We start from the raw sequence: 51878 nt of genomic DNA, 5'->3' as shown, positions 1-51878 counted from the left end.
ACAGAGCTTGAACAAACCTCAGCACCAGGGAAATACAAATCAAAAACCACAAGAAGATACTATCTTACACTGGTCAGAATGGCTACAATGAACAAGTCAGGAAACAACAGATGCTGGTGAGGGTGTGGAGAAATGGGAAGCCTCCTACACTGGTGGTGGAAATGCAAGCTGGTGTAGCCACTCTGGAGAACAGCATGGAGGGTCCTCAAAGTTTGAAACAGAACTACCTTATGAGCCAGCAACTGCACTACTAGGTATTTACCCAAAGAATACAAAAACAGTGATTCGAAAGGACACCAGCCCTCCAATGTATAGCAGCAAGGTCCACAATAATCAAATTATGAAAGGAGCCCAGATGTCCATTGACAGATGAATAGATAAAGATGAAGTAGTATATACATATATACATATGTGTGTGTGATGTGTACATATGTATGTGTACATATGTGTACATATGTATGTGATGTGTACACACATCACACACACATACACATGGGATATTACTCAGCCATCAAAAAGAATGAAATCTTGCCATTTGCAAAAATGTGGATGGAAGTAGAGGGTATCACGCTAAGTGAAGTAAGTCAGACAAATATCATATGATTTCACTCATATATAGAATTTAAGAAACAAAACAGATGAAGAAAGGGGAAGGGAAGGAAAAATAAAATTAAATAAAAACAGAGGGAGGCAAACCATAAGAGTCTCTTTAGGAAACAAACTGAGGGTTGCTGGAGGGGAAGGGGTTAAGAGGAAGGGGTAACCAGGTGATGGGTTTTAAGGAGGGCCCTTGATGTGATGAGCAGCAGGTGTTATATGCAACTGGTGAATCACTAAATTCTACCCCTAAAAATAATAATATACGAAATGTTAACAAAATTGAATTTAAATTAAAAAAATTTTTTTAAATCATTATCAAGATATATCACTTGCAAATATTTTCCCCCATTCAGTAGGTTGTCATTTTGTTTTCTGATGGTTTCCTTCACTGTAAAAACTTTTTGGCTTGATGTAGTATCAAATTATTAATTTTTGTTTCTATTTTCCTAGCCTGAGGAGACAGATGCAGAAAAGTATTGCTAGGGCTGATGTCCAAGAGATTACTATCTATGTTTTCTTTTAGGAGTTTTACGGTTTCAGGTCTTAAATTTAGGTCTTTTTTAAAGATTTTTATTTATTTAAGATAGTGAGTGAGCACGAGTGAGGGGGAGGGGCAGAGGAAAAGGGAGGCATAGACTCCCTGCTGAGCGGAGAGTCCAATGCAGAGCTGGATCTCACAACACTGAGATCATGATCAGAGCTGAAGGCAGCCACTAAATCGAATGAGCCACCTGCCCCTTGATTATTATAGCTTTGTAGTATTATCTTGACACCTGGGATTGTGATACCTCCAGATCTGTTCTTTCCCAAGATTGCTTTGACTATTTGGGGTCTTTTGTGGTGCTATGCAAATTTTAGGATTTTTTTTGTTCTAGCTCTGTGAAAAATACCATTCATATTTTGATAGGGATTGCACTTTATCTGTAGATTGCTCTAGGTAGTACAGACATTTTAACAATAGTAATTCTTCCAGTCCATGAGCATACTATATCTTTCCATTTGTTTGTGTCATCTTCTATTTCTTTCATTAATGGCTTATCATTTTCAGAGTATGAGTCTTTTACCTCATTGGTTAAATTTATTCCTATGTATTTGATTCTTTTTGATACTACTGTAAATGGGGCTGTATTCTTAATTTTCCTTTCTGCCACTTCCTTGGTGATATATAGAAATGCAACAAATTTCTGTATACTGATTTTATATCCTGCCACTTCACAGAATTAATTTATTAGTTCTAATAGTTTTTTCAGTCTTTAAGATTTTCTATATATAGTATCATGTCATCTGCAAATAGCCAACTGACACATGAATAGATGCTCAACATCACTAATCATCATAGAAATGCAAATTGAAACTGAACCGCAAAATGGCTAGTATAAAAAAGCAATAATAAGTGTTGGTGAGGATGTGGAAGAAAGGAACCCTTGTGCACTGTTGGTGAGAATGTAAATTGGTGCAACCATTATGGAAGTGCCTCAAAAAAACTAAAAAGAGAAGTACCATATAGTCCAGTAATTCTACTTCTGGGTATTTATCCCCAAAAATGAAAACAATAATTGGAAAGACATATATACTCCTACATTAATCACAGCATTATTTACAATTGCCAAGATATGGAAGCAAACTAAGTGTCTACTGATATATGAATGGAAAAAGATGTATACACACACACACACACACACACACACACACACACACACACACATATCCATACAATGGAATAGTACTCAGCCATAAAAAAGAATGAGATCTTGCCATTTGTGACAACATGGATGGACCCAGAGGGTTTTAGGCTGAGTGAAATAAATCAGACAGGGCCACCTGGGTGGCTCAGTGGCGTAAGCACCTGACTCTTGATTTCAGCTCAGGTCATGATCTCAGGGTCATGAAATTGAGCGCCACATCAGACTCTGCACTGGGTGAGGAGTCTGTTTAAGAGTCTCTCTATCCCTCTCCCTCTGCCACTCTGCCCCCAACTTGCATACACTCTCTAACAAAAATAAATGAAAATAAAAATAAATCAGACAAAGAAAGACAAATATGATTTGACTCTACTTACATGTGAAGAGATGGGTGGAGGGATAGACAAAATAGATGAAGGAGATTAAGAGGTACAAACTTCCAGTTATAAAATAAGTCATGAGGATGAAAAGTATGGCATAGGGAATATGGCCAATAACATTGTAATCATTTTATATGATGAAACAATATAACCACGCTTACTATGAAATGCTTGGATACCTAAAACTGATATGTCAACAATACTTCAATTTTAAAAAATAAAATTTAAGAAGTAATTTTTAAAAATTAATGCAAAAATTCATGATGAAGATAATATCAGGTGTTTAAATGATAACAGGATCCACCAAGGCTGGGATTAGGGCAAGGTAAGAGAAGTGGGTCATACAAATTCTAGGATGATACTGCCCCTTCTCTTTGCCCCACGTGTCTCTCAGCACCCTCAGACAATGGGGCCAATTTCCTGTTGCTTTCCTAAGTGCTCAGTTTATAGTGCTGAGTAAACAAATAAATGAATGAGCAAACAAAGAAAAAAGTCCTTTCTGACCGGTTCTTTAGTATTTAGTCTCAAATTTGGTTTTAATTAAAAGCAGTAATATAGTGGTTTGACACAATTATAGTCAAAATCCCATTAGAGCTTTTTTTAAAATATTTTATTTATTTATTTGACAGAGGGAGAGAGATCACAAGTAGGCAGAACAGCAGGCAGAGAGAGGGAAGCAGGCTCCCCGCTGAGTGGAGAGCTCAATCCCAGGACCCTGAGACCATGACCCGGGTTGAAGGCAGAGGCTTAACCCACTGAGCCACCCAGGTGCCCCTAGAGCTTTTTTTTTTTTTTTAACTAGAGCGTATCATGCTTAGCGAAATAAGTCAAGCAGAGAAAGACAACTATCATATGATCTCCCTGATATGAGGAAGTGGTGATGCAACATGGGGGCTTAAGTGGGTAGGAGAAGAATCAATGAAACAAGATGGGATTGGGAGGGAGACAAACCATAAGGGACTCTTAATCCCTAGAGCTTTTTTTAACTTGAGACATTGGTTCCAGCATTTCCATTGAAGAGTAAGTAGATGAGAGTAGGGAACAGAACATGAAAGAGGCCTTTTCACAGCCCAGCAGCCCTCAGCCACCTCCACACGGTTGTGACCCAGCAGCAGCTCTCCACTGTGGGGCAAATCACATTGTGAGGGATCCCCTGCAGATCTTTTTAACCTCTCACTCCTCCCCCTAGACTATCCTCCACGCCTGCCCCAGGTCCTGGCAACCCTGCACCCGCCTCTCTTCTAGCAGCACATACTGGTGCACTGCCATTTCTCCTACCTCTTGACCATCTCGGGCTGCCCCCTCTGAGTGGACCTCAAAACCCAAGCTGAGGAGGGCACTCTTGCTTGGTCTAACTCTATCACTCGAGCTTTTCTCCACCTTTAATGCCCTATCCTCTCCCTCATCTCTCTCGCTCAGTCAAGCACATGCACACACGCCCCGTTTTTCTTGGTCCATCTGTCCCAGACAGTCTACCTGTTGTTCTTTCTCCCTTTTCTATCACCCGGGATGCATCTGCATTCACAACGATGCATTTGCCAAATTCTTCACTGCGGGATCCCCTTCTGCAGAGCAAAACCTGGGGTGGAGGGCCTGAGGCTGAGAATGGCTGCAAGCCTAACAAACTACACTCTATGCAGATGTGGGGGAGGTTGCAGAGAACAAAAGCTACCTAAGATGGCTGGTTGGTGGAACTTTCTCAGCTCCTGAGGGCTATGTGCATCTTTGAGTTGTGTCATTGGGTCGATGCCATGTGGCCTCAGTGATGCAAAGTGTCAAAGGATTTGAGCATCAGAAAAGGGGCTCTAAGAATCTACCTAGCAGAACTTTGAAATTGGAAATTTAGTACCACTACTGTCAGTGGAAGGCCATGTCCCAGTATCCTGATGTCACACCATACCCTCACTTCCTCTAGCACCAGAGGGAGAAATGGAACAGGAGACGAAGAACTAGACTCTTTCCTCTCGAATGATGTCTCAGTCCATTCGAGCTGCTCTAATGAGACACCATAGACTGGGTAGCTTATAAACAACAGAAATTTATTTCTCACAGTTCTAGAGGCTAGAAGTCCAAAATAAAGATGCCGGCAGTTTCAGAGTATGATGAGAACCCACTCCCTGGTTCATACATGGCCATCTTCTGTGTCCTCAAATGGCAGAAGAGGTGAGGGAACTCTCTGTTGTCTCTTTTATGAGGCCACTAATCCCATTCACGAGGGCTCCCTCTCATGACTTAAGTCCCTCCCAAATGTCCTATCTTCTGTTACCATCACTTTGAGGGCTGGGTTTCAACATACGGATTTGGGGGAGACCCAGACACTCAGACCATAGCAGGTAGGTAGGTACTCATTTCTTTCCTTTCTCCCCTTGAGGTAAAGAAGCTTGTCCTTTTGGGATGACCTCTGGCTTTCAGCTGTTTGGCCTTTGAAAATATACTCTGTAATCCGGCTTCTCTCCAGAAGGTAGTTATGGCCCAGAGAGACAAAAGTTCATGGTTACAGCTTGGGCCATGCTTGACCGCAGTGATTGTGACTCTGGGAGTGAGGCCCTGTGTCAATGTCTGGGTGCAAGTCTCTGCCACGTGGCTTCCTTTCAACTCCCCATAATCTTCTACCCGTTCTTCCCCCCTTCCATCTTCTCCTAGTACCAGACTCTGAGACAGAGCCTTGAGGAATCTGGGTACATTCCTGCATCACCCAGAGCCAAGGCAACATTTATAAAAGGAAAGTTGATCCAAAAATAACTGCTAGTTAACATATTCCTGTGATGACTGAAGTAGTTCTGTACTTTCTGGGAAGAAAATATGAACTAGCCTGTTAAATGGGTCTTCTTCATCTGATAGGATCCATGTTCCAACCTCTTCCTTTCCTCCCAAGACAACTGAAACTTTCCAGAAGCAAGGATTCTCTGACCCTCTGCTACTCCTTCCCTGTTCATCAAAGCGTCCTCATGATGTGCTCACGCCATCAGGATTTTCACGGTGCCTTATCAGCTAATTCATAAAGCAGTGATTTTCCAGCTGATCTGTCTAAAGACTTAATATGACTTTTTGCCTATATATAAAATATTTATATTATTTAAAAAATCCATTATGTTTCAATAGTTGTGGGGGGAAATGGTGCCACAATTAATAGGCACATGAATGTTGCTAAACTTCAGAATAGTGTCTCCTATTGTCTCTGAAGACATTTTTTTTAAAGATTTTATTTGACAGAGAGAGAGTAGGCAGAGAGGCAGGCAGAGAGACAGGAGGAAGCAGGCTCCCCGTAAAGCAGAGAGAGCCTGATGCAGGGCTGGATCCCAGGACCCTGGGATCATGACCCGAGCCGAAGAGAGAGGCTTTAACCCACTGAGTCACCCAGGTGCCCCACTGAAGGTATTTTTGAGCTTTTTGTGAGTGAGCTCTCTGTCAGAAAGAGAATGCCTAGTGAAAATCTTAAAAAAAAAGAAACTCCAAGGCTGCAACATCTGCTCATATACTGCTTACACGCCTGGGGGTGGCGGGGGGAGCACAGAGCCAAACCTGGGTGGTAGGCATTCAAGCGCCTGGCATAAAATTACACAACACCATGAAGTGAGGCAGCATGTTATAGGAATAGTCACTGAAATATTTCGCCTTGGGGGTTCTTCTTTTCTGTATTTCCTTGCAGCTGACTCTTGTCTGGACAGCCGGGGCACCCGTGTTGCCTTGAGGGTGACTGGAGGCAGAATGCAGAGAGAGGATGTTCAGATTTTACTGTCCAAAGACCTTGAAGCCCACAGGAGGGGAAAAAAATCATTTTGAAGGTGAAATCAGGATTGGCTGAGAAAAAAAAAATCCTGATAAAAAGAGAAAGGCAGTGTTCACCCTACCCAGAAGGGCAGTTCTGTCACGGAGGTACAGTCCATCGTAACTAATAAAATACCTGGTGATAGAGAGCAAAGAGCCTAATGGAAACAGAGAGCAAATGTCAAAAACTGTGGGCTAAAATAAGTTTTCTTCAAAGTAATGAGGTAGGTTTTCTAAGAATATGCCCTCCGCTCAAAGTCAAGTACCTCAGTTTATGAATCTACACAAAGAGGAACTTGACCAACAAAAAAGAGAAAGAATGTCCTTCCTTTCAGGCTTTTTTTTTTTTTCCCTGTGTAGCTGAAGATTTAAGTTTATCTGTCATTTGTCATTTAACATTCCTTCACATGTAAAAGGCAGGGTGCTATTCCAAAACACAAAATTTAAAAAGCCAAAGCATAAAACAAGTTCTTCCTTTTTATCTTAAAGAATTTTCTATTAGATGGAAAGAAATTCTTAAAACCCTAGAGCTATCTTTTTGTGCATATCATAAGTCTACACACTTTTTCTTCTAGAATGAATTTTCCTTGTGTTGTACCTATTCAGTCAAAAACACTATAATAGACCAGATAGAGTTTTCCCGATCAAATGTGCATGGGTTATAGAATGTGCCAGCTATAGAATGCACTTTGTGTGAACTTTAAACTCATTCAGTCCCCAGTTTTATTACTGTTTTTCTTCTCCGTATAATTTTCTCTATGTTTCTACTCTGTTCAGGGAACAATTGGGAAGGAAGCGCGCAGGTAAAATTAAAACCTGCCACTTCCCACATAAAATATGTAAATAGTACAACGCAGTTTGCCATTTTTTAAGGCAGCAACTTCAAATTCTCTTAAGTAATCTAAGAAAAAAAAACAAGGATTAGTTTAACCCCGTGACCTCCAGCCCTTCACATTCCACGGGATTTTTATTCTAATTAATGAGAAGGATTAAACATCTGGATGTTTGGCTTCCCTCTAACATCTACCATTCAGTTGACTTGGTTTATTATCTGCATATGACCGAATGAGCCCCTTAATCTCATTCTTCTACTTCTTTTTTTTTTTTTTAAGATTTTATTTATTTATTTATTTGACAGGCAGAGAAAGAGGAGGAAGCAGGCTCCCTCCTGAGCTGAGAGCCCGATGTGGGGCTCAATCTCAGGACCCTGGGATCATGACCTGAGCTGAAGGCAGAGGCTTTAACCCACTGAGCCACCCAGGCGCCCCTCATTCTTTCATTTCTATGAAAAGCAACCAAAATAAAAAAATCTCTTCTGGCTCCTGCCTTGGAAAAGAAAGTACTGGTCAGCATTATCAGAATCAGACTATGGCAAAGTGATACACACTGCCTTAGAGCTCGCTACCGACACTCTTAGGTTTCTAACTGGGATGCTGGAGTTTTCCAGAGAAGAACTGAGGGCTATTGAAGGACTTGATTTCACATATATGTTTTTTTGAAATTGTAAATATTTATAATACATAGGTTTACAGTACTGGAAATAAATACACATTGTTGATTGAGACACATAAAAACTGATGCCTGCCCCTACATTTCCTCAACTCTTCCAAACTTTTAGAGTTGCCTTTTTTAATTTAAATTCAACTTCATTAACATACAGTCTATTATTCATTTCAGGGGTAGAATTCAATGATTCTTAAGTTGCATATCACACCCAGTGTTTATTACATCAAGTGCCCTCCTTAAAGCCCATCGCCCAGTTACCCCTCCCCCCTACCTCCCTTCCCACAACCTTCAGTTTATTTCCTGGAGTTAAGAGTCTCTTATGGTTTGCCTCCCTCTGTTTTTATCTTATTTTTCCTTCCCTTCTTCCTTCATCTGTTTTGTTCCTTAAATTCCACATATGAGTGAAATCCTATGGTATTTGCCTTTCTCTGACTTATTTTGCTTAGCATAATACCCTCTATTCCCTCCATATTGTTTCAAATGGCAAGATTTCATTCTTTTTGATGGCAGAGTAATATTCCATTATATGGACTATTCCATTCTTCTTTATCCATTCATCTGTCTATGGACGTAGAGGATCCTTCCATAGTTTGAGTACTGTGGACTTTGCTATAAACATTGGGGTGCAGGTGCCCCTTCAAATCACTACATTTGTATCCTTTGGACAAATATCTGGTAGTACAATTACTGGGTCATAGGGTAGTTCTGTTTTCAACTTTCTGGGGAACCTCCATACTATTTGCCAGAGTGGCTGCACCAGTTTGCATTCCCACCAACCGTGTAATCTCTGCATCCTCGCCAACATCTACTGTTTCCGGAGTTGTTCTTTGTAGCCATTCTGACCAGTGTGAGGTGGTATCTCATTGTGGTTTTGATTTGTATTTCCCTGATGCCAGGTGATATTGAGCATTTTTTCATGTGTCTGTTCGCCATTTGTATGTCTTTTTTAGAGAAATGTCTGTTCATGTCTTCTGCCCATTTCTTGACTGGATTTTTTTTGTTTTTGGGGGGTGCTGAATTTGAGAAATTCTTTATGTATTTTAGATACCAGCCCTTTAACTGATATGTCATTTGCAAATATCTTCTCCCATTCCATAGGATGCCGTTTGGTTTTGTTGACTGTTTCCTTTGCTGTGCAAAAGCTTTTTATCCTGATGAAGTCCCAATAGTTCATTTTTGCTTGTGTTTCCCTTACCTCTGGAGCGGTTTCTAGCAAGAAGTTGGTACAGCTAAGGTCACAGAGGTTGCTGCCTGGGTTCTCCTCTAGGACTCTGATAGACTCCTGTCTCACATTTAGGTATTTCATTCATTTTGAATTTATTTTTGTGTATGTGGTCCAGTTTCATTCTTCTGTATGTGGCTGTCCAATATTCCCAGCACCATTTGTTGAAGAGACTGTCTTTTTTTCCATTAGATATTATATCCTACTTTGTCAAAGATTAGTTGATGACAGAGTCGAAGGTCCATTTTTGGATTCTGTCTTCTGTGCCATGGGTCTACGTGTCTGTTTCTGTGCCAGCACCATCCTGTTTTGATGATTACAGCTTCATAATAGATCTTAAAGTCCAGAATTGTGATGCCTCCAGCTTTGGTTTTCTTTTTCAGCATTACTTTGGTTATTTTGTGTCTTTTCTGGTTTCATACAAATTTTAGAATTGTTTGTTCCAGCTCTGTGAAAAATGCTGGTGGTATTTTGATAGGGATTACACTGAACGTGTAGATTGGTTTGGGTAGCATAGACATTTTAACAATGTTTTTTCTTCCAATCCATGAGCAAGGAATGTTTTTCCATTTCTTTGTATCTTCCTCAATTTCTCTCAGAAGTGTTCTATAGTTTTCAGAGTACACATCTTTTACATTCTTAGTTAGGTTTACTCCTAGGCATCTTATGGTTTTTGGTGCAATTGTAAATGGGACTGATTCCTTGATGTCTCTTTCTGCTGCTTCATTGTTGGTATATAGAAATGCAACAGACTTCTGTGCATTGATTTTATATCCTGTGACTTTGCTGAATTCTGGCATCAATTCTAGCAATTTTGGCGGTGGCAGTAGAGGGGAGGGTCTTTCAAGTTTCCTACATAGAGTATCATGTCATCTGTGAAGAGTGAAAGTTTGACTTCTTCTTTGCCAGTTTGGATGGCTTTTACTTCTTTTTGTTGTCTGATTGCTGAGACTAGGACTTCCAGTACTGTGTTGAACAACAGTTGTAGTTGCCGTATTTTTTAGTATCAAATGTTCTGAGCCTCTGAACTAGTGAGGTTAAGCTAGGCTATGCTGCAGTAATTAATTGCCAATTCTAACATATATTACTTCTCACACAAAATCCAGCATGGGTGTTCTTGTTGACAGGCTCTCCCTGGTGGCTTTCCTTCAAACCATGACTCAGGGGTCCAGACTCTAACCTCATAAGCCCATCATTCCCTACATGCTTGGGATTCTCTAAATTTGGTTAGCTAATAAATAAAGTGACTGAATACAGATGATCACATGGTATGATTTAGGGGCCAGACTTAGAAGTGACGGACAGCACTTCCAGCCACTTTCAGTTAGCCGGAACAGATCACATGGCCCCAACCTAGAAAGTTGAGAAATGCAGTTATAACTGAGTGTGCAAGAAGAGCAAATGGGTCAGACAAGCATCTAGCCAATCTCTGTCAGAACCCTATGCCATGCACCAAGAGAAACCACAGTTCTCTCTCCCACAAAAATATATTATTAAATATCATTATATGTAGTATTCTACATCGTGTTGTAGCAATGATTCACAGCTGAGGGTGATCTGCCTTCTCTCCAGAAAAAAACCTGGCAGTTGTGGTTGTCACAAGATGGCAGATGGCAAACTTCTGGTTTCTGTCCAGCATGTGAGAATCTTGGAAGTTACTACTCCCATTCTCACAATAAGAAAAAAGCTGAAGAAACTGAAAATCAACAACTTCTCTTAGGTCCATCCAAAAATTGAGGTCACAGTGCAAATCCAAAAGTTTAAAGAGATAAAATCACAGATACAAAGAATCACAGCTTACTATCAGGAGCAGAAACCAGTACTGGAACCCGTACCCGGGCAGGAAAATATATACTTCAATTGATGAAATGCTGATGGCAAAGTATGGACAAGGCTGTGAAAATTAAAATCATGGAGGGGCCCAGCCCTAAGGTGAGCCCACACTTTTATGAGTTTTACCTTCAGGAGCCCTGTCAGGTTCTCATAGTTAAGACAGATGTGGAGCAGGGGGGCAGGGGGGAGTCTCCCCTTGCTTCTAGTAGGGGGAGAGGAAAAGTGGTCATTTTAAAATATGCCCAGAGCATGCTGTTTTTCTTAACAAGGCCTACGCTTAAGAAAAACTATTTTTCTAGAGCATAACAAATTAGGTGTTTTACTAGAGCCTATGTGATCTGGGAGAAGGGAAACACCCAACTTTAGCCCCATCTATCATTCCTGTTTCACCTAAGGTTGGGGAGGGATGAAAAGCACTTGTAGAGGTCACAGCCCAGGGGCACAGACTCACCAAAAGGCCAAGACCTAACCATAGGGTTATAAAATGTGTCCCACCCCCAACACCTTACCATCACATCAGTAGGGTTCTTGTATAATAATAGAGGAATACAACTGAGAGACCTGCACATCTCAGAGCATATTTAAGAAGTCTGTAGGGAAACCCGAAGGCAACAGCAGTACAAATATACGGACACCAGAGAAAATTTTAGCCTTTCCACCTACAGCTACAGCAAACAGTAAACACAGTCTAACTCCTAGCCAGGTAGAACATAAAACCTCACATTAGTGGCCTATTTACCTCAGTTCCTTTTACCTATTATATCACATCTGGCTTTCTTAAAAAAAAAAATTACAAAGCACACAAAAAGGCAAAAATCACAGTCTAAAGAAACAAACCAAGCATCAGAACCAGACTCAGATATGGTATAGATTTTGTAATTGTTAGACTGAGAATTTAAAGCTCCTATAATTAATATAACAAGAGCTCTAATAGAAACTGTAGACAACAGAAAGAAGCAAACAGATAATAGAAGCAGAGACATGGAAATCCTAAGAATCAAAAGGAAATGCTGGAGGTAAAAACACTAAAAGCATTGAAGAATTCCTCAGATGGGCTCAGCAGCAGGTTAGAAATGGCTGAAGAAGGAATCAGTGAACTTTAAGACATGTCAACAGAAACTTCTAAAACTGAAATGCAAAGAGACGAAAATGAAAAGAGAGACTGGAACTATAGGATAATTACAAGAGTGTCACATACACATACTGGAATACCAGAAGGAGAAGAAAGAGAGGAAGGAACAAAAGAAATATCTGTAATAAGAATGACTGAGAATTTTCCAAAATTAATGACAGACATCAAACCAAAGATCCAGGCATTCAGAGAACACCAAGCAAAATAAATATTTAATTCAGAAAATCAAAGACAAAGAAAAATACTGAAAGAAGACAAAGGAAAAAACACCTTACTTACAGAAGAGCAAAGATAAGAATTACATCTGACTTTTCTTCAGAAATCATGCAAAGAAAGTGAAGTAAAATACTTAACATGTTGAAAGAAAAAAACCCACCAACCAAGATTTCTGTATCCAAAAAAATTATCCTTCAACAGTGAAGGAGAAATAAAGGCTTTATCAGACAAATAAAATTAAGGGACTCTGTTGCCAATAGACCTGTCTTGCAAGAATTGTTCAAAGAAGTTCTTCAAAGAGAAGGAAAATGGTACGGGTCAGAAAGTCAGATCTACAAGGAAAGGAAGGATGTTAGAGGAAGAATAAAGAAAGGAAAAATAAGACCTTTTATTTTTCTGAGTCTTAACTGACCTAACAGATAACACTTTGTTCAATATAGCAATAGCAAGAACATATTCAGCAAATACAGCTTATAGATAAGTGAAATAAATGAGAGCAGTGCTATAATGGATTGCGAGGATGGAATGGGAGTATTCTGCTATAAGGCGCTTGCACTACCCATGAAGCAGTACAGTGTTATTTGAAAGTGGACTAGAAATAGTTATATATGTATACTGTAAGTTCTAGAGCAGCCACTAAATAAAAGTTATTTTAAAAATTTAACTGTTATGCTGAGAGGAGAGAAAATAGAATCATATAAAATGCTCAGTTAAAGCCAGAGAAGACAGAAAAATAGTGGAAGACCAAGGAAATAAAGAACAAGAGGAATGAATAGAAAACAGTGACAACTAGAGATATGCTACTGGAATCTAATAAGAGATCAGAGATGCTACTAAACATCCTAAAATGCACAGGATAAGCCCCCACAACAAAGAATCATTCAATCCAAAATGTTAATAGTGTGGAAGCTGAGACACTCTGTATTATTAACAAATTCTCTTCTACCCCATGGATTACATACCTGAAAATCTGCTTAGTAAATGTGGCAGAGACAGCTAATCATACAATAAAAACCATACATTCCCTTCCATGATATAGAATTATTGTTAGGAAATGCCTTTTCAGCCAGGTTCTATATTTATAGCATCTAGGTAGAGCAATATAGCTAGTTTTTGACAAAGGAAGGTGAGCAGAAGTGACGTGTGCCCCTTCTGAACCCAGGGGATTAGAAAACAGGTGTGCCTTCTTTACCTTCTTTTCTTCCACTTGGCTACTAGCTAAATGCAAAGGATTAAATATTGAAGTGTGATGCCCTAGGGACAGCAAAGACACAAGATGGAAAAAAAGCGTTCCCTGTATGACTTCATGGAACACCTACTGCTGACCAGGAACTTTCTCTTGAATAGTTAGGAAGGCAAGAACAAATTCTATTTTGTTAAACCACTAAAACTGGGGGGGGGGGGCTACCTTTCATAGCACCAAGAGTCTCCCTAGCTAATACAGTAAAAGTTTATTTTTGTTTCTGTTTTAGAGAAGGAGAGAGAGAGGAGGGAGTGGCAGAGGGAAAGAGAGAATCCTAAGCAGGTTCCACACCCAGTGTGGAGCCCAATGCAGGGCTCCATCTCACAATCATTACCCGAGCCAAAATCAAGAGGTGGACAATAAACCGACTGAGCCACCCACGCACCCTCAGCAAAAATTTTAAAAGGAACTTTCTTCCAAAAGAATCCTGAATCACCAACAGTCAAAACTTAGCAAACTCAACACCCAAAGAACAAATAATCCAATCAAGAAATGGGCAGAGGACATGAACAGACATTTCTGCAAAGAAGACATCCAGATGGCCAACAGACACATGAAAAAGTGTTCCATATCACTCGGCATCAGGGAAATACAAATCAAAACCACAATGAGATATCACCTCACACCAGTCAGAATGGCTAAAATCAACAAGTCAGGAAATGACAGATGCTGGCGAGGATGCGGAGAAAGGGAAGCCCTCTTACACTGTTGGTGGGAATGCAAGCTGGTGCAACAACTCTGGAAAACAGCATGGAGGTTCCTCAAAATGTTGAAAATAGAACTGCCCTATGACCCAGCAATTGCACTACTGGGTATTTACCCTAAAGATACAAACGTAGTGATCCGAAGGGGCACATGCACCCGAATGTTTATAGCAGCAATGTCCACAATAGCCAAACTATGGAAAGAACCTAAATGTCCATCAACAGATGAATGGATCAAGAAGATGTGGTATATATACACAATGGAATACTATGCAGCCATCAAAAGAAATGAAATCTTGCCATTTGCGACAACATGGATGGAACTAGAGCGTATCATGCTTAGCGAAATAAGTCAAGTGGAGAAAGACAACTATCATATGATCTCCCTGATATGAGGAAGAGGTGATGCAACATGGGGGCTTAAGTGGGTAGGAGAAGAATAAATGAAACAAGATGGGATTGGGAGGGAGACAAACCATAAGTGACTCTTAATCTCACAAAACAAACTGAGGGTTGCTGGGGGGAGGGGGGTTGGGAGAAGAGGGTGGGGTTATGGACATTGGGGAGGGTATGTGCTTTGGTGAGTGCTGTGAAGTGCGTAAACCTGGCAATTCACAGACCTGTACCCCAGGGGATAAAAATATATGTTTATAAAAAATAAAAAATAAAAGGGGAAAAAAACTTACTATTGGGGCATCTGGGTGGCTCAGTGGGTTAAAGCCTCTGCCTTCAGCCCAGGTCATGATCCCAGGACCCTGGGATCGAGCCCCGCATCGGGCTCTCTGCTCAGCACGGAGCCTGCTTCCTCCTCTCTCTCTGCCTGCCTCTCTGCCTACTTGTGATCTCTCTCTGTCAAATAAATAAATAAAATCTTAAAAAAAACTTACTATCGAGGTAACACATCTCTTGAATCAATTTCTTGAACTGTTTTAAGACACTGCAGAGTCTGTCATGAGGGCTAATGTTATGAAGATGCCACAACTCAAAGTTTTCAAATAAGTTTTTGTTATCTTGAAATAATGACTTTTGCATGTCATTCTACTTTATCCTGCTCCCCAACCCAGTTTAGTAAGATGTATCTATTTTTTAATAGCAGCCCCTAACTAAATTGCCTAGGAATTCTAGAAGCCTATAGGTCAATGACCTTCCAGCACTTCCACGAAGACCACTGTAGGTGCCAACTCACTTGCTAGTAGAAAACCAGTTCTGTTTCTTTTCTCTAGAAGACACTGAGTCCAGTAGAGTCTGGTCTAATTGTTAATACTTTGCATATTAAAAGAAGTGAGTCCTTACTTATATCTAAACATATCCCACTTAAAGCTATAGTGAACGGTAACAGACAAATACATATAAGAATCTGGTATGTAACAAAGGTCATCATACTAATCAGTGGTGAACAAAAGCGTTATTATATAAACTATCCCAGGTTAAGTAGTTGACTCAATCAGAAAAAAAAATAAAACAGTTAAATTCATATATCCCCTCATAACACAAAATAACTTCTTGATGGGTTAATGACTAAAAAAGACACACAAATTTTAAAACAAATGCTTAAATCACACTGACATCGTATCAAATTATCTAAGTATAAAAGCAGAGGAAAAGATACTTTCAGGGAAGATGGAGGAGCAGGAGGACTCTAAGCTCACCTTGTCCCACGGATACAACTAGATACACTCATATCCATGTAAATAACCCAGAAAACAACCAAAGACTAGCCAAACAAACTCCACAACTAAATGTACAGAAGAGGCCACATCTAAAAGGGTAAGAAGGGTCAGAGATGCAGTGGGGAGCTAAACTCCATGGGACTGGCTGGGACTGGCTACTGGAGGGAAGAAGCCCCAGGCACGGAGAGGAGTGAGAAATAAGACTATCACACCCGGGAGGCTGCATGGGGAAAATAAATCCCCATAGCACTTGGCTTTGAAAATAAGACAGGCCAAATTTTGTGAGTTTTTACAATCAGTGGGACTTAAAGTCTAGAACTTTCAAAAAAATTAGCAGGTTCAGCTCTGGGAGAGCCCAGAGGGCAATAAGAAGCTAAGTCTCTGCCTTTAAAGAGACAGCACAACAAACAGCCTATGGAAATACACTAGAGAAGCAGTAGTTTAAAAAAACACCTGGGGCATGTGGGAGAGTTATTTAGTTATTTAGAATTCCTTGAGGGACTTCTCCAGAAAAAGAGTTGCTGCTAGGCACAATTTCTCTTCCCCAACCCCCGCAAAAACACACCACTACCCGTAGGAAACAGCCTGGAACCAGCTTTCCGTACCTAAACTTATGCTGCGCCGCGCCCCACACCACCCCCAACCTCAGTTCCAGCACTGTGGGTATTTTCCCCAGACGACTGTTGCAAACCTCACCAAACACTGTGTCTCCCAACTGTGTGCCCTGCAGGGTCTTGGTCTCAGCAGAAGCCACTGGTCACCTCCTTCAGAGGATACTCACACATTGTTAAAACTGTATTCCCACCCCACCCCACATACTTTGCAGACCAGTCCCGTCCAGCGCCCCCCCCCCCAGTTTCCACAGCAGGGGGAGCATCCCAGGGTGGGGGTAGAGGGCTGGCACACAAAGCTTGAGAGGTTGCACACACACACACCCCCGTGTGCATTTTGCAGAGTGGCCTCAGCCAGCCCTGGTTTCAGCAGCAGCTCTGTGTCCACTGTGGAAGAGGACCAGCCCCACCTTGTTAAAAGTACATGCCCTACCCAGTACTTTCAAGAGTAAGAGACAGAGCTGACTTTCCTAACAGAAAAACAGACAAAGAGAGGGTGTTAGACAAAATGAAGACACAGAGGAATATGTTCCAAATGAAAGAACATGACAAACAGGACAGCAAGAGACCTAGGCTGAACAAAGATAAGTAATATGCTGATAGACAACTTAAAGTAATGATCATAAAGATACTCACTGGACTTGAGAAAAAAGTGGAGGACATCAGTGAGACCTTTAACACAGAGATATAAAAGAACCAATCAGAGATGAAGAACACAATAAGTGAAATTAAAAATACATTAGATGGAATAAATAGCAGGTTAGAAGAACTAGAAGAATGAATCAGCAACTTGGAGGACACAGTAATGGAAAGTAATCAAGCTGAGCAGATTTAAGAAAAAAAATTGCCAAAGGAGAACAGACTTAGGAAACTCAGTGACTCCAAAAGTGAAATAAACTTTGCATTATAGAAATTACAGAAGAAGTCTGTAAGAGACTTCTTACAGAAGAGAGAAAAGGGGTGGGGTAGAAGTGTATTTGAAGAAATAATAGCTGAAAGGTTCCCAAATCAGGGAAAGGAAAAAGAAATTCAGGTCCAAAAGGCACAGAAAACTCCCAAGAAATTCAATCCAAGGAGGTCCACACCAAGACACACAGTAATTAAAATGTCAAAGAGCAATAATAAAGAATTTTAAAAGCAGGAAGAGAAAAGAAAACCATTGCATACAAGAGAAACCCCATAGGGTTATCTGATTTTTCAGGAGAAATTTTGCAAGCCAGAAAAGAGGCATGATATATTCAAAGTTCTGAAATTAAAAAAAAAAAAAAAACAACAACAACAACAACAAAACAAAACAAAAAAACCCTGCAGCCAAGGGTACTCTATCCAGCAAGGGGATCATTCAGAATAGAAGGAGAGATAAAGAGTCTCCTAGACAAACAAAAGTTAAAGGAGTTCATGACCACTGAACTAGCCCTACAAGAAATGTTAAAGGGGACTCTATGAGTGGAAAGGAAAGACCATAAATAAAAATAAGAAAAGTAAAAAGCACAAAACCAGTAAAAATAAGTATATCTATAAAAATCAGTCAAGGGATTCACAGCATAAAACACTGTAAAGTATGACACCATATACCTAAAATGTAGAGGAAGAGGAGTAAAGAATGAGATCAAACTGAAGTGACCATCAACTCAATATCGACTGCTATATACAGATGATGCTATATATAAACCAAATGGTAACCACAAATCAAAAACCAGTAACAGATATAAAAAATAAAAAGGAATCCAAGTATATTAATAAAGAAAGCCAACTTATGGTAAAAGGAGAGACTAAGAGAGGGAATAAAGAGGATCCATAAAAAACAAACAGAAAACAAATAAAATGGCAATAAATATATACCTACCAATGATTCCTTTAAATGTAAATGGACTAAATGCTTCGATCAAAATACATAGGGTGACGGAATAGACTAAAAAAAAAAAAAAAAGAAGACTCATTGATATGCTGCCTACAAGAGACTCACTTCAGACCTAAAGACACATGCAGATTGAAAGTGAGGGGATGGAGAAATATTGATCGTGAAAATTGATGTGAAAAGAAAGCTGGAATGGCAAGACTTACATCAGACAAAACTGACCTTAAAACAAAGACTGTAGGAGCCCCTGGGGGGTTCAGTTGATTAAGTGTCGAACTCTTGATCTCAGCTTAGGTCTTGATCTCAGTGTCAGGAGTTCAAGCCTTGTACTGAAGCCTACTTTAAAAATTAATTAATTAATTAATTAATTAAAATAAAATAATTAATTGTAGGGCACCTGCTGTGAAGTGTGTAAACCTACCGATTCACAGACCTGTACCCCTGGGGATAAAAATATATGTTTATAAAAAATAAAAATAAATAATATTTTTTTAAAAATTGTAGGGTACCTGGCTGGTCCAGTCAAAAGAGCACACAACTCTAGATCTCAGGGTTGTCAGTTTGAGTCCCACATGGGGCGCAGAGATTACTTAAATAAAAAAACTTTCAAAATTTTTTAAATAAAAAGCAAAGACTATACCAAGAGAAAAGAGGGACACTATATAATCATTAATCAACAAGAAGTCATAACAATTATTAATGTACCCAACACAGGAGCACTCAAATACATAAAAAGTTAATAACAAATATATAAGAACTAATTGATAGTAATACAATAATAGTAGCAGACCCTTGCATCAATGAACAGATCATCTGAACAGAATATCAAGGAAACAGTGGCTTTGAATAACATACTGGAGCAAATGGATTTAATAGACATACTCAGAACATTCCTCCTAAAACAGTAGAAAGCACACTCTTTTCAAGTATACACAGAACATTCCCCACAATAGATCACATATTTGCCCAAAAAACAAACTTCAACAAATTCATGATCAAAGTCATACCACACATCATTTCTGACCCCAACACTATGAAAAAAGCTGACCACAAGAAAAAAGCTGGGAAGAATACAAATACATAGGAGTTAAATAACATGCTACAAACAATGAATGGGTCAACCAGGAAATAAAAGAAGAAATGAAAGTTATATTAAGACAAAAGAAAATGAAATCACAATGGGTCCAAAACATTTGGGATGCAGCAAAAGCAGTTCTAAGAGGGAAGTTTATAGCAATATAGGCCTACCTGAAAAAGCAAGAAAAATCACAAGTAAACAGCCTAACCTTATATCTAGAGGAGGTAGAAAAAGAACAACACATAAAACCATCAGAAGGAAAGAAATAACAAAGATAAGACTAGAAACAAATTTAATAGAAACTAAAAACAACTATAGAGCTGACCAATGAAACCAGGATCTTGATCTTCAAAAACATCAATAAACTTAATAAACCTCTAGCCAGACATATCAGGAAAAAAAAAGAGAAAGAACTCAAAAAATAAAATCACAAATGAGAGAGGAGAAACAACAACCAACACCAGAGAAATACAGTAGCTGTAAGAGAGTATTATGAAAAACTATATGCCAACAAACTATATACCAACATGACTTAGAAAAAATAAATAAATTCCTAGAAACATATAACCCACCAAAACTGAATCAGGAAGAAACAGAAAATTTAAACAGTTATCAGCAATGAGATTGAATCAGTAATCACAAAAGTCTCAATAAACAAAAGTCTAGGACCAGAGAGCAACAAAGGTGAATTCTACCAACATTTAAAGAAGAGCTAATACCTATTCTTCTCAAACTATTCAAAAAAAAAAAAAAAAAAAAAAGGAAAACTTCCAAATTCATTCCATGAGACCAGGATTACCCTGATATCAAAACCAGATAAAGATGCTACATGAAAAGAGAACTACAGGCCAACAACTCAGATGGACATAGATGACAAAATCCTCAACAAAATATTATCAAACCGAATCCAGTAATACATTAAAAGAATGATTCACGGATAAAGAAGATGTGGGGTGTGTGTGTATATATATGTGTGTGTGTGTATGTGTGCGTATAAATATATACACACACACACATATATATATACACATACACACACACACATACACACACACAATGGAATACTATGCACCCATCAAAAACTGAAATTCTGCCAAGGTATTATGCTAAGCGAAATAAATGAATCAGAGAAAGACAACTATCATATGATCTCTCTGATGTGAAGAATTTGAGAGGCAGGGTGGGGGTTATGGGGGAAGAGAGGGGAAAAAAATGAAACAAGATGGGACCAGAGAGGGAGACAAACCATAAGAGACTCTTAATCTCAGGAAACAAACTGAGGGTTGCTGGAGGGGAGGGTGGATGGGAGGGATTGGGTGGCTGGGTGATGGACATTAGGGAGAGTAATGTGCTATGGTGAGTGCTGTGAACTGTGGAAGACAGATGATTCACAGACTTGTACCCCTGGGGCAAATAACACATTATATGTTCATTAAAAGAAAAAATCGAATCATTCACCATGATCAAGTGGGATTTATTCCTGAGATGCAATGGTGGTTTAATATTTGCAAATCAATAATGACATATCACATCAATAAGAGAAAGGATAAGGAATATATGATCATTTCAAAAGATACAGAAAAAGCATGTGACAAAGTACAACATCCAATCATGATTTTTTTTAAAAAAAAAAAAAAGCTCTCGACAAAGTGGGTTTAGGCAGAATGTATCTCTACATAATAAAGGCCATATATGAAAAACCCACAGCTAACATTATTCTTTTTTTTTTTAAATATTTTATTTATTTATCAGAGAGAGAGAGGGGGAGAGAGCGAGCACAGGCAGACAGAATGTCAGGCAGAGGCAGAGGGAGAAGCAGGCTCCCTGCTGAGCAAGGAGCCCGATGTGGGACTCGATCCCAGGACGCTGGGATCATGACCTGAGCCGAAGGCAGCTGCTTAACCAACTGAGCCACCCAGGCGTCCCACAGCTAACATTATTCTTAATGGGAAAAAACTGAGAGTTATTCCCCTAAGATCAGTAAGCAGACAGGATGTCCACTCTTACCACTTTTATTCAACATGGTACTGAAGGTCCTTAGCCACAACAATCAAAAAACAACAAGTCATCCAAATTGGTAAGGAAGAAGTAAAACTTTCACTATATGCAGATGACATGACACTGTATATAGAAGACCCAGAAAACTACTAGAACTGATAAACGAATTCAGTAATGTAACAGGAAAGACAATCAGTATACAGAAATCCACTGCATTTCTGTACACCAACAATGAAGCAGCAGAAAGAGAAATTAAGAAAACAAACCCATTTATAATTGCACCAAAAATAATAAGATACCTAGGACTGAAAGACAATCTACAAAATGGGAGAAGATATTTGCAAATGACCTGACAAAGGGTTAGTATCTGTATTATAGAAAGAACTTACACAACTCAATGCCCCAAAACCAAATAATCCAATTAAAAAATGGGGAGAAGACATGAAGAGACATTTTTCCAAAGAAGACATCCAGATGGCCAACAGACACATGAAAAGATGCTCAGCATCACTAATCATCAGGGAAATGCAAATCAGAGCCACAGTGAGCTCTCACCTCACACCTGTCAGGATGGCTAATATCAATAACACAAGAAACAAGAGTTGGTGAGGATGTGGAGAAAAAGGAACCCTCTAGTACTGTTGGTGGAAATGCAAACGGGTGTGGTGTGGCCACTGTGGAAGACAGAATGGAGGTTTCTCAACAAATTAAAAACAGAATCACTATAGGATCGATTCAGTAATTCACTACTGGGTATGTACCCAAAGAATATGAAAATACTAATCTGAAGGATTACATGCACCCCTGTGTTTACTGCAAAAAGCCAAATTATGGAAGCAACCTAAGTGTCCATCAGTAGACAAATAAAGGAGATGAGGATGTGGAGATACACACACACATATACACCGATCTATTATTCAGCCATAAAAAAAATAATGAAATCTTGCCGTTTGCAATGACATGGACGGAGGTGGAGAGTATAGCGCTCAGCAAAGCAAGCCAGTCAGAGGAAGAATGAAACAAAGGGGGGAAATAAAGGAGAGAGAAACAAACCAAGAAATAGACTCTCAACACTAGAGAACAAGCTGATGGTGACCACAGAAGAGCTGGATGGGGGAGACAGGTAGAACAGGTGGTGGGGATGTTCAGGATGCACAGGTCCTGAGGAGTCCTTAGTAACTTAGAGAATTGCTGAATCACTGTCTTGTACCCCTGAGACTAATGTAACATTGTACGTGAACTATACTATCCTGACAATACCACAGATTTCGGATTAAACTTCCCCACCCCACCTACACCTGGGAAAGAAAAGTGACTCACCCCCAACACCCCTGATGGGGCTAATTTGGCGAAATGTAACTATACAGCCCCTTTGACAGTGATTGGACAGACTCCCAGGTCTAAGCCGGTCAGCACATGGTACTCTCTCAGGTTCCTGGATTATTCAAAGGTTTATGTACAACCAGATTTGGGCCAATGAGACACAAAGGATACTTTGGGGAAACTTCTTACAAGAGAGCTAGTTCCTGTCTTCCTTGGGTGTTCTGGGGTGTGGAGCTGAGCCCCCAAGTTACTGCAGTATCCTCTAGCAGCCTGGGAATCAAGCCACCCTGGGGAGGAGACCTGAGAGACTCTCAAGAGAGAATAAGTCAGCGCGTTGTTGTTTTTTTTTTTTCAAGATTTTATTTATTTATTTGACAGAGAAGGACACAGGGAGAGAGCAAACCCAAGTAAGGGGAGTGGGAGAGGGAGAAGCAAGCTTCCCGCCAAGCAGAGAGCCAGATGCAGGGCTCCATCCCAGCACCCTGGGATCAGGACCTGAGCTGAAGGCAGACGCTTAAGAACTGAGCCACTCAGGTGCCCCTAAGGGAGCCTTGATAGACCCAAGGCTCATCACCGCCCTGCCACCAGGCTCTTCCATATGTGGGGCTATTAACTTCCCATACTTTTCAAGCCACTTTAACATAGATTTCCTAATACATGAAACCAAAACTGATTTTTCCCACTTGCAAAATGGAGCTATCATGAGGCAAAAAGGAATGAGAACAAATGCGATGAAAACTAAGAAATTTTGCTCTTTAACATTACAATTACAGATAATGAGGGCATCTGGGTGGCTCAGTTGGTTGGGTGTCTGCCTTCGGCTCAGGCCATGATCTCAGGGTTCTGGGATGGAGCCCCACGTTGGGCTCTCTGCTCAGTAGAGTGTCTGCTTCTCCCTCTCCCTCTGCCTCTCCCCCTACTTGTGCACTCGCTGTCTCTCTCTGTCAAATAAATAAGTAAAATTTGAAATAACAACAACATTAGGGGTAGTTATATCTACTTGAACCAAACCAAAATTTAGGACGGCTCTCCTGTAACATGAACAAGGGTATTACCAAGAAGGTCTGGTCCAATATGTCCAGAACCAATAATGATTATGCCCACAGGCCGAACAGACAACTGCTCTGCGGAGTGCCTGAACAGGATATGGTAGTGTGGGTCTGGGGTCCCAAAAGGGAGAGCCAAAAGTTCTGGAATTCTGAGCTGTGGTGAGAAGCAGCAGGGAAGTCCACAGACTTGGTTGTCAAAATGGGTATGAAGCAGCCCTGAGAGGGCCACCACTTTCGGCCAGTGCCCGAAATGCCATGAGCCCCTGGATTTAAGGCTAAGAAGAGGCACATGAGGAAGTTTAGGAGTCCCTAATATCTCACCACAGATTTGGGGATTTTAGCCCCACTGGGATTTGTGTAGAATATTTGTATGGAATAAGAGAACAGGGGGATGGGAGTCCCCATGACACGAAGGTGAGGGGAGAGAGAAAGAGATCCCCAAATCTAGAGGGCACTGAGGACCCACTGCTGAATCACACTTTTACAGATGGCAGAGAAATGTGGCTGACACAGTTTTGCCAATGGCAGGCCATTTACATTTGTTTAAGGGACCTCTAAATAGACCTGCTATATACCAGGCACTGTTCTGAGTGCTTTACAAACATTTATTCATTCCCCCTCAACAAGCCCATGAAACAGGTATTCTTATCATCCTTATTTGCAAGATCAGCAAACTGAGGCACAGAGAGGTTAAGAAACTTGCCCGAGTTTGCACAGCTAGAAACCAAGGCACAGAGAGATTAAGAAACTGGATCTAGGTCACACAGCTAGAAAGTGAGGTGCAGCTGGTCACACAGCTGGGAAGTGGTCGAGCCAGGACTCGGATGCAGGGTTTACAGCCAGGGCCCATGCTTCTGATCACCACGCTCCACTACATGCTGTCACATTTCAGTGTCATTGCCGACTTGCTGCTCAATATCCCCTCCTAGGGATGTTCCTCTCTGCATGACAGTTCCCCCTAGGGCCTTGGTGAAGCTACAACAGATTTCAGTACATGTGGTGGTTGTGGGTGGTTCTTCTGTTGGGTCTGGCCCTCAAGCCTGGGACCTCGCGTTGCCACAAACTCTGGTTCTGTCACCTTTAACCACCCCAAAGAACAGCCAAAGCTTTGGGTTTGTTAGAAATGCAGCAGACCAGGAGGCTCGGGCCAACCATTTCCCTCTTTACCCAAGCTTCCTGATCATTCCAGTCCTCTGCCCATCACATACCCTCCTTCTTAAATACTATCATCAGTGCCGGGGTCATTAGGGAGAAAACCAATGAAGAGGAAATGATTATAAAAGTTACATCTGCTGTTCAGGCAGCTGTTCCCTTTCCTCATTAGGACAATCAATCATTTTTCAACATCATTTTTGTAACTAGGAAAAGGCTTCATTTATTCTAACACTAAGGAGCAGGAATGAGGGAATTAAATCCCATAGGTCTTTAACTGATAGAATTTTTTAAATATTCTGTCCTCACCAATGACCTAATTAAGCTTTCAGAGAATGATAAACTCTCAGCTCCTCTGTCTCGTTTCCATCTGTGCCTTTGCAGAAGGGGAGCTCCACACCCCTAGGAGTCCATGTCTTCTCTTCTGGCTTTCTCTTTAGCTTCGTCTTCATAGATTAAGCCCAAATTTCTCTGACTTTCTGCAAGGGCTTCTTGGAAATGTGTCATCATCACTAAAACCTTACCATTAAGCTGCTGATTTTCTCAGAGACATTAAGTCCTATTTCTGTGGAATCACAGAACAGTAGCGTAGGAAAATTTTCCCTTGTAATGACCATGAGCCTCAGCCAGGGAGAGAAAATGTCCAGGTTCATGTATCAACTTTGTCCCTTACTAGCTATTTGACCTTGGGTGCATTACTTAGCCTCTTGGTGCCTTGGTGTCTTCATATGTAAGATGGAGAATGAAAGTACACACCTACCTCCTAGGGTTGTCATGAGGATTAAGTTTACAGTACATGTGAGTTACTTACAATAATGCCTGGCACACAGTAAAGGCAAAATCGTAGGTTTCTTTATTATTGTGGCTACTACTGTTGCTGCTGCTGTTGACATTACCTGGTCCATCTGGCTCTGATGCCTATGTGCCCTCTTGAACATCCTCTTCTTCAAAACCTCAAAGTCGGATCACCCCAACCACATGCCTTCTCCATGCCTATGCCCTGACTCTCAAGAGCTTTGGGGAAAATCAAATAAGCGTGTGAAATGCAAACTCATGGTCTCCCAGCTAAGCACACTCCCCAGCTACTCTGTTGTCTGTGCCTCTCTGCATCAGTCATGGTCCAGGGAGAAAGATAAGCAGCACAGTTAGTTCCGCAGAGGTAAAGCAGGGATTGGAGGTGAAATTGCTGAAATGAGTATTGGAGGAGTCAAAAGGTAGAGAGGGGGATGCTGAGATAACACGGAGATGGGAGCTATAGGAATCAGAGGCCACCCCAGCGATGTGGGGGAATGGAACGGAAAGAATAGGGTTATCAAAACCTAGAAGTCGGGAAGAGGGATCCCATGGAACTGTTATCCAGATCCCCAAAGAGGGGCATTACCCATCTCTGAAGGGACACAATAATGCTGATTATGAGAGTGTTGGGGAAACCACAAACTAGATGTTATGAACTGCAACTGCTGGGCTGATGGTCACAGCAATAGGAAATAGACACGAAACCCACAGGAAGCAAATGGGAAGGAGTAGCCACCTGTTCTGTCTCCCATTGCCAGACTGATCTTTCTAAATATCAAGCATGGCTGGGTCACAAGCCTTCTTAAAGTCCTTCTGTGGCTCTCTCTGCATCTCCAGCGAGTCTGGAATGTAGTTTGGCATAGCGGGGGACTGGAGGTGGCCCTCACCTATGCCTAGTACTTTCCCACACCGGACACTCTCTCTCCTATGACACCAGTACCAGCCATATTCATCGCATTCTTCCAAACACTCCATGCCTTTGTTCCAGCCTGAACAGCTCTTCTCTCTGAAGTCTTTGTTGATCACCTAAGCTAAATGGCTCACCTAGTGTGTATCACAGTAAGCCCTTCATACTTCTTTTAGCTGATGCTGCTGGGGCCCTTCCCACATCTCTTTGGCCTTTGCCTCTACTGCTTACTATAAACACCAGTGGCTCCACTAAGGGCTGTGGATCTGCCCACCAAAGTGCATCTGGCCAGGTGGTCAGGAATTAGGCTAGGGAGTTAATCTCCCTTGAGGCAGTCTTCAAATAATGACTGGCATAGCTGTGTAACCCCTTGGTGGGGAGAATAAGGCACATTTTATGCTCCCAGAGCTCCCTGGGGAGGTTGAACCCCAGTTTACTATAGTACTAACTACCTGGCTTTCTTCGGCTCTCTTCCTCAATTCCTTCATCTTTTCTACCAGTACTTCCTGGGATCGCTTTCCAGATAAACTGCTTACACTCAAATCCTTTGCCCATCACCTGTTTTGGGAGAAAGCCAAATGAAGATACTTTTCTCATAGCCCATTACACAGTGTTGTACTTAATTGCTTAAAGGTCCCTATCACCCTAAGTGCTCTCAGTTCTCTGAGGGCCAGGACTTTATATCATTCTTTTTTCAGATCTTCAGATAATAACACAGTGCCAGGCACATAATGGGCCCTCCATCCATGCTTACTGACTGAGGGGAGATATGTGAAAACCAGAACAGTGTCACTGTAGAATGTGATGTGTGATGAGCACGGATTACTGAAGGACGCTGGCAAGGAGCTTTGAAATTAACAATTCACATTTTTGGAAGTAGGGCCACTCAGGGAGCCAAAACAAGGGAGCAGAATTGCTACTATTAATCTTTCCATTTCTTCAGAGGGGAATGAAAGAACAGTACCAGAACTTTAGACACATACATGTATATACACACACAATGAAATGTGAGTCACAGGAATTTCGCCCCCTTCACCATATCCCATAGGTATGGTCCCAGAGCAGCTGTCACCTCTGATTCTTACAAGCGTAGATCCCTTCACCCAGCTTGAAGAAATGTCATGCCAAAGTCCTATCAGTAAGCCAGTGCTTCTTCTGTGAGAAGCTCAGAGAACAGGCAGTCCTAATACTGTCTGACATGGCTGATGTCCAGATCAAAGGCCATCTGCTCCCTCCCTAATCAGGACCGACCATGTTGGGCACACTCCCTCCAGCTTAATCCTTCCTTTGAATGAGACTGACCATAAATAAGAGTCCTGCCCCAATGCCCAAGAGTGTCCCACTTCTCTTATGATGGCCAGCATTAGAAATAAAACCTCCACATACCAGAGTCATCTCAGCTTCTTGACTGGGAAAACTTCTGCAAAGCCTAAGGACTGGATTCTATGAAGTCAGTCAGTCTGACCTCTTCTAGCCAAATTCTACACCAACAGTTTCCTACCATATGCCCTCCTGCCTGGACAGCTTGCAGGTCTCTAAATCAAGACATTTCGTTACTTTTTTCCAATACTGTAACTACTAGACAGGATTTTTGAATAACAATTATTTTAGTATCTAGCTTTTTGAGGCCCTACAATACACAAGAACCAGTTACAAAGCACTGTGCAAAATGTTTTTCATAGAGAAGCCCATTCGAACCTCCGAACAGCTAGACAGGAAAGGCAAGCGGATTAGCTTCATGTCACAGCAGGGGAAACAGTGGGTGTGCATAACTTGCTTCAACACAGGCTTTCCAACTCCCAAGGCTGGACACTCCACCACAGTATTATTCTGGCATTATTTCAAACTTCATACAATAGAGTTTTAGTTCTGGAAGGGACCACAGAGATTAACCAAACTCCAACCCCCTTCTGAGGTGCTCTTCTCTGGTAACTGAAGGCATGGCCTTGGCAGACAGACAGACTTCAGTATAGGACTTACCAGGTCTGCCACTTAATAATCTGCGTGATCACAGACAGGCCTCAATCTCCCCATCTATAAAATGGGGGTAATAATAGGTACCTCTTGAGTATAGATTGCTATGAGGGAAAAATGAGATCCTGTATGAAAAGCACTTAGCCTGTTGCTTAGCAAATGCTGATTAAATATTAGCTAACACATACATAGTACTAACTACATCCACGGTACTCTTCTAAGTGCTTGTCACATATTTAATTAATCTTAATTCCCACGATATGATGTAGCTATCATAATCCCTACTTTACAGATGGATTAACTGAGGCACATGTTATCCACCAAACCACAGGTACAAGAAGCTCAGAGAACACCGAGCAGGATAAATGAAAACAAAACAAACCACTATGCCTAAGCATATCATATTCAAACTGCAGAAAATCAAAGGTAAAGAAACAAAATCTCAAAAGAAGTCAAAGGAAAAAACATATTAGCAATAGAGAAACAAGGATAAGAATTGTTGGACTTCTCAGAAACCATGCAATCAAGAAGAGAGTGAAATGAAATATATAAAGTATGAAGAGAAAAAAACGCACCAACCTAAAACTCTGTACCATATGAAATTGTCCTTCAAAAGTGGAGGAGAAACAAAGACTTTCTAAGACAAAAATGAAGAGAATTTGTTGCCAGTAGACCCACCTTGCACGAAATGTTAAAAGAAGTGCTTCCAGTTATAGAATGAGTAAGTCATAGGAATAAAAGTCATAACATAAAGAACATAGTCAGTGATACTGTAAAACTGATGTATTGAGATAGATGGTACCTACACTTGTAGTGAACATAGCATAATGTGTAAATTTGTTGAATCACTATGCTATACAATTGAAACTACTGTAATGTATGTCAACTACGTTTAAAAAAAAAAAGGTTCCTCAAAGAAAAGGAAAATTGTATAGATCAGAAACTTGGACCTACATAAAGAAAGGAAGAACATCAAAGAGAAGATTAAAAACTTACTTTTCTTATTCTTAACTGCTCTAACAGATTATCTGTTCAAAAAATAATGGCAAGAATGTATGCAATTACATATGCTTACATGTATGTATGTATGCTTACTTATATGTAAGTAGAAGTGAAATGAATGACAGTAATGATTCAAGAGATGGAAGGGAGAAATTCAGATTCTTTTGTCATTACTAAGTACCTGCACTATCTCTGAAGTGGTATAGTGTTACTTTAAAGGGGACTTGGGGCCACTTGGATGGCTCAGTTGGTGGAACATGTGACTCTTGATCTCAGGGTTGTGAGTTCAAACCCCATGTTGGGTGTAGAGATTAGTTAAAAATAAAATTAAAAAATAAAGTGGACATGGATTCACTGTACTTGTATACTGCAAACTCTAAAGCAGCCACTATGAAAGTAAATTAAGTAGTAGATATACTAAAAAATGAGACAAAAAGAAATCGTATAAAATGCTCAGTCGCACGTATTGCATGGACCACTGGGTGTGGTACAAAAACAATGACTATTGTTACGCTGAAAAGAAATTTTAATAAATAAATAAATAAATAAATGAGATTGATGGAAACACACACACAAAAAAAGAATAAAATTATTTCCTTTTTTGAAAAAAAAAAACACAAAAGGCAGAAAATATATGAAAGACAAAAATAGGAACAAAAAATAAGGGCAACAGAGTAACAAATACTGTAGATAGCAATCCAATTGTATCAATAATCACTTTAGACATCAATGGTCTAAATACACCAATTAAAAGGCAATGATTGTCAGAGTAGATTAAAAAAAAACAAGATTCAACTATATGTCATCTACAAGAAACTCATTTTAAATATAATAACACAGGAGCACCAGGGTGGCTCAGTCAGTTAAGCATCCGACTCTTGATTTTGGCTCAGGTCATGATCTCAGGATGGGATTGTGCCCCACATCCACACTGTGCATGAAGCCTGCTTAAGAGTCTCTCTCCCTTGCCCTCTACCCCTGCCCTCAACACCCACATGTATGCCCAGGCTCGCTCGCTCGCTCTCTCTCTCTCTCTCTCTCTCAAAAGTCAAGATAAAAATCAAGATAAAAAGCTTCTGCACACTGGGCGCCTGGGTGGCTCAGTGGGTTAAGCCGCTGCCTTCGGCTCGGGTCATGATCTCAGGGTCCTGGGATCGAGGCCCACATCGGGCTCTCTGCTCAGCAGGGAGCCTACTTCCTCCTCTCTCTCTCTGCCTGCCTCTCTGCCTACTTGTGATCTCTCTCTGTCAAATAAATAAATAAAATCTTTAAAAAAAAAAAAAAAGCTTCTGCACAGCAAAGGAAACAGTCAACAAAACAAAGAGACAACCCATGGAATGGGAGAAGGTATCTGCAAATGACACTACAGATAAAGGGCTGATGTCCAAGATCTATAAAGAACTTCTCAAACTCAACACCCAAAAAACAAGTAAGTCAAAAAATGGGCAGAAGAAATGAACCAATGCTTCTCCAAAGAAGACATACAAATGGCTAACAGACACATGAAAAAATGTTCAGCATCATTAGCCATCAGAGAAATTCAAGTCAAAACCACATTGAGATACCATCTTACACCAATTAGAATGGCAAAATTTGACAAGACAAGAAACAACAAATGTTGGAGAGGATGTGGAGGAAGGGGAACCCTCTTACACTGTTGGCAGGAATGCAAGTTGGTACAGCCACTTTGGGAAACAGTGTAGAGGCTCCTCAAAAAGTTAAAAATAGAGCTGCCTTATGATCCAGCAATTGCACTACTGGGTTATTTACTCCAAAGACACAGATGTAGTGACAAAAAGGGCCACATTCACCCCAATGTTCAGAGCAGTAATGGCCACAATCACCAAACTGGGGAAAGAGCCAAGATGCCCTTCAACAAACAAATGGATAAAGATGATGTGGTCCATATACAAAACGGAGTATTACTCAGCCATCAGAAAGGATGAATACCCAACTTTTGCATCAACATGGATGGGACTAGAGGAGATTATACTAAGTGAAATAAGTCAAACAGAGTAAGTTTCACTTACTTGTGGAACATAAGAAATAGCATAGAGGACATTAGGAGAAGGAAAGGAAAAATGAAGTAGGGGAATCAGAGCAGGAGACAAACCATGAGAGACTATGGACTCCAAGAAACAAACTGAGGGTTTTAGAGGGGAGGGAGTTGGGGGAATGGATTAACCCAGTGATGGGTATTAAGGAGGGCATGGATTGTATGGAGCACTGGGTGTTATATGCAAACAATGAATCATGGAACACTACATCAAAAACTAATGATGTACTATATGGTGACTAACATAATAAAATTTTTTAAAAATAAAAATCATAAATAAATATCAAATACATATTATTTCTTTAATATAATTTAATGTATTTATTTACTATAATTAAAATTATTAAATAACATATAGATGAACTATAAAGGAATGGAGTAAGATATGCCAGGCTAACACTACTTGAAAGAAAGCAGGAGTAGCTATATTAATTTCAGACAAAGCAGACTTCAGAGCAAGGAAAGTTATCAAGGATAAACAGGGGTATTTCATAATGATTAAAAGGTCAGTACTCTAAGAAGACTATGTGTATGCACCTAACAACAGAGCATCAAAACATGTGAGGCAAAACAGATAAAACTGCAAGGAGAAATAGATAAATCCACTATTGTAGGTGGAGACTTGAACATCCCTCTATCAGAAACAGACAGAGCAGGCAGAAAAGCGGTAAAGCCAGTTGAACTCAACAGCACCATCAATCAACTGGATTTCATTGACATCTATAGATGACTCCATTCAACAATAGCAGAGTACAAATTCTTCTCTAGCTCACATGGAACATTCACCAAGAAAGACCACATTCTGGGCCATAAAATGCATGTTAATAAATTTAAAATGTATCTTAATACATTTAAAATATATGTTAATAAGTTTAAAAGGATGGAAATCCTATAAATGTGTGCCCTCAGACCACAATGGAATTAAAATAGAAAACAATAACAGAAAGGTAGCTGGAAAATACCAAAATACTTGGACAGTAAGAATACATTTCTAATTAACACATGATTCAAAGAAGAAATCAAGAGAAATTTTAAAATATTTTGAATTAAATAAAAGTGAAAATACAATTTATCAAAGTTTGTGGGACACAGTGAAAACAGTGCTTTAAAGGTTATTTATAGCATCTAATACATACATTGCAAAAGCATAAATATCTAAAATCAGTAATCTAAACTTCCACTTAGAAAACTAGTAAAAGAGCAAATTAAATCCAAAGTAAGAAGAAATAACAAAAATCCAAGCAGAAATCAATGAAACTGAAATCAATAAAGAAAATCAATAAAACCAAAAGCCATTTCTTTGAAAAGACCAATAAAATCAATGAGTCTCAAGCTAGGCTAACTAAGAAAAAAAGAGAGTAGACACAAATTACTAGTATCAGAAATGAAAGAGGAGACAGCACTCAAAGATAGACATTTAAAGATCTCATGGACATTAAAAAGAAGATAAGGGAATATTATGGACAACTCTATGCCAGAACCTGATAACCTAGATGACACAAACCAATCCCTTAAAACACAGAATCTGCTAAAACTCACATTTGATAAACTTGATTAAAAAATAGCTAAAAATACTCTTAACATATGCTTGGTCCTCGGTATTTATCCAGATGAATTAGAAACTTATATCCACACAAAAACCTGCACATGGGTGTTTGTGGCAGGTTTTTATTTTTAATAAATTTCCAAATTATTAATAACTGCAAAATGTGGAAGCAATCAAAATGTTCTTCAAAAAGTAAATGGATAAACTGTAGTATGTCCAGACAATAGAAGAGTATTCAGTGCGAAAGAAAAAATGAGCTATCAAGCCATATAAAGACATGGAGGAAACTTAACACGTACTACTAATCAAAAGAAGCTAATCTGAAAAGACTACATACTGTATGATTCCAAATATATGGAATTCTGGAAAAGGCAAAACTATGGAGAGGGTGAAAAATCAGAGGTTGGCAGGGCATAGCAGAGAGACAGGGATAAATACAGCACAGTGGATTTTAAAGGCAGTGAAACTATCCTGTTATGGCACTATCATGGTGGGTACACGTCATTATACATTTGTCCAAACCTCAGACTATACAATATCAAAATTGAACCCCTAAGGTAAACTGTGGTCTTTGGGTGATTGATATGTCAATATGGGTTCACTGATTGTAACAAATAGCCCAGTCTGGTGGGCAGTGTTGTTAGTGGGCGAGGCTGAGCATGCACATGTACGCGACCAGGGGTTAAAAGGCAACTCTGTACTTTCTCTCAATTTTGCTGTGAACCTAAGACTTCTCTAAAAAATCAAGTTTATTAATTTTTTAATAAGTTAAATGGTACATTCTGCAACCAGCAAAAGAGTTCAAGCTTCAGCTAAATGTAAAATAAAGAAGAAAAAAAAGTAAGAAGCTGAGGTACAGACTGTTTTAGGTAATAAGAACAGAGCCAGAACATGGCAACCTTTTTCTGGAATGTGTTCACCTGCCCTCTATTACCACCTTGCCTCTCAACTGTTTGTTGCTATTATTACTATTATTTTGCAAATGGGAAAAGTGAGACTCAGAGTGATCTGCCACTTGCCAGAGTCCTAGATTCAGTGAGAAACAGTCTAAGATTCTGGGTTTCCTGAACCCCTAAATCCTAGTTCCTCCTCCACTCTCTCACATTACCTCTACATTTCCCCATGTCCCCTCCACCCAAATATCTGGACAGATCCATGTGTATTGTCCTGGAAAAGGGGAAACTTTTGTTCCAAGCACATTTCAGTACTCAGATTCTTTTGGAAGCAAAATGAACTCCTCGTTTTCAACCTGGCTTTACCATCAAACTGAGAAGAGGATATGGCTAATGCTAGCTATCAGTGAATAAATGGTAGGGTGGCCAATCTGCTTCAGGACTCCAGCACTTTGATCATGCCTGGTTTAGGCACCAATTTGCATGGATGCATGAAACACATAGCATGAGTAGAACAAAGACCAGAATGAAATTCAAGTAGGTATATAACTGAGAAACGACTGGTAGATGCAGATTAAAAAAAGAGAAAAAAACACCCACTGAGAAGCACTAGAAAAGAGCTAGAGACCTTTTTTTTTTTTCTTTTAAAGCTTGTCCAGCTGAAAGAGATCTGCTTTGGTATAATTCCCTGACCCACTTTTTTTTTCCTGATAAGAGATAGATAGCCAAGATACCCAGATGTGAGGGATAGTCTATTTGTAGAAGGCACTTATTTGATTAGACACTGCTTTCATTTTATAGCAATTCATATTTCCAAGGGCATCTCTTTCTTTGTTTCATTTTACATCCCAATTTCTATTTCCTTCCACAAAACCCAAAGCTCTGTATTTTTCAAGTTAATACCACAGTGCGCCAGAATGCATGATTATGTGCAGTCTAATTTCCTTTAGGTCACGCGCTCACATTCAGTTATTTTATACATATTGAGAATAGAGCTATCTTTGCTTTGAATTTTTAAGCTGTGAGTTCTGTCTGCTCTAAGATAAATTAGACATAATTCCTAAGGCTTAGTGTGCTCTGGTGAACTACCCTAAGGCCCCAGAATTTCAAACAAATGCCTTTCTTTTTCTCCTTTCAGAAAACTAAGCTGGGTCTCAAAGTATGTCCCTTGCTATTGTGATTTCTTATTATTTTCTTTCATCCTTAGAAGAAATCTTGCAGTTCAGTATGATCCAATGTCTCGGTCACAACTGGCTGAGTGATGTTTGTTTAAATAATAACCTTCCCAGATGGCTGATGTTAGCTTTGGGTCAAAACATCATGAAATTAAAGAGTGATCGACATTCAGAAATCACCAGCATGTTGCTGGGTATGTAGGCATAATGCAATTCTACCAGATTCTCTGATTCATAACAAACCTGAGAATAAGAAGTTGGAGGAGGCAATTGGGGGGGGGGTTGCTTAGTTGGGAGGATAGTGGTAAGAAGAGTTTCCGACCCCTGAGGATGAAGAGCTTCAGAAAAATGACAAAGGCCAGGCATCTGGGTGGCTCAGTAGATTAAGCGTCTGCCTTCAGCTCAGGTCATGTTCCCAGGGTCCTGGGATGGAGCCCTATGTCAGGCTCATGCTCTCGCTCTCTCTCGTTCTCTCTGTCTTTGTCTTCTCTATCAAATAAATAAATAAAATCTTTATATATGACAAAGGAGCTATGTATGTGTAGGTCCATAATGAGATGTCATGCACAACAATCCTAATAGATATCCCATCTACAATACCCAGTCCTGGGAAGATTTTCAAAGAGAAAGAATGTACCACCTATTATCAAACCTATGGTAGGTTTTATTGTTTGGAAGGTTAGAAGTGTCTTCAGTAGCCTGGCAAAAAATTGGGCTGAACACAAAATGGTACTTTCCCTTAACTCCATCCTAGTATAATTTCACCAAGGCATTCAAATTATGAAATGTCAAAGGTTCATTTATAATCTCTACTTTCACCCCATATGAGAAAATAGATTATCCCATTAAATATACTTATATTTGATAATATACTGTGACCAACTAAGGAGTCCCACCAAAAAGAATACCTTTTTTCTACTTTTTTTTCCACTCCTAAAATTAACACTCAAAGGTAGGTAAGCCAAGGATTAAGGATTCCCTTCCTGTATATTCTGTATACATTGATTTACACTTTTCAAGACATTTTCACACATTTTCTTTGACCTTTACAAAAACTCTAGGAGAAGGAAGAATAGATATTGTTTGAATCATTTTACCATTGAGGAAACCAAAATCTAGAGTAAGGCCAATTATTTGGACCAAACTATGCCCCTTTTCCTTTTTGGCATACATCAAGACTACAATTTCAATCCTTTGCAGTTAGGTGTGAATGTGTGATGGGCCCTGTCCAATAGAAGGTAGGTAGAAGTGATTTGTACCACTTCAAGGCCTGACCCATAAAATCCTCAAAAATATAAGCTCCCCATTCTTTTTTTTTTTTTTTTAACACCAGCAGTTTAGCAAATATTTATTGGGTGTTAACAAGACCAGGTGTCAGAAGCTAGAGTACAGATGTCAGGGAATAAGCAGAGAGAGAACAGCATTCCAAGGTGATGGTAGAACAACTCCTATGAAGAGCTGGGAGAAAACTGGGTGCAAGAGAACAGATTGCCCAAAACAGGCCCCAGCAGGAGCCCACTGAAGAAGAACCAAAGGTTTAGAACACTGGTCTTGACTGTCCCCTACTGAACTGGGCAGTGGTTCCAGTGAGAATGATGGATCAGCACAGTCAGAGAGAGCACACACCCCCATTTTTTCCCTCAATGACTAGCTGAATGAAGACTACTCAAAAAACTTAGAGAATAGCGAGGCAATAATCTGGAAGAAGTTTGAGTCACCACTTGGAGGAAAGTGTCCAGGAAAACCAGTCAACTAGGAATATGTATTGATATTGTATGAGTGAGAAAGAAGCTTGTGTTGTTTTAAGTGATCACAATTTGGGGGTTGTTTGTTGCAGCAGTTACCTTACATTAATACAGAGAAGTTAAGTGATGTGCCCAGTGTTATACAATTAGTTTTTTAAAAAAAATAAATAAATAAAGTCACCGAACACCTGGGCGGCTCAGTTGGTTAAGCATCTGCCTTTGGCTCAGGGTCCAAGGGTCCTGGGATGGAGCCCCACATTGGGCTCCCTGCTCAGCTGGGAGTCTGCTTCTCCCTCTGCATCTGCCTCCACCTGCTGCTCCCCTTGCTAGTGCTTTCTATCTTTTTCTCTCGCTCTCTGAAAATAAATAAATATAATCTTTTTAAAAAAATAAATTCAGGACTAGAACTTTGTTCTTCTAGTGCATAGTTTAATATTCATTTGTTTACCAGCACCAACCTTAACAGGCACCCTGCTGTACCCTGTTGCTACCTAAGTAACTGAAAGACTGAAAAGTACGACAAATGAGCCACATATAGTCAACTCTCTGAAGGTGACTTCTTTCTGTTTCTTCCATGTGTTCTTCTAGTAGTTATCTGAAAATTATTTCTCTTGAGTTCCTTTCCTTCCTGGTAGTACAACCAAAAGTTAATAAAACATATATTGTCTCCTACTGTGATAAACTCAAACAGACTTCCTTTAAAAGGACACTGATGAATGAAGCTGCCAGTACATGCAGATAAAAAAACAGTGACTAAAGTCCCACTAGGCATGGGTCACAGATAGATTGTGTCAAGGAGCTGGAGTCCAGAGGACAAGTGTCAAGGCAAGAAGAGGCAGTGAATCCTTTAAGGGGAGAGACATTAGTGAGATGAAGATTCCATCAGGTTGGAGAGAGGGGCAGGCAGTGTTTCAGCACCTTGGAGAGCTCCTATGACAGCTCTCAGTATTTAGCCTGAAACCCAAGCACATAGTTTGCCTGTTCTTCTGAACTCTCTAACTGATAACAAGGCTCATGTCCTTTCTGTGAAAAGCTTCATCTGATAGAATAAGAGATTCATTCTCATTCCTTCTGAGTTCAAGGCCTGTGTCCAGTAGGTAAGTTGGAGCTGCCTCATCTAACCTTACTGAAAACCACATGAGATGTTCACACGGTGGAAAATCTAGAAAAGTACATTCTCAAGGGACTTTGCCCTCTTTATGTTTTAGAAACTCTCTTCTGGGTTAGAGGCTGGTTCTTAGGTGGGCCTGGGCTCCAAACACTTCACCAAAGCAAAACCATATTACTATATGAACTACATCATAGCCCTATAATCTTAACAGGATGCTCATTAAAATTATGGGTCCCTTTCTTTCTGAAGGTGTGTTCTCAAGATTCTTTATAGTCTATGAAAAAGAATTCTATAGAAAAATTAATTTTAATAAAACTTGGATTAAAATACTTAATACTTAAGGTGCTGTCATATATGTTTTCTCTCTACAAAATACAATGTGATGAGCATCTTCAGGCATATAATTTTTTCTTCCTCTCTTGGGATTATTTTTCCCTTTAAAGATATGTTCCCTGGGATGCCTGGGTGGCTCAGTTGGTTAAGCAGCTGCCTTCGGCTCAGGTCATGATCCCAGGGTCCTGGGATCGAGTCCCACATCAGGCTCCTTGCTCGGCGGGGAGCCTGCTTCTCCCTCTGCCTCTGCCTGCCATTCTGTCTGCCTGTACTCGCTCTCTCCCCTCTCTCTCTATGATAAATAAATAAAATCTAAAAAATAAAAATAAAAAATAAAGATATGTTCCCCAAAGTGGAATTCCTAAGTTAAAGGATTTGAACAATGCTCTCAATTGACAGGTATGGCCAAATCCAAATGGGATTGTGTAATTTTACTTTCATTGGAAGTATATAAAAGTATCAGTTTGGGGATGACTAGGTGGCACAACCGGTCAAACATTCAACTCTTGGTTTTGGCCTAGGTTATGATATCAGGATTGTGAGATCAAGCCCTGTGTCAAGCTTCACACTTCACCCAGAGCTTGCCTGAGATTATCTCTCCCTCTCTCTACCCCTCCTGCTCATGTTCATTCTCTCTCTCTCTCTCTCTCTCTCTCACATGATTTCTCTAAAATAAATAAATCTAGGGGCACCTGGGTGGCTCAGTGGGTTAAAGTCTCTGCCTTCAGCTCAGGTCATGATCCCAGGGTCCTGGGATCAAGCCCCGCATCAGGCTCTCTGCTCAGCAGGGAGCCTACTTTCTCCTCTCTCTCTCTCTCTCTCTGCCTGCCTCTCTGCCTACTTGTGATTTCTGTCTGTCAAATAAATAAATAAATAAAATCTTTTAAAAATAATAAATAAATAAATCTTTTATATATATATATACATACATATATATATATATATATATATATATATATATATGTATCACTTTCACTAGTATCTGATTAGTAATTTGATTTGTAGTCTTTGGTGTCTATACCTAGAACTCCTTTGATAAAGTGCCTAGAACTGTGCCTGGCCCACTGTAGATGCTCAGTAAGTATTTAAGATTGAAGTGAAAGGCTTAACACTTTCCCATTTATATCTGTTTACTGAATATAGTTCCTCATTTGGAATTGTCTTGTCCTTTTTTTTATTATTGTGATATTAATATTTTCCTTTTAATTTGTCTAAGATATTAAGCCTGTTTTCCATTTGTTAAAAAATATTTCCTCTATGCTTCTAAAATTTCTTATATATAAAGTTTTAAGTTTTTTATGTAGTCAGATTTTTCAGTCATAATTGTAAGGTCTATCACTTAAAGGCTTATAAACTTTAGAGAGAACTCCAGAGACCTCATAAAATTCAGTGTTTTTCTTTATGAATTAAGTTTCTATATATATTTTATTCATCTGTCATTATGGGGTGAGGTGTGGATCTAAATTGATTTTTCTCTAAATTAGTAACAGATACACCAATACAGTTTATAGCTAGAGCTTCTTTTTCCACAGTGTCTTTTGACTTTTACCAGTGGCACTCAGTAGGACATCTGGGTTGGGGAAAAAAAGCAAGGAGATGAGAAAATGAGAAAATATAATATGAGGTAAAAGAGAATTATCTAACACTTTGCTGTGTGGGTTACATGACCCCACTCTCAAAGGGTTTACAATCTTGTTTGTCAAAGGTCAGATTTTTGTTTACTTCATTTATGCGTTTGAATGTAACAATCTAGCTGCCTTCAAGTGTTTCAAAGTAGGCATTGAAATTTCACTTTTACTACAACCTAGATGCACGGTATAAATATAGTTTCTCTATTTCCTAAAAACCTGATATATTATTCTGATCCCTGGGGGCTTCTCAATGGAGCCTGGTCAGTGGAAATGGAACTGGTATTGGAGAAAAGGTGTCCTTGTATTCTCTGGTGCTGTGTTCCCTGCTAGCCTTGAGGTCAGAGTCCAAAGCTGATGACCTTGTTGTCTATTTCTGTTTTTGTTTTTGTTTTTGTTTTTGTTTTGGCTCAGTCACTATTCTAGGAACATATTGGCCCTCTCCCTCTAGCTGCTTTAATCTCATCTCTAGAAATCCTTCTCACTCCCCATCACAACTTCCTTCTCACCCTGGGAAACAGGATTCACTCTTTATTCTCTGTGGTGGCCAGCCTCTTGCAGGCTTCCAACACAGGGTCCATACCACATGGAAACTAAGGTTGACTCGGGTTAACCTAACTAAGGTTGACTAAGGTTAACCAAGTCCTCACTGCAGAGGACACTACTGGTGCTCCACAGTGATCCCCTTTGCCAACCAATTCAACAATCCTTCCAGAGGCTGTGTGTTGGTTGCTAACTGCTTGCAAATGTCCCTTTCTTTAAAGAATGTCACCCAACTGTGTGGGGGCCATTTTACCCAGGAAGATAGGCTTACCCCCTCCTTTGGGGTACAGCTCACAGCCAAGGACTAAATGCTATGGGGGGGGATGGAATTCTGTCCCCCTTGACTCAAGGGGAACCAACTCTATGGTACAATTCATACTAAAGAACTCCCTATGAGATCAGGCTAGAGCTAAGAACACATCCTTGCTTAGTACCTTCTCCTGCCCTGTCCCACTTCCCACTTCCCTCACTCCCTCTCTCCTGAGAGCACTCCTCCAATAAACAGCATGCACCAGAATCTTTGTCTCAAGCTCTGCTTCTATTGAACATGACCTAAGACACTCACATTGTCTAATAATTCCTCTCTTGACTAGGCTAAGTCATCCCATGTTGGCACACTGGTCTCTGTCCAGAGGACTCTTCTGAGACTTTCAAACCATGAATGAGACAAAAGTTCCCTGGCCTCAGTTTTCCCCAAATTTTTCTCTCAACACAACCCCAGCCTTTTCCTCAGGCCATGCCTATATGAGAGTTCTTATACATCAAAATACTAGTTTTCTCAGTTTTCTGAATTGAAAATACCTTACCTCACTCTGTGGTTTATCTTTTCACTCTTTGTTTGTTTTGTTTTGTTTTGTTTTGTTTTTTTATGAACAGAAGTCCCTTTTCCTTATAGTTAGGATATGTTTTGTACCTTGTTTATGAAATTCTTCCCTATTCACAAGCTCATGAAGATATTTCCCTATATTACCTTCTACAAGCTTTTTATTTCTCATGTTCAGGTTTTTAATACATGTGTAGGAATATATTAGGGAGTACAGTGTGAGATGGGGTTTAATTTAACTTAATTATCACTCATCTCAGTACTATTTATTCTAAGGACTGACATTTCTCCTCTGTTCTACAGTACAAAATATGTCAAATACTGACCTTCTGCATGGCTATATTTCTGGGTTATTCATTCTATTCCACTGGTCTATTTTTTTTAAGATTTTATTTATTTGACAGAGAGAGAGATCACAAGTAGGCAGAGAGGCAGGCAGAGAGAGAGAAGGTAGGAAGCAGGCTCCCCGCAGAGCAAAGAGCCCAACGCGGGGCTCGATCCCAGGACCCTGAGATCATGACTTGAGCCGAAGGCAGAGGCTTTAACTCACTAGCCACCCAGGCGCCCCCTATTTTTTTTTCTATCCCTGAAGAAAATATATACTGTCTTGATTTCTAAGGCTTTGTAATACTCTTGTTATCTAGTGGATAAAGCCTTCCTCTTTATTCTTCTATTTCAAAAGGGTAATGGCTATCCTTAGCTTCTTGTATTTGTATATGAATTTTAAAATCAGTTTGTTAAGTTCCACCAAAACACATGGGGCATCCTTGTCTTGTTCCTGATCTCCAAGAAAAAGTTTTCAACATTTTACCATTTAGTATGTTTGCAGTAGGTTTTTAGAGATTAAGAATATTCTCTTCTGAGCACCTGGGTGGCTCAATGGGTTAAGCTTCTGCCTTTGGCTCAGGTCATGATCCCAGAGTCCTGGGATCAAGGCCCACATCGGGCTCTCTGCTCAGCAGGAGCCTCCTTCCCCCTCTCTCTCTGCCTGCTTCTCTGCCTACTTGTGATACACCTAGATAACACCACATCAGCCTTAATAACCCAGAAAAAAACCCGAAGACTGGCAGAACATACTCTCCACGGCTAAATATAGAGTAGAGGCCATATTAAAAGGGTAGGAAGGGCAAAAACATGGTCAGGAACCAAGCTGACCTGTAGGACTGTCCACAGGAGGGAGGGGTGTTGTGGGCATAGAGGAAAGAAGAGCAGACCCCACCCCAGGCAGCCCAGGAATGGGGAACAAGCACCGGGAAGACAAATCCCCATAACATTTGGCTTTGAAAACTAGAGAGGCTTACCTTGATGAGTTCTTACAATCAGTGGGACTTAACAAGTAGAACTTTAAAAATCAGTGGGCTTGACTCTGGAAGTGCCAAAAGGTGACAGGAAACAGTCCCCACCCTTAAAGAGACAACACAACAAACAGCCCCAGAGAGATACAGCATAGAAGCAGCAGTTTGAAAAATGCCTGAGGTATACAGGATGGAGATTTGTTTACTAATCTCAGGATGTGGTGGAGGGGCAGGAAAACTTCTTTAAGAAACTGCTCAAGGAACAAAAGAGCTTGTAGGCACCATTTCACTCCCCATCCCCTAGCCTAGATACACAGACATCTGTGGGAACCAGCAGAGTGTGAACATTCTCCCTCGAGCTTGCTAATAGTGCACTCACCCCTGCACTCTTCTGCAGACTCACCCCCTCCAACCAGCCATGGCAGGAGTTTTCCAAAGCAGCAACGAGTCCCCTCCCACAGCAAACCAGCCCAGACCTTGCTAATATCACACACCCTATGTCTACGTACTTCTGCAGACCCTCCCACTCCAGCAGCACCTCCACAGGAGTCCATCCAAAGTGGTGCCACAAGTAGCAGTATGAAAGCAGCCCTAACAGTGATTAGCACCACCCCAAAGTGACTCCTGCCCTGAACAGAGAGGAAAAGAAAGAAAGACACACACACACACACACACACACACACACACACACACACCAGTCTAACTGAGGCCCCAGCAGTCAGCTGGGGGCAGACATCTGGTCTGCCTGCAGGCCCCACCTACCAATGAAAGCTTTTCAGGGGATAACACAGGGAGAGTGCCCTGCAGTTCACTGCTACTGCAGCTCGGGCAAACACCTGGTCTGACCGAACTCAAGCCCAAGGTAGCCCCAATCTGGCACACTAACACCACCATGACCAAACCCTGCCCATAACAGGCAAAGAAAGCCATTGCAGACTGAACTGCAGGCAAATGCAGCTCAGCCACAACAGTAGGGTACATGCAACACACATAGGAGACACCCCTGAAGAACGAGGTTCTGGCACATTGCACTGCAGGGAGCTCAAGACCTCTTCTTCATAAGCAGGAGAAGAAGCTGACTTTCTTAACACAGAGAAACAGACACAGAGAATTAGACAAAATGAGGAGACAGAGGAATGTGTCCCAAATGAGAGAATAGGACAAAATCACAGTGAGAGAGCTAAACAAAACAGAGATAAGTAAGCCTGACAGAAAATTTAAAGTAATTCTCATAATTGTCACTGGACTTGAGGAAAGAATGGAGGATCTCAGTGAGACCCTCAACAAAGACATATAAAACATAAAAAAGAACCAATCAGAGATGAAGAACTCAATAGCTGAAATTAAAAACACACTAAAGGGAATAAATAATAGAATGAAAGAGCATGAGAATGGATTGGTGACCTGAAGGACAGAGTATTAGAAAGCAGCTAGGCTGAACAGGAGAGAGAAAAAAGAATAATAAAAAATGAAAATGGACTACAGAAACTCAGTGACACCATCAAGGTCATTATATTATAAGGATCCCAGAAGGAGGGGGGGCAGAAAATGTATTGAGGGAAAAAATTGCTGAAAATTTCTCAAATGTGGAGAAGGAAATAGAAATCCAGATCCAAGAGATCCCAACAAAATCAACCAAAGGTGGTCCACACCAAGACACACAGTAATTAAAATGGCAAAAAGTAGAGACAGAGAATTTAAAGGCACCAAAAAAAAAAAAAAAGAAAGAAAGAAAGAAAGAAAACAGTTATGTACAAGGGAAAACCCATAAGCTATCAGCTGATTTTTCAACAGAAACTTTGCAGGCCAGAACAGAGTGGCATGCTATTTCCAAAATGCTGAAAGGAACATTTGCAGCCAAGAATACTCTATCCAGCAATGGCATCATTCAGAACAGAAGGAGAAATAAAGAATTTCCTAGACAAACAAAAGTTAAAGGAGTTCATGACCACTAAACCAGCCCTAGAAGAAATGTTAAAGGGGACTCCTTGAGTAGAAAGGAAAGTCCATAAGCAGAAGTATGAAAAGTAGAAGGCACAAAGGCAGTAAAATTAAGTATATGCATAAAAATCAATCAAAGGATTCACAAAATAGCAAGATGTAAAGTATAACACAATATACCTAAAATGTAGGGGAGAGAGGAGTAAAAATTTAGTGCTTTTGGAATGGGTTCAAACTTAAGCAACCATCAACTTAATATAGAATGCTATATGCAGGGGTGCCTGGGTGGCTCAGTAGGTTGAAGCCTCTGCCTTCGGCTCAGGTCATGGTCTCAGGATCCTGGGATCAAGCCCTGCATCAGGCTCTCTGCTCAGTGGGGAACCTGCTTCCTCCTCTCTCTCTCTCTCTGCCTTCCTCTCTGCCTACTTGTAATCTCTGTCTATCAAATAAATAAATAAAATCTTTTAAAAAAAAAGAATGCTATATGCAGAAAATGTTATACATAAACCTAATGGTCACTCTATATAAGTCAATAACTTGAAATAGATAAGTAAAATATAAAGAAAAAGGAATGCAAACCTGTCACTAAAGAAAGACAGCAAGCTGAAAGAGAGCAAGAGAAGAAAGGAAACCCTAACTACAAAACAATCATAAAACAAGTAACAAAATGGCAATAAGCACATATTTATCGATAGTTACTCTGAGTATAAATTGACTAAATGAATCAATCAAAAGACAAAGGGTGACAGAATGCATAAGAAAGCAAGACCCTTCTATATGCTGCAAACAAGTATTCGTTTCACACTTAAAGACACATATAGATTGAAAGTGAAGGGATGGAAAAAGCATTTATCCTGTAAATGGAAGTTGAAAGAAAGCCAGGGTAACAATACTAATATTGGACAAAACAGACTTCAAAACAAAGACTGTAACAAGAGACAAAGAAGGATACTATATGATCATAAAGTGCACAGTTTGACAAGAAGATACAACAATTGTAAATATTTAGGCACCAACATGGGAGCATCCAAATACACAATACAACTAAAAACAAACATAAAAGGAGTAATCAATAGTGATACAAAAAATGGTTTGAGACACCTCACTTACATCAATGGATAGATAATCCAAACAGAAAACAAACAAAGAGTCTTTGAATGATACATTGGACTAGATGGCTCTAACGGATATATTCAGAAAATTCCACCCAAAAACAGAATACACACTCATTTCAAGTACATATGGAATATTCCCTAGAACTGATCATGTATTGGGCCACAAAACAAGTCTTAGCAAATTCAAAAAGACTGAAGTCATATCATGCATCTTTTCCAACCACAATGCTATGAAACTAGAAATTACAAGAAAAAAAATCTTGAAAGAACACAGATATGTGGAGGTTAAATAACATGCTATTAAACAGTGATTGGGTCAACCAAGAAGTCAAAGAGGAAGTTAAAAAATACACAGAGAGAAATGAAAATGAAATACAACAGTCCAAAATCTTTGGGATGCAGAAAAGGCTGTTCTAAGAGGGAAGTTCACAGCAATACAAGCCTACCTCATGAAGCAAGAAAATTCTCAAATAAAGAACCCAACTTTATACCTATAGGAGATAGAAAATAACAACAAACAAAACCCAAAACCAGTAGAAAGAAAGAAATAATAAAGATTAGAGCAGAAATAAATGTATTAGAAACTAAAAAACAATAGAACAATGAAACTAGGAGCTGCTTCCTTGAAAAGATAAACAAAAGTCATAAACTTCTAGCCAGAATCATCAAGAGAGAGAGGAAAGAGAAAAGACTCAAATAAGCAAATTCAGAAATGAAAGAGAAATAACAACTGACATCACAGAAATACAAACAATTATAGAAGAATATTATGAAAAATTATATGCCTACAAATTGGACAACCTAGAAGAAACAGATAAATGCCTAGAAACCCATAACCTACTAAAACTAAATCATGAAGAAATAGAAAATTGAACAGACTTATTACCAGCAATGAATTGAATCAGTATTCAAAAAACTCCCAACAGACAAAAGTCTAGGACCAGATGGCTTCAAAGATGAATTCCACCAAACATTAAAGAAGAGTTAATATGTATTCTTCTCACACTATTCCAAAAAATAGAAGAAGAAGGAAAATCCAAATTCATTCTATGAGGCTAGCATTACCCTGATACCAAAACCAGATAGAAAACACTACAAAAAGTGGGGGGAGAACTATGGGCCAATATCTCTGATGGACATAAATGCCAAAATTCTGAACAAAACATTAGCAGACCAAATCCAACAATACACTAAAAGAATCATACACCATGATCAAGTGAGATTTATTCCTGGGATGCAAGGGTTGCAAATCAATCAACATGATACATCACATCAATAAGAGAAAGGAAAAGAAACATATGATCATTTCAATAGATGCAGAAAAAGCATCTGATAAAATACAACACCCATTCATGATAAAAACTCTCAACAAAGTAGACTTATATGGAACATATCTTAACATAATATAGGCCACATATAAAGAATCCACAGTTAACATCATCCTCAAAGGTGAAAAACTGAGAACGTTCCCCCTAAGGCCAGGAACAAGACAAGGATGTCCATTCTCACCACCTTTACCCAACACAATCCTGGAAGTCCTAGCTATAGCAATCAGACAACAAAAAGTAATAAAAGGCATCCAGATTGGTAGGAAAGCAGTAAAACCTTCACTATATGCAGAGGACATGATACCATATACAGAAAATCTGGGGTGCCTGGGTGGCTCAGTCAGTTAAGCATCTGACTCTTGATTTCAGCTCAGGTCATGATCTCGGGATTGTGAGAGCAGGCCCCACATCAGACCCCACACTGGGCATGGAGACTGCTTGAAATTCTTTCTCTTCCCCTCCCGTGGCCCCTCCCCCTCTATAACAAAAACAAAACCAAACCTGCAAGACTTTGCCAAAAAATTCATAGAACTGGCAAATGAACTCAATAATCAACATACAGAAATTCATTGCATTTGTATACACTGATAATAAAGTAGCAGAAAGAGAAATTAAGAAAACAATCCCATTTACAATTGCACCAAAAATAAAAAATACTTAGGAATAAACCGAACCAAGAAAGTGAAAGACCTATACTGAGAAAAGTATAAAATACGGATGAAAGAAATTGAAGAAGACCAAAGAAATTGGAAAACATTCCATGCTCATGGAACAGAAGAAAAAATACTGTTCAAATGTCTATACTACCCAAAGCAATCTACACACTTGTGCAATCCCTATCAAGATATCAACAGCATTTCTTACAGTGCTAGAACAAAGAATACTAAAATTAGTATGGAACCACAAAAGACTCCAAATAGCCAAAGCAACCTTGATAAGGAAAAACAAAACTAGCATCACAATTCTGTACTTCAAGTTATATTATAAAATTCTAGTGATCAAAACATTATGGTACAGCATAAAAATAGACACATAGCTTGATAGAACAGAATAGAAAACCCAGAAATAAGCCCATAATTATATGGTCAAATAATCTTCGGCAAAGGAGGAAAGAGCATACAATGGGGAAAAAGTCTCTTCAACAAATGGTGCTGGGAAAACTGGACAAGCCACATGCAAAAGAATGAAACTGGGCCACTTTCTTACAGAAAAATAAATTCAAAATGGATTAAAGACCTAAATGTGATACCTGAAACCATAAAAATCCTAGAAGAGAGCACAGGCAGTAATTTCTCAGACATTGGCCATAGTAACATTTTCCTAGCTGTACCTCCTGAGGCAAGGGCGGGGGGGAAGCAAAAATATACTGTGACTACACCAAAATAAAAAGCTTCTACACAGAGGAAATAATCAACAAAACTAAAAGGCAACCTATGGGATGGGAGAAGATATTTGCAAACAACATATATGACTAAGGGGTTAGTATCCAAAATATATAAAGAAATTATACAACTCAACACCCAAGAAACCCACAAATAATCCAAATTAAAAATGAACAGAAGACATGAGCAGACATTTCTCCAAAGAAGACATCCAGATGGTCAACAGACACATGAAAAGACGTTCAACATCACTCATCATCAGGGAAATGCACATCAAAACCACAAAAAGATAGCACCTGTCAGTATGGTTAGCATCAAAAACACAAGAAATAAGTGCTGGTGAGAAGGTGGAGGAAAGGGAACACTTATGCACTGTTGCTACAAATGCAAACTAGTATAGCCACTGTGGCAGACAGTATGGAGGTTCCTCAAAAAATTAATAACAGAATTACTATAGGATCCAATAATTCCACTACTATTTACCCAAAAAGTACAAAAACACTAATTTGAAAAGATATATGCACCCCTTTATTGCAGTGTTATTTACAATAGCCAAATTATAGAAGGAATCCAAGTGTCCATCAATACATGAAAGGATAAGACGACATGGGGGGGGGCGTCTGTGCATTGATGTATGTGTGTGTATAATAGATTACTGAGCTATAAAGAGGAATGACCTCTTGCCACTTGCAAAAATATGGATGAATCTAGAGTATAATGCTCAGTGAAATCAATCAGCCAGAGAAAGACAAATACATAATTTCACTCATATGTGGAATTTAAGAAACAAAACAAACAAAGAAAAAAGAGACAAATAAAAATCACTCCGAAGGGGGGCCTGGGTAGCTCAGTTGTTAAGTGTCTGTCTGCCTTCGGCTCAGGTCATGATCCCAGGATCCTTGGATCAAGCCAGGCATCGGGCTCCCTGCTCTGTAGGGAGCCTGCTTCTCCCTCTCACACTCACCTGACTTGTGCTCACTCACTCTCTCTCAAATAAATAAATAAATATCTTTACCAAAAAAAAAAAAAAAATCACTGTGAAATACAGAGAACAATCTAGTAGTAACAAGAAGCGGGGGGTGATAGATGAAATAGGTAAAGGGGATTAAGAACACACTCATCATAGGGCACCTGGGTGGTTCGGTCATTGGGCATCTATCCTGGGTTCAAGTCATGATCCCAGGGTCCTGGGATCGAGCCCCGAGTCAGGCTTCCTGGTCAGCGGGAAGCCTGTTTCTCCCTCTCTCACTCTCCCTGCTTATGTTTACTCTCTCCATGTGTCTTTGTCAAATAAATAAAATCTTTTTTTTTTTTTTTAAAGATTTTATTTATTTATTTATTTGACAGAGAGAAATCACAGTAGGCAGAGAGGAAGGCAGAGAGAGGGGAAAGGAAGCAGGCCCCCTGCTGAGCAGAGAGCCCGATGCGGGACTCGATCCCAGGACCCTGAGATCATGACCTGAGCCGAAGGCAGCGGCTTAACCCACTGAGCCACCCAGGCGCCCCGTGTCAAATAAATAAAATCTTAAAAAAAAAAAAAAAAAAAAAGAATATACTCATCATGATGAGCACTGAGTAATCGTGAATGTTCAATGTTGAATCGTGAGTTGGGTAAGATGGTAGAGGCCATTCCACAGCGGACCTAGACCAAGAAGCATCAAGTAGCTACCCAAGAAGAACATCATCAAGCTTTTAAAGAACCACGGTTTGGATTTGTTTCTTGCAGAACAGAACTTATTAGGAAACACTGAAAATGTGGACAAAACAGCTACCAAGGACCATTTAGTTATAGCCTTTAATCATCTTTTTAAAAGTAAGCATTTCAAGGGTACTAAAAGTGTAAGTAAAGTGTCTGAGCAGGTGAAGTGAAGCTTAATGAAGATAAACCCAAAGAAACCAAGTCTGGAGAGACTCTGGAGGAGGGTCCACCAAAATATATAAATTGTGTTCTTAAAAAATGAGTTAAAACCAACACTCCCAAAACAGGAGGTGCTGTTCACTGCTGGTATACAGGAACGCTACAGGATGGGACTGGTTTTGATACTATATTCAAATGAGTTCAAAGAAGAAAAATACCCTGCCCTTAAGTTTTAAGCTTATAACAGGCAAAGTTCTCAGAGGATGGAACGAAGCACTCTTGACTATGAGTAAAGGAGAAAATGCGCAACTAGAGACTGAACCAGAATGGGCTTATGGAAAGAAAGAATGGCCTGATGCCAAAATTCCACCAAATGCAAAACTCCATTTCAAAGTGGAATTAGTAGGTATTAAAAGAGCACTGCTTCAGATATAAAGACATTATGATGCAACAATAAAACATAGCCTTGAAAAGCTTATGGAACTAATGAAACCTGGTTACCACTGTTAGGGAGGAGTCAACTTGAAAATTCGGGAAGCTAAATATTGTTTACTCAATCCCCAACTCTTAAGATATGTAATCCATTATAATTCCCTAAAGTTTGAAATATTTTACTACAGCTGTATAAAATACTGGTTAAGAACTGGCTTCCCTTTTACCTGTTGTTGTAAACTAAAAGGCTCAATAAATATACATCCATTGTCAAAAAAAATAATTTTGAATCATTATATTGTATACCTAAAACTAATATAGCACTGCATGTTAATTATATAGGATTTAAAATTTAAAAGAAAGAATACTCTCTTCTACTTTGCTAAGAGTTTTTATCATGAAAGGATATTTAATATTGTCAATGAACTTTCTACATCTATTGAAATAATCACATGATTTCCCCCTTTGTCCTCTTAATGGGATGAATTAAATTGTTTGATTTTTTTTTAAGATTTTATTTATTTATTTGACAAAAATCACTAGTAGGCAGAGAGGCAGGCAGAGAGGAGGAAGCAGGCTCCCCGCTGAGCAGAGACCCCAATGTGGGGCTCGATCCCAGGACCCCGAGACCATGACCTGAGCCAAAGGCAGAGGCTTTAACCCACTGAGCCACCCAGGCACCCAATTGTTTGATTTCTAAATTTAAACCCAACTTTGCATTCCTGGATAAAGTCACATTTGGTCAGGACGTGTCATGCCCGATGAACATTCTTACCCATGTCTTTTTTTTTTTTTAAAGATTTTATTTATTAATTTGACAGAGAGAAATCACAAGTAGACAGAGAGGCAGCCAGAGAGAGAGAGAGAGGGAAGCAGGCTCTCCGCTGAGCAGAGAGCCCGATGCGGGACTTGATCCCAGGACTCTGAGATCATGACCTGAGCCGAAGGCAGCGGCTTAACCCACTGAGCCA

General features: G+C 39.8%; 1 pseudogene across 1 annotated transcript; it reads left to right on the top strand.

Moving 5' to 3' along the window:
• The first annotated feature begins 23862 nt into the window (after nucleotides 1-23862).
• LOC309855947 (peptidyl-prolyl cis-trans isomerase FKBP3 pseudogene) lies at nucleotides 23863-50910 on the top strand (annotated as a pseudogene). Its single transcript has 2 exons — nucleotides 23863-23973; nucleotides 50283-50910. The product of its transcript is annotated as a peptidyl-prolyl cis-trans isomerase FKBP3 pseudogene (transcript).
• The last annotated feature ends 968 nt before the right edge of the window (nucleotides 50911-51878 follow it).

Source organism: Mustela nivalis (genome assembly GCF_964662115.1).
Source record: "Mustela nivalis genome assembly, chromosome: X".
In the NCBI taxonomy this organism is placed as follows: Eukaryota; Metazoa; Chordata; class Mammalia; order Carnivora; family Mustelidae; genus Mustela; species Mustela nivalis.
Note: the sequence above shows the minus strand (reverse complement) of the source record. Positions and strands in the feature narration are given on the sequence as shown.